Source organism: Entelurus aequoreus, linkage group LG01 (genome assembly GCF_033978785.1).
Source record: "Entelurus aequoreus isolate RoL-2023_Sb linkage group LG01, RoL_Eaeq_v1.1, whole genome shotgun sequence".
Classification (NCBI taxonomy): Eukaryota; Metazoa; Chordata; class Actinopteri; order Syngnathiformes; family Syngnathidae; genus Entelurus; species Entelurus aequoreus.
The window spans coordinates 8017620-8086246 of NC_084731.1; the positions used below are offsets into that span (position 1 = coordinate 8017620).

The 68627-nt window shown below is 39.1% G+C and overlaps 3 protein-coding genes across 5 annotated transcripts; all 3 read left to right on the plus strand.

Moving 5' to 3' along the window:
* The first annotated feature begins 1698 nt into the window (after window positions 1-1698).
* On the plus strand, window positions 1699-12897 carry pjvk (pejvakin). Of its 3 annotated transcripts, none has more exons than XM_062043461.1 (6): window positions 1699-1909; window positions 1968-2163; window positions 5604-5745; window positions 8485-8602; window positions 10737-10880; window positions 10948-12897. In XM_062043461.1, exons 1-6 carry the CDS (start codon window positions 1699-1701, stop codon window positions 11247-11249), a joined length of 1113 nt encoding a protein of 370 aa, XP_061899445.1. In that variant the 3' UTR covers window positions 11250-12897. The 3 variants fall into 3 exon arrangements, with proteins under 3 accessions (XP_061899445.1, XP_061899454.1, XP_061899449.1); XM_062043470.1 differs by having other exon boundaries at window positions 1787-1909; window positions 1985-2163; XM_062043465.1 differs by having other exon boundaries at window positions 1846-1909; window positions 1948-2163.
* Window positions 12898-15165: 2268 nt separating this feature from the next.
* pwp2h (PWP2 small subunit processome component) lies at window positions 15166-39808 on the plus strand. Its single transcript, XM_062054679.1, has 21 exons — window positions 15166-15361; window positions 19309-19421; window positions 21389-21483; window positions 21556-21655; window positions 21738-21881; window positions 21955-22090; window positions 24860-25089; window positions 25177-25320; window positions 28196-28266; window positions 28340-28476; window positions 28569-28717; window positions 28792-28939; window positions 32979-33129; window positions 33199-33379; window positions 33461-33608; window positions 33688-33796; window positions 35878-35943; window positions 36023-36241; window positions 36414-36564; window positions 36638-36712; window positions 39572-39808. Exons 1-21 carry the CDS (start codon window positions 15344-15346, stop codon window positions 39741-39743), a joined length of 2757 nt encoding a protein of 918 aa, XP_061910663.1. The 5' UTR covers window positions 15166-15343; the 3' UTR covers window positions 39744-39808.
* A 176-nt stretch (window positions 39809-39984) lies between these two features.
* eed (embryonic ectoderm development) lies at window positions 39985-58941 on the plus strand. Its single transcript, XM_062054741.1, has 12 exons — window positions 39985-40141; window positions 43511-43663; window positions 43779-43871; window positions 48725-48790; window positions 48917-49042; window positions 49117-49198; window positions 49265-49356; window positions 49439-49572; window positions 57954-58059; window positions 58121-58279; window positions 58353-58426; window positions 58502-58941. The coding sequence occupies exons 1-12, from the start codon at window positions 40022-40024 to the stop codon at window positions 58626-58628; spliced, it is 1332 nt and encodes a 443-aa protein (XP_061910725.1). The 5' UTR covers window positions 39985-40021; the 3' UTR covers window positions 58629-58941.
* The last annotated feature ends 9686 nt before the right edge of the window (window positions 58942-68627 follow it).

Sequence of the window (68627 nt, forward strand, 5' to 3'; positions counted from 1 at the left end):
ATACTATTAAACCACGTACATGTAACTACACGGTTACATCAACAGCCGTGCTCACCTGCGTTCCAGCGATCGGCGGCGCGACGAAAGACTTCACCCATCATCGACGAAGCTCTTAGCATGAGCTAACGTGATAGCATCTGTCTCAAATGCAGATAGATACAAAATAAATAAATCCCTGACTGGAAGGATAGACAGAAGATCAACAATACTACTATCAGGAGACACCGAACCAAACACTGGACATGTAAATACACGGTTAATGTGTATTCGACGCCTGTCGAAGCCTAGCAATGCTGTTGCTAACGACGCTAACTTAACAACGGGACCTCGTCAGAGCTATGATAAAAACATTAGCGCTCCACCTACGCCAGCCAGCCCTCCTCAGCTCATCAACACCCGTGCTCACCTGCGTTCCAGCGTTTGACGATGCGGTCGGCGGCCCGGAGACGTAGGAAGTCAAGGTGAGTTCGCCGCTAACGCGTCTGCTATCCAAGTCAAAGTCCTCCTTGTTGCGTTGCTACAGCCAGCCGCTAATACACCGATCCCACCTACAACGTTCTTCTTTGCAGTCTCCATTGTTCATTTAAATTGCAAAAGATTCACCAACACAGATGTCCAGAATACTGTGGAATTTTGTCGAAGAAAACAGAGCTCTGTGTATTGTGTCCAATATGGTCCAAACACTTCCGTGGATCTCTCGACGTCACGCGCATACGTCATCCTCCAAAGGCGTTTTGAACCGGAAGTTTAGCGGGAAACTTAAAATTGCACTTTATAAGTTAACCCGGCCGTATTGGCATGTGTTGCAATGTTAAGATGTCATCATTGATATATAAACTATCAGACTGCGTGGTCACTAGTAGTGGCTTTCAGTAGGCCTTTAACAATGCTGTTGCTAACGACGCCATTGAAGCTAACTTAGCAACGGGACCTCACAGAGCTATGCTAAAAACATTAGCGCTCCACCTACGCCAGCCAGCCCTCATCTGCTCATCAACACCCGTGCTCACCTGCATTCCAGCGATCGACGGAAGGACGAAGGACTTCACCCGATCATCCGTGGGTCGGCGGCTAGCGTCGGCGGCTAGCGTCGGCTAGCGCATCTGCTATCCAAGTCAAAGTCCTCCTGGTTGTGTTGCTGCAGCCAGCCGCTAATACACCGATCCCACCTACAGCTTTCTTCTTTGCAGTCTCCATTGTTCATTAAACAAATTGCAAAAGATTCACCAACACAGATGTCCAGAATACTGTGGAATTATGAGATGAAAACAGAGCTTTTTTGTATTGGATTCAATGGTGTCCGAATACTTCCGTTTAACTAGTGACGTCACGCGCATACGTCATCATACGTAGACGTTTTCAACCGGAAGTTTAGCGGGAAATTTAAAATTGCACTTTATACGTTAACCCGGCCGTATTGGCATGTGTTGCAATGTTAAGATTTCATCATTGATATATAAACTATCAGACTGCGTGGTCGGTAGTAGTGGCTTTCAGTAGGCCTTTAAAACTGCACACGTGTGTGTGTTCGTCTTCTAAAACTCACAGTTGTTGAATGGTAACCCGCATTATTTGTCATGTGACAGGAAGATGCAGCCTCTCAGGTGACACATATTGCCTTACAAACTCTCTGCATTATTAATCAGCTGAAATGTATAAAGGCACACGAAGCCTTTCTTTATCCGCCGTCCTTTAAAAATGTTTGCAGCGGCCACCAAGAACTTTGTGAAGCAGGTGGGCGACACGGGGAGGCTGATCCCCGTCCCGAGCTTGAGCGAGGCCGACCGATACCAGCCCCTCAGCCTGGTCACCAGGAAGCGAAAGAGGCGTTTCTGGAAGAAGAAGAAATACGCGTCCACGGCATTCTCCCTCAAAGACATCCTGGTCGGGGAGAAAGAGATTACAGCAGGTACAGCGAGCATGAAGAGGCCATAATTCCATCATTAGTTTGTCTTTATTTGCTGCAGGCGTGTCTTCTTATCAGCTGCTCAACTATGAGGACAAATCGGACGTGGCCCTCAATGGGCGACTCGGGAACCACCTGGTTAACGACGTGGGCTTCAACGTCAGCGGCTCAGACTCGGTGGCCGTCAAGGCTTCGTTCGGCATCGTGACCAAACACGAGCTGGAGGTGCCCACTTTGCTGCGAGAACTCAGCGCCAGGTAGTGACCATCAGGTTTAATGCTGTGTCAATATATGTACTCAGTGGCGTTCAAACCACAGACTGATAAATCAAGGGCTGCAGGGCCCACTATGATTTTTGTAACTTTTTAAAAAGGGTTTGAAAAATGTGCTGAGGTCCAACAAGAAGTTTAATTCATAATTGATTATCAATCAGAAATTAATATTTAAAAAACAATTACATATGTTTTATTAATATATATATATACAGTATATATATTTATATTTATAGATAAACAGATAGATAGATATACATAAATATAAATGTATATATATACAAAACCCAAAACCAGTGAAGTTGGCACATAAATGGTAAATAAAAACAGAATAAAATGATTTGCAAATCCTCTTCAACTTATATTTAAATGAATAGACTGCAAAGACAAGATATTTAATGTTCCCACTGAGAAACATATTTTTTGTGTGCAAATAATCATTAACTTAGAATTTAATGGCAGCAACACATTGCAAAAAAAGTTAGCACATGGACATTTTTACCACTGTGTTACACGGCCTTTCCTTTTAACAACACCCAGTAAACATTTGGGAAGTGAGGAGACACATTTTTGAAGCTTTTCAGGTGGAATTCTGTTCCATTCTTGCTTGATGTACAACTTAAGTTGTTCAACAGTCCGGGGGTCTCCGTTGTGCTATTTTAGGCTTCATAATGCGCCACACATTTTCAATGGGAGACAGGTCTGAACTACAGGCAGGCCAGTCTAGTACCCGCATTCTTTTACTATGAAGCCACGCTGATGTAACACGTGGCTTGGCATTGTTTTGCTGAAATAAGCAGGGGCGCCCATGATAACGTTGCTTGGATGGCAACATATGTTGCTCCAAAAGCTGTATGTACCTTTCAGCATTAATGGCGCCTTCACAGATGTGTAAGTTACCCATGCCTTAGGCACTAATACACCCCCATACCATCACACATGCTGGCTTTTCAACTTTGCGCCTAGAACAATCCGGATGGTTTTTTCCTCTTTGTTCCGGAGGACACGACGTCCACAGTTTCCAAAAACTATTTGAAATGTGGACTCGTCAGACCACAGAACACTTTTCCACTTTGCATCAGTCCATCTCAGATGAGCTTGGGCCCAGTGAAGCCGGCAGCGTTTCTGGGTGTTGTTGATAAATGTCTTTCGCTTTGCATAGTCGAGTTTTAACTTGCACTTACAGATGTATGTTCCTGAGCCCATGTGGTGATATCCTTTACACACGCTTTTTGATGCGGTACCGCCTGAGGGATCAAAGGTCCACAATATCATCGCTTAGGTGCAGTGATTTCTCCAGATTCTCTGAACCTTGTGATGATATTACGGAGCGTAGATGGTGAAATCCCTAAATTCCTTGCAATAGCTGGTTGAGAAATGTTGTTCTTAAACTGTCGGACAATTTGCTCACGCATTTGTTGACAAAGTGGTGACCCTCGCCCCATCCTTGTTTGTGAATGACTGAGCATTTCATGGAATCTACTTTTATACCCAATCATGGCACCCACCTGTTCCCAATTAGCCTGTTCACCTGTGGGATGTTCCAAGCAAGTGTTTGATGAGCATTCCTCAACTCTTTTGCCACTTGTGCCAGCTTTTTTGAAACATGTTTCAGGCATCAAATTCCAAATGGGCTATTATTTGCAAAAAATAACCAAGTTTTCCAGTTCGAACGTTAAGTATCTTCTCTTTGCAGTCTATTCAATTGAATATAAGTTGAAAAGGGTTTGCAAATCATTGTATTCTGTTTTTATTTACCATTTACACAACGTGCCAACGTCACTGGTTGTGGGGTTTGTATACATATATATGTATATATATATATATATATGTATATATATATATATATATATATATATATATATATATATATATATATATATATATATATATATATATATATATATATATAACATAAATTAGATATTGTAATATGTCAAAATATATTAAAATGAAAACATTCATCAAGAAAAAATAAGATATGTATTTATAATAATATTTCCATATTCCTATATCATATATAACACTTAATTTTTTTAATACAAATATTTTTTATAACTGTATATAATATGCACCCGTAGAACAAGATATCCTCATTATTATTTTTCGGACAGAAAACAAGTCTAGACATGTTATAATGCATACAAATTATGTAAAAAAAACAACATACTAAAAAGATGATTTTATTAATAATTCATGAATGAATTATTTTTTTCAGAAATTAAATCTATGAAAAATTTGGGAAAAATACAACATATTTACATTAATGTAATGTTTTCAATTGATATATTTTAACAATTATATAATGAAACACATATTTGTATTGTACTGTAAATATAGACATATATACATTTAAAAATACTGTACTTATATGTTATAGTTGTATAATATATGTATTTCATGACACCCTATAGAACTAAATATCCTGATTATTATTTTTTGGACAGAAAACAAGTATGGACATAAAATACTGTCTACACATTCTGTATATTATACATACTGTACCTAAAAAGTCTAATTTAGTTGCTAATCAACTCATTAATAATAATAACAACTTTTAAAATTAAAATAAATATGTATACTGTATATAATAACATAAATAAAAAAAATCAATGAATACATTTGTCTAAAAATAATAACATATGTGTATATGTTACATTGATTAAAACAAAATATATATATATATAAAAATAAATAAAAAATATATAAATGTATATATATATATATATATATATATATATATATATATATATATATATATATATATATATATTAAAAAAATAAATAAATAAAAAATATAAAAAATAAAAAATTTATATTTATTTGTTATATTATAATTGCGTCGTATACAGTATGTAAATAATGTCCATACTTCTGTGCCATGCTGTGGAACGAGATACCCTGATTGGATATTTTCCAGACAAAAAATAAGTCCGGATATATAGTACTGCATATGCATTCTGTAAAATATACACACCAAAAGTGTAATTTAATAAATAGTTAATTATTAGTGAATAATTAGGAAATTTTCAGTTAAGAATGTTTTTTTTTATAATAAAATATTAAAATATGTATACGTATTTTCCCTCAGTATTTTACATTTAAACATTTTAAACATATTTTTAAGTTTATTGATGTAAAAGACTAAGTATTTCATGCCCGTACTTTACAGATCGCTGCAGTTTGAACAAAATATCCTGATTATCATTTTTACAGACAGAAATGCACACGACAAATCCTTTATTGCCCCCAAAACGCAACACAAGACATATAAGTGACCTTTGACCTCCGACCTATTTGTGACAGAGGGAATGTGAGAAGAGGTCTTCCCTGAATAAATGATCATGTTATTCTACACCTGACACCCGTGCGCCACCCTCAGTGTCAATAACACCACCAAAACAACCAAACAAACTGGGTTTCAGGAAAGCGGACCTGGACCACTGCCTTGTCCGCCAGTCCAGAGCGAGTGGGCGGGGCGTCCTGTGCGTCGTCATGGAGAGCATCCGCACCACGCGCCAGTGCTCGCTGACGGTCCACGCTGGCATGAGGCGTACGACCATGAGGGTAAAGAGTTGTTATTGGCATCTAGCGACCAGAGGTGGGTAGAGTAGCCAGAAATTGTACTCAAGTAAGAGTACTGTTACTTTAGAGATTTATTACTCAAGTAAAAGTAAGGAGTAGTCACCCAAATATTTACTTGAATAAAAGTAAAAAGTATGTTGTGAAAAAACTACTCAAGTACTGAGTAACTGATGAGTAACGTGTTCGTTTAATGATGACGGCAACAAATAATGCACAAAAACATAAAAATAGCAATGAGCAAATTCAGAGCCAGGAATAAACTAAAACAATAATATATATTAAATAATAATACATTAAAATAAATAAAATTAAGCCGAATTGAGCCACAATAACTTATAGGCCTACTGAAATGAATTGTTTTTATTTAAACGGGGATAGCAGATCCATTCTATGTGTCATACTTGATCATTTGGCGATATTGCCATATTTTTGGTGAAAGGATTTAGTAGAGAACATCGACGATAAAGTTTGCAACTTTTGGTCGCTGATTAAAAAAAGCCTTGCCTGTACCGGAAGTAGCGTGACGTCGCAGGTTGAAAGGCTCCTCACATTTCCCCATTGTTTACACCAGCAGGGAGAGCGATTCCGACCGAGAAAGCGACGATTACCCCATTAATTTGAGCCAGGATGAAAGATTCGTGGATGAGGAACGTGAGAGTGAAGGACTAGAGTGCAGTGCAGGACGTATCTTTTTTCGCTCTGACCGTAACTTAGGTACAAGGGCTCATTGGATTCCACACTTTCTCCTTTTTCTATTGTGGATCACGGATTTGTATTTTAAACCACCTCGGATACTATATCCTCTTGAAAATGAGATTCGAGAACGCGAAATGGACATTCACAGTGACTTTTATCTCCACGACAATACATCGGCAAAGCTCTTTAGCTGCGGAGCTAACGTGATAGCATCGGGCTTAAATGCAGATAGAAACAAAAGAAATTAACCCCTGACTGGAAGGATAGACAGAAAATCAACAATACTATTAAACCATGGACATGTAACTACACGGTTAATGCTTTCTAGCCTGGCGAAGCTTAACAATGCTGTTGCTAACAACGCCATTGAAGCTAACTTAGCTACGGGACCTCGACAGAGCTATGCTAAAAACATTAGCTATCCACCTACGCCAGCTCTCAACTGCTCATCAGGACCCGTGCTCACCTGCGTTCCAGCGATCGACGGCACGACGGAGGACTTCACCCGATCACAGATGCGGTCAGCGGCCCGGAGATGGAGGAAGTCAAGGTGAGGACAGCGGTGCGGCGGCGGGCGTTGCAGCTTTCGACGACACCCCGGCTGCCATCAGAGTCGGCAAGAAACATATATTTCCCCAAAGTTACGTACGTGACCTGCACATAGCGACACGCACGTACGGGCAAGCGATCAAATGTTTGGAAGCCAAAACTGTACTCACGGTAGCGCGTCTGCTATCCATCTCAAAGTCCTCCTGGTTGTGTTGCTGTAGTCCGCCGCTAATACACCGATCCCACCTACAGCTTTCTTCTTTGCAGTCTTCATTGTTCATTAAACAAATTGCAAAAGATTCACCAACACAGATGTCCAGAATACTGTGGAATTTTGCGATGAAAACAGAACTGTTTGTATTGGGACACAATGGTGTGCCATTACTTCCGTTCACTCCGTGACGTCACGCGCATACGTCATCATACATAGACGTTTTCAACCGGAAGTTTAGCGGGGAATTTAAAATTGCACTTTATAAGTTAACCCGGCCGTATTGGCATGTGTTGCAATGTTAAGATTTCATCATTGATACATAAACTATCAGACTGCGTGGTCGCTAGTAGTGGCTTTCAGTAGGCCTTTAACAGCACCATAGGCACAGTAGGCAGATATTACAAAGGAAAATAACAAGTTAGCCTTTACGCAAACCGTAAACTGATAGGTGTGGGCTGCACCTGGGAACACACTGTGCACTTCTGATTGGTGTTTGTATGCATGAGTGAGTGTGTGTGCGTGTGTGTGTGTGTGTGTGTGTGTGTGTGTGTGTGTGTGTGTGTGTGTGTGTGTGTGTCTATGAGGCTGCAGTACGTTAATAAATGTCCCCACACGATGTACATTTGACAGTGATTCATAGCAGGGAAGCTAACATCAGCCTACGGTGACAGCCAAAATATCTACTAATGTTACTTACCGCCATGTGCTTCCTCAAATTTGACGTTGAGTTCATGTAAGCTGAAACTTTATGTGCAGTTAATCATGTGACCGCCTGGCTCTGTTTGATTGGTGAAACGGAGTCAAACGTCACCAGTGACTGCCTTTGATTGGTGAAACGCAGGCATGCGATAGATCCTACTTTGAAGGTCTGTCTGACAAACCAAAACGAACAAAGCGTGCATTAACAGATGGATAAAAATCAGTAGCGAGTAGCGAGCTGAATGTAGATAAATGGAGCGGAGTAAAAGTAGCGTTTCTTCTCTATAAATATACTCGAGTAAAAGTGAAAGTATGTTGCATTAAAACTACTCTTAGAAGTACAATTTATCCCAAAAGTTACTCAAGTAGATGTAAGGGAGTAAATGTAGCGCGTTACTACCCACCTCTGCTAGCGACCGCAGAACACTAGAATTATAAAGAAGCTGAAACAATTCACAATGGTGCAACAAAAATCAAGTCAATGAAATTGCATTGAATTGACCTATCGTGTCTGGTATAAGTTGTCCTCCACACGAGTCAAACGGAATTCAACTTTGTCGCAGTTTCAGATCGACGATGGCAGAAACCCAAAAGGCCGAGACAAGGCCATCGTCATCCCCGCTCACACCACCATCGCCTTCAGCACCTGCGAGCTGTTGGTCCGACTCGACGGGCGACTTGGTATGCAATCCCGTCGAATGAACACGCAATGCACCTCAGAAGCAAAAAAAAAAAGGCTGAGCGCCAATGAGGCGGCTGATGATAGGTTGGCATTTACAAGGCCAGACATGAAAAGGTGTGTGGTTAACACCAGAGGCCCTGATTTTTACCTGTCATTAAAAGTAGAATATGCTTTAAAGCTTTTCTGCTCGAATTACAAGTTGTGCACTGCAAAAACTGAAATCTAAGTAAGATGAAATATCTCAAATAAGGGTGATATTTGCTTATTTTCTGTCTGATAAGATCATTCTTCTCACTAAGCAGATTTGATGTTAGAGTGTTTTACTTGTTTTAAGTGTTTTGGTCCTAAATGATCTCAGTAAGATATGACAGCTTGTTGCTGAGATTTGATGACCTATATTGAGTAAAACATGCTTGAAACTAGAATATCAACTGTTGCACAGCTGTGTCATCAACACTCACAAGTATAAAACTACTTTTTTAAAGTAATCATTTCTTATTTTAAGCATGAAATAAAAAATCATGATTTCGACACAATTGTGTCTCATAATTAAAACAGGTGACAGCCAAATGGACTTTGCTGTTTTATTTTCAATGAAACAATAGAAAATACGTACTCATATAGTAGTAAAGTTGGCACAGTACAGTAAACTGACAGTTAATATTTAAACATTTAACATGTGACATTTCTAGCAATTTTGAACAGAAATAGTTCATGCACATTCAGTTAAATTCCTCAAAATTACAATTAAAAACATTTTGGCCGTGGAATATTTGATGTGAAGTAATTTGATCCCTAAATAGGTCAATAATTCATAGCAAAATTGATTTTAGTTTATTATTTTTATCATTATTATTTTTAGCAAAGGCAGGTGTTTTTTAATTCCACTAAAATTTTTGGGGATCCAAAAGTGCCCCACTCATAAAATGGTTATACTTTTTTTTATTTTTTTTATTTTTTACATTCAACACTTAAATCTCTATATCAGACTTAGACTTAGACAAACTTTAATGATCCACAAGGGAAATTGTTCCACTTCAGCTTCAGATAATATGTAGTGTAATTAGTTTAGTATATTAATAATAATAACAACAGTCAATATAATAATTAGTATAATTAGTATTAGTATATAATTTGTATGTATTTTTTAAAAATCATTTTCACATTTTTCGTGTTTTTTTTGTTTGTTGTATTTGTGTCCTTTTTGTCCTTAAATCAGTCAATAATTCATAGCAACATTGATTTTGAAAAATTATTTAAAAAATCATGTTGTTAGCGTCAACAATGCAACTTTTTTTCTCGTTGCATTTCACCTATTTGCTCTTTTATTCCACGTTTTAATGTTTAAAAAAAAAAAAAAGTTTTAGTATTTGTTTATATTCTTTGGCTATTTTTAAGACCCTTCTTAAAACCCATTTTTATTCACTGGCTTTTAACCCAGCATGAGACTTTAAACTGTTTTTAACTTTTAACTTTTTTAACTGCTTTTTATCTAACAAAATTGTTCTTAGGGTAATTTTGTATTTGCTTTTTAATGTGTATTTTACTTCTGTTTTAAATTTTATTTTTAGTCTGTCCTTTGCCTTTATTTCTTTGTGGTGTACAGCCCTTTGTCTTTCAACTGTGGTTGTTTTTAAAGGGCTTTATAAATAAAGTTGGTATGGTATGGTATGGTATTTTTAGAATGATGTGCCGCGGGCCGGTAAAACATGAGCTGCGGGCCGCAAATGGCCCCCGGGCCACACTTTGGACACCCCTGGTCTAGGTGGTTCTCCTGAAACTTTCAGTAAAACTTGATAATATTCCAATTCTGTCTTGAAGGTCCTTCTTACTCAGCGTATATGTCATCGAAAGAAATTGGGATTGACCAGTAACTTAGATTCCCTTGGAGGAAGGACTGGTCCGACGCAACAATTGGCACTTCAAGTTCATATGTGAGTCAAGGCAGGTGGCCAAATACTTTTGGCAATATAGTATACTTAGGTAGGAGGGCTGGTTTGTTACACTCAATTATTTTTATCAACAACCGACTCACATGAAAAGTGTGACGTACGTAAACAGAGGCACCACTGCAGTGAGGGCCAACATAAAAATGACACCCCTTCATTAACAAAAGTTATTTTGCTATGTCAGATATCTGTGTAGCACCGGGGTCTCGAGGTGGATTTGAACGAGAGCAGATGAGGGAGCAGCTGGACGGTTTCGTCGGCCACTTCTCCATGGGACGACTGCGCCGCTTCCTGTCAGGCATCATCTACGGGAACCCCTTCAGAGCAGGTGCGGTATGGAGACCTCCACTTACCAACTCTTTGTTTACCCTACATCTCCGATGCTCCATTTGCAGACGACAGCACATTCGAGGAGCTCACTCACTCCGACACCTACATGGACGACACGGCGACGGACTACTACGAGAAAGCCGCCAGCATGACGGACGTCTCCACGGCCTACCTGAGGGAAAGCGCCCACCCGCGCGTCAACCTCCTCAAACACAACATCCCCAAAGGGCCATGTGCTCTGTGTGGCATGGGCAACCAAAAGAGAGAGACTGTCTATGGCTGCGTAGAATGTTCTTCTGGTAGTCAAAAGTACGTGCGACTGCATGTGGTGCCCTGCTTTGACCTGTGGCATAAAACACTTAAGTGAAAAATATGTTCATGATGATACAATTTTAAGTTAAATATCTGTGCTGTTGTGCAAAATTAAAGTCAATTTCTTTCATTTTATAACCATCCGCTGCACATTTTCCTGGATTGTATTTAGTGGACACTAACATCTGCCCTGCAGGATGAATTTGAGGACCAGTCATAGACAATTTAGAGTGAATAACCAATTTTATTCTCACTCGCATACAAAACATTCTAACTTGGATTGTTTCCTGGTTTCCTGGTACCCTAGCACCTCCAAAACCCTCAAATCTAAACTCCAAACATCCCAGAACAAGCTAGTCAGGTTACTTCTAGACCTCCACCCCAGATCCCTCCTCACTCCTACCCACTTCTCCAAAGTGGGCTGGCTCAAGGTGGAGGACAGAGTAAAACAACTTGCACTGAGCCTAGTCTATAAAATCCACTACACCTCCCTGATACCGAAGTACATGTCAAACTACTTCCTTAACGTAAATGACCGCCATAACCATAACACCAGGGGGAGCTCCACTAACCACGTTAAACCCAGATTCCGAACTAACAAAGGTCTTAACTCAATCTCTTTCTATGCCACATCAATGTGGAATGCGCTCCCAACAGGTATAAAAGAAAGGGCATCTCTATCCTCCTTCAACACCGCAATAAAAGTTCACCTCCAGGCAGCTACCACCCTAAACTAACACCCTCCCCGGATTGCTAATAATCAAATGTAAACAATCAAATGCAGATACTTTTTCTTATGCCTTCTGATCTCTCTCTCTCTCTCTCTCTCTACTACTACTTGCTGTCCATATCCTACCCCCCCCACCCCCCTCCACACCCCTGATTGTAAATAATGTAAATAATTCAATGTGATTATCTTGTGTGATGACTGTATTATGATGATAGTATATATCTGATAGTATATATCTGTATCATGAATCAATTTAAGTGGACCCCGACTTAAACAAGTTGAAAAACTTATTCGGGTGTTACCATTTAGTGGTCAATTGTACGGAATATGTACTTCACTGTGCAACCTACTAATACAAGTCTCAATCAATCAATCAATCAATCCCTGGCTTCGAGACTCTCCCGAAGGACAGTGCGGCGAAGACACAACAAACTCCCTTCTTGTCTCTCATGGACACACACCTGTTGTTGTTGACTTTGGACTGACTGGCAAGAACACCAAGGCCGCGGAACAGAGACACGCGGCAGGCTTACACACACACATGCATCCACAAAAATATACGCCACACACACACATACCCCACCACCCCATCCAACGCCCTTGATGCGAATCCCTTAGGGGTGATGGACGGCTGGGCAGCACCTGAAGAGCTGCAGCCTCCCACCGTAGCCCCCACTCCCTCCCTTTTATTGCAAGTCTCGAGATGTATGTTGTAATATATATATGTGCATTGCTATGGAGGTTTTTTCCCACTCCAGACTTGGCCCCCTTAGGAGCCCAGTCTAGATTGTATTTTTTTACCCATCCTCACCCAGCATTGACCTTTTTCCCATATTTTACGGGGTCCCTTGTGGCAACCCAACAGCGTTCCTGTTCTGTAACCCTGTACACTGTTTGTCTAATCTTGAACGGGTTTGTGCTGAAAACAAAGTTTTGTTGTACTTGTGCAATGACAATAAAGACCTACCTACCTACCTACTTACCTACTTATTTCCATCACTGAAAACAAAACAAAAAAGATTTGTTTACACAAATTCTATTTTGAAACACAAAAGCTAAAATTGTTAAACAAAGCATTATTCTTTTTAAACGTCAAAGAGCAACAATTAAATACACAAAAAGGTTGTATTTTCATTCTATATTTCATATTACAAAAATTACAAGTATTAGTCAGCAGAAACGAAAAAAAAACACTTTTTTTTTCATATTCCGACACCGTAACCAGAAGTTTATATTTAAAGACAAGGCCGCGGACTGGTATGCAGGAAAATAAACAGTGTGGTATCCTTCGTTTATCATAAAAACACATTGATCCATGAGCGTCACCATTCTTTTCTTTTCTTTTTTTTTTTTTGTGATTTTTAAAACCTTTATTTATAATATTCAACATTTACATACAAACAAAGACATACTAATAATGATCAAAACAAATACAGAAACAATACAAAAACAGTACAAAACAGCGCCAGGGGGTTGTAAACTCAATAAAGCAACTAAAGAAGAATGCATAAAAAAAATATAAATAAATAAATTTAAAAATAAATAAATAAATAATTTAAAAAATATATATATATATACAAATATATATATATATATATATATATACATATATATATATATATATATATATATATATATATATATATATATATATATATATATATATATATATATATATATATATATATTTTAAATTGTATTTATATTTTAAATATATTTATCATATTTTTAAATATATATATATATATATATATATATATATATATTTTAAATTGTATTTATATTTTAAATATATTTATCATATTTTTAAATTAAAAAAATAATTCAAAAAAAACAAAAACAAAAACAAAAAAACCCAAAACAAAACAAAAATATATATATACTGTATATATATATATATATATACACACACACACACACACACATATATATATATATATATATATATATATATATATATATATATATATATATATATATATATATATATATATATATATATATATATATATTTTATATATATTTTTTGCATTCTTCTTTAGTTGCTTTATTGAGTTTACAACCCCCTGGTGCTGTTTTGTACTGTTTTTGTACTGTTTCTGTACTTGTTTTGATTATTATTATTATTATTTATTTGCTTGTATGTAAATGTTGAATATTATAAATAAAGGTTTTAAAAATAAAAATGCAAGAACGCAAAAAAAATACATAAATAAATAAATTTTAAAAAAAAAAAATATATATATATATATATTTATTTATTTTATTTATTTATTTATATTCTAAATATATTTATTATATTTTTGAATAAAAATAATAATGAAGAAAAACAAACAAACAAAACAAAACAAAAAATATATATACATCCATCCATCCATTTTCTACCGCTTGTTCCCTTCGGGGTTGCGGTGGTTGCTGGAGCCTATCTCAGCTATATATATATATATATTTTTTATATATATATTTTTTTGCATTCTTCTTTAATTGGTTCATTGAGTTTACAACCCCCTGGCGCTGTTTTGTACTGTTTCTGTACTTGTTTTGGTTATTATTATTATTTATTTGATTGTATGTAAATGTTGAATATTATAGATAAAGGTTTTAAAAATAAAAAAATAAAAATGCAAGAATGCAAAAAATATAAATAAATAAATAAATAAATTAAAAAATACAATAATGTATATATATACATATATATATTTTTAATGTATTTATTTATATTAAAAATATATACACACACAAAAAAAAAAAAAGATAATAATAATAATAATAATGGATTAGATTTTATATCGCGCGTTTCTATTATTAGATACTCAAAGTGGGAACCCATCATTCATTCACATCAGGTGGTGGTAAGCTACATTTGTAGCCACAGCTGCCCTGGGGTAGACTGACGGAAGTGAGGCTGCCAGTTTGCGCCTACGGCCCCTCCGACCACCACCTATCACTCATTCATCATTCATTCACCAGTGTGAGCGGCACAAAAAACAGGTCGGGTTCACCATTATTTTCTTACATGCTGTCTCGTCTTCAAAAACAGCAATTTCCGGTTCCTGTGTTGCAGAAAAACATCTGTTTTTGGTCAGTTTTTTGTTTCTGCTCACTGGTATTTTTATTTTTGTCACATAAAGTATACCATTTAAATAAAACTTTTTTTTTTTTTGGTTTTCAAATTAAATTTTAAATTGATGAAAATAAACTTCGAAGACCAAAACATACACTGACCATCCTCCTTGCCGGCAGAGGGCGCCTGTTTGGTGCTGACGACTCCACTCGGAGCGGAAGTGTCAAGTGTCAACACACCCCATACACGTGTGTGAGAAGCAGCACCGGTGGGATTTTAGCCTGTAAAGTATTAATAAATGTTTATTTATAAATAACTAAAGTCGTTATATTTACATACATGAATATCGATCGCAATGAAGTTTGCTTATAAGGTGAGTGCTCGTCAGAAAACCTATCGCTTTCCCCCACAGATCATGACTACTAGTAGAAGTTAGCCGATGAATGACAACGTTCATGAAATGCACGGCAGTCTAAAATTATATAAACTTTTTATTTGTTCATAAATCCTGTTGCTGCATTGCTTGATTTTACATCGGTCTGGATTTCAATAGAGAAATGTTTAGAGGGAAAAAGGGTGTTCCAGGGGTGAATACTGTACATATTGTATGTAATGTACTGTATGTATGCGTGCATAAATATTATGCACCTATATGTATGTAACCCCTTCTTTTTCCTTTGCATAATGTTATTTTCACTGTAAACAACTATGTAATGTGTAAAATATTAGGGGTGTAACGGTACACAAACATTTCGGTTCGGTAGTACTTTGGTTTAGAGGTCACGGTTCGGTTAATTTTCGGTACAGTAAGCAAACAACAAAATATACATTTTTGGGTTATTTAGAGAGATGTCCGATAATATTGGTCTGCCGATATTATCGGCCGATAAATGCGTAAAAATATAATATTGGAAATGATCGGTATCGGTTTTTTATTATCAGTATCGGATTTTATTTTTTATTTTTTATTAAATCCACATAAAAAACACAAGATACACTTACAATTAGTGCACCAACCCAAAAAACCTCCCTCCCCCATTTACACTTATTCACACAAAAGGGTTGTTTCTTTCTGTTATTAATATTCTGGTTCCTACATTATATATCAATATATATCAATGCAGTCTGCAAGGGATACAGTCCGTAAGCACACATGATTGTGCGTGCTGCTGGTCCACTAATAATACTAACCTTTAACAGTTAATTTAAATTTAATAATCATTAATTACTAGTTTCTATGTAACTGTTTTTATATTGTTTTACTTTTTTTTTTCTTCAAGAAAATGTTTTTAATTTATTTATCTTATTTTATTTGATTCATTTTTTTAAAAAGTACCTTATCTTCACCATACCTGGTTGTCCAAATTAGGCATAATAATGTGTTAATTCCACGACTGTATATATCGGTTGATATCGGTATCGGTTGATATCGGTATCGGTAATTAAAGAGTTGGAAAATATCGGCATATCGGCAAAAAGCCATTATCGGACATCCCTAGTTATTTATTTACCAAATTTGCAAAATCTTCCACCAAAAATATTTTTCTTAGTGGAATATTTGACGTGAAGTAATCGGAACCTTGGATAGGTCAATAATTCATAATAACATTGATTTTGATTCAATATTATGTTTTGAGCAATGACAGTTTGAAAGAAAAAAAAAACAGCTTTGTTTTATTAGTCAACATTGCAACTTTTTCTAAATTACATTTAAATTTGAAGCATTTTTATTTCACGTTTGTTATGTTTTTGTTTATTTTAATAGTATTTTTTAGAATTTGCCGTGGGCCTTTAAAGGCCTACTGAAAGCCACTACTACCGACCACGCAGTCTGATAGTTTATATATCAATGATGAAATCTTAACATTGCAACACATGCCAATACGGCCGGGTTAGATTAGTTAAGTGCAATTTTAAGTTTGCCGCGAAATATTCTACTGAAAACGTCTCGGTATGATGACGTTTGCGCGTGACGTCACGGATTGTGCGGACATATTGGGACACCATTGTGGCCAGCTATTAAGTCGTCTGTTTTCATCGTAAAATTCCACAGTATTCTGTACATCCGTGTTGGTGAATCTTTTGCAATTTGTTTAATGAACAATGAAGACAGCAAAAAAGAAAGCTGTAGGTGGGATCGGTGTATTAGCGGCTGGCTGCAGCAACACAACCAGGAGGACTTTGAGTTGGATAGCAGACGCGCTACTGTGAGTACGCAGTTTTGGCTTCCAAACATTTGATCGCTTGCCCGTACGTGCGTGCCGCTATGTGCATGTCACGTACGTAACTTTGGGGAAATATATGTGCTGTATGAACTTTGGGGAGGTGAACGGTACTTTGGGCTGTGGGATTGAGTGTGTTGTGCGGGTGTTTGAGTTGTATTGGCGGGTTATATGGACGGGAGGGGGGAGGTGTTTGTTATGCGAGATTAATTTGTGGCATATTAAATATAAGCCTGGTTGTGTTGTGGCTAATAGAGTATATATATGTCTTGTGTTTATTTACTGTTTTAGTCATTCCCAGCTGAATATCAGGTCCCACCCGCCTCTCACAGCATCTTCCCTATGAATCGCTTCCACTGCCCTCTAATCCTTCACTCTCACTTTCCTCATCCACAAATCTTTCATCCTCGCTCAAATTAATGGGGTAATCGTCGCTTTCTCGGTCCGAATCGCTCTCGCTGTTGCTGGCCATGATTGTAAACAACGTGCAGATGTGAGGCGCTCCACAACCTGTGACGTCACGCTACTTCCGGTACAGGCAAGGCTTTTTTATCAGCGACCAAAAGTTGCGAACTTTATCGTCGATGTTCTCTACTAAATCCTTTCAGCAAAAATATGGCAATATCGCGAAATGATCAAGTATGACACATTGAATGGACCTGCTATCCCCGTTTAAATAAGAACATTTCATTTCAGTAGGCCTTTAAGCTTTTTTATTTCACTTTTGTTATGTTTTTGCGTATTTTAATAGTATTTTTAGAATGTGCCGTGGGCCTTTAAAACATTAGCTGTGGGCCGCAAATGGCCTCCGGGGCACACTTTTGACACCCCTGCTATAGATAATAAAAACTTAAATGTGATAAATCTATGGATAAAAAGCACAGCCTGGCGACACATACGCGTTTATCATAACTCTCTCTCTCTCTCTGTCTCTGCCCCTCCCTCACCAATGCTGCTGCGCGCACAATTTGTTTTGTTTTCAACCCCTTCTTAACCCTGAACGTACATTGAAAATACACGCAACCTTAACTCAAAATGCCGGACATTTGAGGCATTTAAGAAACTCCGCCCTGACAAAAGAGGACATGTCCGGTGAAAAGAGGACATATGGTCAGTCTATCGTAGCCCGTTAGCTGCTAGCATGCTGTGTGTTGTGCCTCGGTGTGCATTGTTTACACAACGTGCGTTACGCTACTTAATATGTCCGTGTGGAAACTCGTTCGGTACACCTCCGAGTCGAAGCGGAACCCCCGTACCGAAACGGTTCAATACAAATACACGTACTGTTACACCCCTAGTAAAATATGCACACATTTTGCAAGAACTAACTAGATTTTTCAATGTACAGCAAGGATGTCAAACGTACGGCCCGCAAACAGGTTTTATCCGGCCCGCGGGATAAGTTTGCAAAGTATAAAAATGAGCCGAGATTTTTGAATGAAAGAAACTGCTGTTCTAAATGTGTCCACTAGTTGTCACTATAGCAATTATTTGTATCTTTGTAGATGATGCTACATATGTAAAACAATAAAATAAACCACATGATGTTAGTGCACCAGTCGAGGAAAATGAGCAAACTACATAAATAACATCCTGTAATTTGATTTTGATATTTTTTTTATCTTGATGGATTGAAAATTGACACCAATGAGTTGACTGATGAACATTTTTGATTCCCGAGCGTGGCCACCGCTGCTGCTCACTGCTCCCTTCACCTCCCAGGGGGTGGAACAAGGGGATGGATCAAATGCAGAGAGTAATTTCACCACATCAAGTTTGTGTGTGACTATCAGTGGTACTTTAACTTTAATTATCACATGATTTATTCAGAAAGTATAAATAACGACAAAAAGAGATAGAATACTATAAACCGCAACATGTAAGTGTAAAAAAACAAAAAAAAAAACAACATTTTGATTTGTACATTTTCAGAATGTGCTTGTTCTATTTTTAAACAAAGAAAACAATCTGAAGTTGTCTTTATTTTCAAGTTATGGTGCCGTGATTTTACGTGGGAGTAGGTTTTTCTCCATCGTGACACCCCTGATGTACAGTCTTTCAACAAAAATGAATTCTTTTTTCTTTTGTTTGTTTGAAGTTTTCAAATCTGCTTGGAGCGGTTTATCGTCAGGGGAATTTACATTTCTCCAAAGATGGCAACGCTGTAATCAGTCCGGTTGGAAACAGAGTCTCCATTTTCGACCTGAAAAAGTAAGTGGTATAAAACTAAAGACAACTACACTACCGTTCAAAAGTTTGGGGTCTCATTGAAATGTCCTTATTTTTGAAGGAAAAGCACTGTACTTTTCAATGAAGATAACTTTAAGCTAGTCTTAACTTTAAAGAAATACACTCTATACATTGCTAATGTGGTAAATGACTATTCTAGCTGCAAATGTCTGCTTTTTGGTGCAATATCTACATAGGTGTAGGGATGATACTCGAAACCGGTTTTCCCGGTTGTTTGATAAGAAAAGAACCGAGTCCTCGGACTCGAATCCCTTTTTGAGAACCGGTACCCGTTATCGAGACCACTATAGTAAAGGAAAAGAGTTGATTCTTTATTCGAATCCCGTCCCGACCAGAAATGCTCCGTGGGACATCACAATAAATGACGTCACGTAGCTCAGTCATTAGGCGCAGATAGCGAAAGCAGGAAAACAATGGACGGGAAAAAGCGCTCCAAGGTGTAATAAAGTTCAAAACAAAAGCTATAATCCATCGAATAACTTTACTGAGAGATTTTAGTAGGGTAAAACACATGACCAACACTTTTACGACCAACCGGAAACATAGCAACCAGGCTAGCAACGCATCTCCTTTACGGCAGCTGTCGCAACGTTCTTAAAACAACCGCAGCACATACATATATATACAACACATCTCCCTTTTTTAACTTTTGTTTTTCTTTCCTTGTAAACAAAACAAAATCACACTGTAGATGTGTTGTCTGTCTAATTATAAATAATGCAGACGAGGCGTGTTGGCTGAGTTCTTGACGTTTACTTTCACAGCGTGGCAACATGCAACACTTTTCGGGGCTACCGCGCATGCTCGTAACTCCCGTTGCATGCTGGGTAGTGTAGTTGTTATATTCTCTAGCTCATAACATTTTTCCCCCATAAAGAAATAATGTTAACTCAATAAAGTGTATTTGTTTTTTTAGCTTTAACTTTTCATTTATTAGCATTGTAACCACATTTGCAAATAACTTTTCTCTTCATAGAATGTTCTTTCAATAAAGAAATAAAGTGCAAAAATGTCAAAGCATCATAACAAACAGTTATGTCGAATAGCAGCAGAAGTGCACTTTTTGGAGAGCTGTATTATTTTCAGTTTTGTGCCCAAGGAACTGATTTTATTTAACACTATATTATTATTTATACACCTATAGTGATCACAGAGACAGGTTGTTTTTGTGTTACTGTATATATTTGTTTCTCTGAAAAATCCCACTTAATATACTTTGGGTAACAACAGTCAATATTTATTTATTTTATTTTATTTTTTTAGGGGGGTAACAGTCAATATTTATTTATTTATTAGATTTTATTTTTTTTATTATATAATAAAAGTGAGCTTTTGTTAAACCAAATATTGTGTGTTTTTTTCCATATACAACAACCTATCTGGACTCCATAAGAGAATCGATAAGGAATCGGTTCGATAAGAGGATTCGATAATAGGCTCGAACTCGATAATTCCTTATCAAACATCATCCCTACATAGGTGTATAGAGGCCCATTTCCAGCAACTATCACTCCAGTGTTCTAATGGTACAATGTGTTTGCTCATTGGCTCAGAAGGCTAATTGATGATTAGAAAACCCTTGTGCAATCATGCTCACACACCTGAAAACAGTTTAGCTTGTTACAGAAGCTACAAAACTGACCTTCCTTTGAGCAGATTGAGTTTCTGGAGCATCACATTTGTGGGGTCAATTAAACGCTCAAAATGGCCAGAAAAAGAGAACTTTCATCTGAAGCTCGACAGTCTATTCTTGTTCTTAGAAATGAAGGCTATTCCACAAAATTGTCTGGGTGACCCCAAACTTTTGAACGGTGTTGTATATTTTCTCACGTATTTGTATTTAGTATTTTTGGATTCATATATCAGTGGTATGCCATTTATGTTGAGCCATTTAAAAAGTGAAGTCAATACTCTCGTCTGTCATTCAGCAACACATCAGAGACTTTACCAGTTTCCACTACGAAGAACATTACAAGTGTGGGTGTCTCTCCCGATGGGAACCTGGCAATCCTGGTGGATGAAGGTAGCCAACAAATCACTCTTAACTTTTCTGAGACGTTGTGACAATTAATCCTGTATGTTGTATGACATTCAGATGGCGCAGCGTTGTTGGTCAGTCTTGTCACGCGTGCCGTCCTTCATCATTTTCATTTTCACAAACCTGTCAACAGCATCCGCTTCTCACCTGACGGCAGGTAACGATGTCTGATAGCACGTACATCTACAACCACTATGTGTAGATACAGTACATAACACGGTCTTATTCCTTGCTTACAGGAAGTTTGTCGTCACCAAGGAGAACGTTGCGTTGATGTACCACGCTCCTGGAAAACAGCGGGAATTTAACGCGTTTGTGTTGGACAAAAGTTACTACGGCCCCTATGATGAAACCACGTGCATCGACTGGACCGATGACTCCAAGTAAGTCAAGAGGCGCACAATATTTGGTGAACTACAAGCAGGAAAAGCCTGTCTTTTGTTTTCCTTTTCGCAGGTGTTTCGTGGTCGGCAGCAAAGACATGTCCACTTGGGTGTTTGGTGCCGAGCGCTGGACAAACCTCATCTACTACTCACTGGGTGGACACAAAGATGTCATCGTGGGATGTTTTTTCGAGAGAGACAGCCTGGATGTGAGTTGTTCAGTCTTTCCCACAGCGGGGGGTGTATATTGTAGCGTCCCGGAAGAGTTAGTGCTGCAAGGGGTTCTGGGTATTTGTTCGGATGCTCTCCCGAAATGTGTTTGTCATTCTTGTTTGGTGTGGGTTCACAGTGTGGCGCATATTTGTAACAGTGTTGAAGTTGTTTATACGGCCACCCTCAGTGTGACCTGTATGGCTGTTGACCGAGTATGCGTTGCATTCACTTGTGTGTGAAAAGCCGTAGATCAGGGGTCACCAACCTTTTTGAAAGCAAGAGCTACTTCTTGGGTACTGATTAATGCGAAGGGCTACCAGTTTGATACACACTTAAATAAATTGCCAGAAATAGCCAATTTGCTCAAATTACCTTTAACTCTATGTTATTATTAATAATTAATGATATTTATCTTTGTGGAAACACTGATCATCTTAATGATTTATCCCAATAAATACATATAGAAACAGATACATTTCAATATGCAACACTTTATTTTTATGTTTTCTCTAAGTGCACATTTTTAAAATTGAACATTTTCAAATGATCACTTCTAAGACAGTCTTGTGAAATCACAATATCCCATTTTAACTAGCTAGCCACTAACATTTTTTGACAAATCATGAATTACTTTGCACCATGTTTGTACAAATAATAACTCATGTAAAATACAAAAGTCAACTCTCAAATGTTTTTAATAAATCATGTCACACTTTGAACTGGACACCAAATCTGTTATCTGTTTCTTTGTCAGTTAGAGAAGACCAAGTCTTTAAAATATTTTCTTGGATTTTCAAATTCTATTTGAGTTTTGTCTCTCTTAGAATTAAAAATGTCCAGCAAAGCGAGACCAGCTTGCTAGTAAATAAATACAATTAAAAAAATAGAGGCAGCTCACTGGTAAGTGCTGCTATTTGAGCTATTTTTAGAACAAGCCAGCGGGCTACTCATCTGGTCCTTACGGGCTACTTGGTGCCCGCGGGCACCACGTTGGTGACCCCTGCCGTAGATATTATGTGATTGGGCCGGCACGCAAAGGCAGTGCCTTTAAGGTTTATTGGCGCTCTGTACTTCTTCCTACGTCTGCAGTGTTTCCCATAAACTGCCAAGATACCTGTGGCGGTGGGGGCGTGGCTATGGGCGTGGTCACCATGACATCATCGAGTAATTTGCATAATTTACTACAATGATATGATTTTCTCTAAAAAGGCTCAAAAAATGTATACTTACTGATTAATAATAACAGTTTTGTTTTAAACGTCCATCCATCCATCCATTTTACAATATAATTACAACACTTTATGTACATATTTATATACAGATTTGAACAATAAGTTATTCACTGAAATATATTTATTAATTGTGGTTCTTACAAAAAATATATCTTATAAAATATAAAAGCTAAAATGTCTCTTAAAGCTCTGCCCCTTTAATTAGTGCATACTAAATAATTTAACTTTAGCCTACTACTACAACCATATTATTTACCAGCAACATAAAGTGAAACAGAGGCAGAGGTGTCCTGCCACAGTCAGTAACAAATAAACAGAAAACAGTAGTGGTGGTAGATAGACACAGAGCTTCATCAAACATCTGATCCACTGAACAAAGAGCTCCAAAAATCTTGAACTTTAGACTGCCATTAGTTTCACTCCCTACACTTAACCATGTGTTTCCTACTGCCTGCAGACTTTGCACCCTTTGTTATATACACATGTTGTGTTTCTAATATAAATACATTTAATAAAGTCAAATACAAATAAGGCAACAAGAGAAGTATCCTACACTTCTCTTTTGTAAAGTAAATCTGAACAGCCGATATGGGCATCTACATCAACTATATCAGTGGTCCCCAACCACCGGGCCACGGCCCAGTACCAATCGGTCCACGGACCGGCACAAGAAATTTAAAACATTTTTTTTTAATTTTATTTTATTTTTTTAAATTAAATCAACATAAAAAACACAATATATACATTATATATCAATATACATCAATACAGTCTGCAGGGATACAGTCCGTAAGCACACATGATTGTATTTATTTATGAGAAAAAAAAAAAGAAAAAAAAAATTACTACCCCCCCCCCCCAACTCCCCCGGTCCGTGGGACAAATTTTCAAGCGTTGACCGGTCCTCAAGTACAAAAAGGTTGGGGACCACTGAACTATATGATTTGCCTGTGAAGCTGGACAGGACAAAAAAAAAAAAAAAAAAAAAAAATGTATTTTATTTTTTTATTTTTATTTGTGGCGGACGTAATTCTTTCGTGGCGGGCCGCCACAAATAAATGACTGTGTGGGAAACACTGTTCTGTGTACACAGCGGCGTTTTAAAAAGTAATACTTTTTACTTTTTGAAACCGATACCGATAATTTTGAAAGCGATACCAATGATTTCCGATATTACATTTTAAAGCATTTATCGGCCGATAATATCGGCAGTCCGATATCATCGTACATCCCTAGTCTTTACTCTTTAAAATAAATGTATGTATTATCTTATGTGATGACTGTATTATGATGATAGTATATATGATAGTATATATCTGTATCATGAATCAACTTAAGTGGACCCCGACTTAAACAAGTTGAAAAACTTATTCGGGTGTTACCATTTAGTGGTCAATTGTACGGAATATGTACTTCACTGTGCAACCTACTAATAAAAGTCTCAATCAATCAATCAATGCAAAACAATGTTGTTGACTTTCAGTTTTTCCACATGGGATAGAACAGTCCTCATGATTGTGCTTGTGTCGACAGCTGTACACAGTCAGCCAGGACGGCACGTTGTGTGTCTGGGAGAGTGACACCGAGCTGGACGGCCTCGTTTTGACGAAAAGAACGGACAAAACCAAGATGCCGTCGCAGGGTGACGACCAGGAGGAAGAGGAAGAGGAGGAAGCTCAAGAAGGGCAGATCATCAGAGGGAAACCTCAGAACTTCAAAAACAAGGAGAAAACTAAGAATGTCCGATACAAGCAGATGGGCAAGTAAGCAAACTTTCAGATTCAAATTTCACATTTCTCTCTTGCATTTATTTCAGAGTAAGTGATACACATTTCTATTTCGCACCTAAGGCATTTTTTCAACAAAGAAGGCGACTTTAATAACCTGACAGCGGCTGCTTACCACAAGCCCACTAACATCCTGGTGACGGGTTTCGCCTCTGGAATCTTCCACCTGCATGAACTCCCGGAGTTCAACCTCATCCACTCACTCAGGTAAGAGGCACAGGGGGACGAGCACCCAAACCCGTGCCCATGTCATTCTTTTCTCGTGGCATTCAATCAAACGCAAATGGACTTTTCAGTTTCTCTTAGAAGACGTTTCGTCTCCCATACAAGTAGGCTTCATCAGGTCATGCTCATAGACTCACTGGTCAGATCGAGTCTTGTTAGACTTAGATTGGTCAGATCTAGAGAGGTGAGTTGTCTTATAGGACAAACCAAACAGTCCAGTTGCGATTGCATGAATGCCCTGAAAATATTGCTCAGTTATCATTGAATTTATATAATGATGTATTTTAAATACTTGTCAGTTCAACTTGAATTTCACAAAATTTCATAAGAATAACAAGTTTTTTGTTTCTTTGTATTAAAGTACATACTTGGTACTTGTATCGAGTTAAAGGGGTCATTATAATTTTTTCTATACATTTAAAACACTTTGTTTTGGTCTACATAACATGTAACAGTGGTGCTTTGGTCAAGAAATTGCATATATTTTGTTTTAGAGATCCTATACAAGCCGCTTTCTGACTGTCTCTTCGGGATGCACAGTCTTATTTACCAGGCAAAGTCCTCTTCAAGGCAATGTTGTAGTTTTTAGCGCTTCCTTAACAAGTCTACAGACTGATATAAGTACGCTAATTTGTATTATAAATGGCAACAGCATAGAATGCATGTACAAGCCAGTCTGCCCCGCAACGAGAGGATAGAGAAAAATTAAGGAACTTACAACTATGATAAAATGGTGGCCTCGTGCAAAGATCTTTAGGTAAACCGCTACCATAAACAGAGATTTCTGCTTATGTAACTAAGACAAAATATGTTACTAAAGTCTCAAATTCCAAACAGTTCTGTTTGGGATGTGTTTTGAAGAAGGCAAGGTTGCTTTATTTGTATATTCGCCACGCCTCCATGATTTTGTTTCTAATATTTTGGGGCTTATGCAGAGCCCAAATACACAAAAGACAGTACCAACATGTAAGAAAAGTTGGTTTTGCATAATAGAACCCATTTATAATGTAAACTATACCCATCTCTACAGAGGATGTTCAGCAAAAACCTGCAAATGGAAATGTTTTTTGTAAAATTAAGTGTCTCTCCTTTTAGATGCCTCAAAGGTGGCGTTTTTCCTTAAATCCTCAGTGCCATGCTATGTTTTGTTATTGTCAATAATGCTGTGTGTGTGTGCGTGTGTGTGTGTGTGTGTGTGTGTGTGTGTGTGTGTGTGTGTGTGTGTGTGTGTGTGTGTGTGTGTGTGTGTGTGTGTGTGTGTGTGTGTGTGTGTGTGTGTGTGTGTGTGTGTGTGTGTGTGTGTGTTCTGGCAATGCTTACTTAATGGGGACATCGCTCTGTTTACACCAGGGGTCGGCAACCCGCGGCTCTAGAGCCGCATGCGGCTCTTTAGCGCCGCCCTAGTGGCTCTCTGGAGCTTTTTCAAAAATATATGAAAAATGGAAAAAGATGACATGGAAAAAAATAATAATTTTTGTTTTAATATGGGTTCTGTAGGAGGACAAACATGACACAAACCTCCCTAATTGTTATAAATCACACGGTTTATATTAAACATGCTTCACTGATTCGAGTATTTGGTGAGCGCCGTTTTGTCCTACTAATTTTGGCGGTCCTTGAACTCACCTTAGTTTGTTTACATGTATAACTTTCTCGGACTTTCTAGGACGTGTTTTCACTTGCCAAACTTTTAACATTGTGCGTGAATGCACAAAGGTGACTTTTGTTGATGTTATTGACTTGTGTGTAGTGCTAATCAAACATATTTGGTCACTGCATGACTGCAAGCTAATCGATGCTAACATGCTATTTAGGCTAGCTATATGTACATATTGCATCATTATGCCTCATTTGTAGCTATATTTGAGCTCATTTAGTTTCCTTTAAGTCATCTCAATTCAATGTATATCTCATGACGCACTATCTGTATGTAATATGGCTTCTAATTTGTTGCGGCTCCAGACAGATTTGTTTTTGTATTTTTGGTCCAATATGGCTCTTTCAACATTTTGGGTTGCCGACCCCTAGTTTACACAGTCACCTTTAGGGGACCTCTGACGGTATGGGGACAAAAAAATAGGTCCCCTAAAGGGAAACCTTTTTAAAGGATAGTCATATCCATTCTGAAGATGCCTAAGTGATTTTTTTTTTCTTTACGATGACATTTTCATACAGTATGATTATAAAACATTATTACCTTAAAGTATGATTCCCATTCAGAATGTTCCATCCTTCTATATATGGTAGTTGGAGTTGCAGACAACTTCATTACTGCTAAATAGCAGTTTTCAGTAATGTCACAGAAGATGCAGGATTTGCTTTAACATTTAAGTGGTGAAACTTCCTATAAGAGGACAGCTGTAGTGCTGTATTCTAAGGATCATGTCATATTTCATTTGATTTTTTTTTTTTTTTAATGGTCCTCAGTAGTCACGTACACATTTGTATGAATTATGCAAAATTATTTAAATTTGGTCCCCAAGAACCATATTAACTCTTCTTCCCCAGGGTCCCCAGTAAGACTGATCAGCACATTACTTCATCAATCCAGAGATTTAAAGACGTGTATGAGCTAACTGGGCAGTGGCCATTTTACCTAATTTTTTTTATGCCACCATAACCTGTAGAAAGGGTGGTCCCCACAAGTGATGATCAAAAACTTGGTCCCCATTCCAAATGATAACCAGTGTGTGTGCGTGTGCATGTGTGTGTGCGTGTGCATGTGTGTGTGCGTGTGTGCATATGTTTTCTTCTCTTCCTTCAATTTTTTTAATTTATTTATTTTCATACGGTACTTTGTGTTCTCCTCTTGCCTGTGTATGAAAAGTGCTATATAAAAAAAGTTTGATTTGATTAGTATTTCAGACCGGAGGATCGCTTCCGTAGCTCTAAACAGCTCCGGTGACTGGATCACATTTGGCTGCTCAGGTGAGAATTGTTTTTATTTAATTTTTTTATCTTGGGAATTTCACGTTGGGCTGAACTGATGCCGACGTTTCAGGGATGGGTCAACTGCTGGTGTGGGAGTGGCAGAGTGAGTCGTACGTTTTCAAGCAACAAGGACACTTCAACAACATGGCGTCACTGGCTTACTCGCCAGACGGACAGTACATCGCCACAGGGGGAGATGATGGAAAAGTGAGTGCGACCAGAAGAAGACAATGAGGAGCTATATGTTAAAATTGTGAAGTGACAGGCCTCTTTTATAAGTATGTCCTCTATTTGTGTAGGTCAAAGTTTGGAACACCAACAGCTGCCTTTGCTTCGTGACATTCACAGAGCACACCAGCAGCATCACCAACGTCACATTTACTTCCAGTGGCTTTGTCGTCGTCAGCGCATCCCTGGACGGGACGGTTCGAGCGTTTGACCTACACAGGTAACGAAGCGTCAGACATTACGGCCCTATAAACCCATCACGTGATCTTACTTGCTTTTACTTACCCGCTCAAGGTACCGCAACTTCCGCACGTTCACGTCGCCTCGGCCTGCGCAGTTCTCGTCCCTTGCAGTAGATGTCAGCGGAGAGCTGGTGAGCGCAGGAGCTCAGGATTCCTTTGAGATCTTCTTGTGGTCCATGCAGACTGGAAGACTTCTGGAGGTGCGCACTTGTTTTAGAGCATTGGTTGTAGGGTTGCGCAATATAGATCAGTGGTCCCCAACCACCGGGCGCGGACCGATTAGTACCGGTCCACGCAAGAAATTAAATTAAAAAAAAAAAATAATAATTTTTTTTTAAATTGTCAATTGAATTTTTTTTTTATTTTTTTATTTTTTTTTTTTAAAAATTAAATCAACATTAAAAACACAATATATACATTATATATCAATATAGATCAATACAGTCTGCAGGGATACAGTCCGTAAGCACACATGATTGTATTTCTTTATGAAAAAAAATCCCAATAATAATAACCCCCCCCCCCCCCCGGTCCGTGGGACAAATTTTCAAGCATTGACCGGTCCCCAGCTTCAAAAAGGTTGGGGACCACTGATATAGATGATATAAATGATATACATTTGGCCGACGATTGAGTTTTTAATACCGTTGTTAAATCGTGATAATGCATGTTGATGACATATTCTAGGCGGAGCCTGTAAATTTTACAGTGACAAGCGAATGAACGCGTCTTAAGCTCACTGTAGCATTCTGCAAAGCCACTTCTAAGTCAATAATCCTCGCCTCCATGGCGGCAAATAAACTACGTTTATTACAAGTGTCATCCCTGGAGGACGATAAACAGCTAAACATTCTACACTAAACACCGTAGGAGGGTACAATAAGCCATGCTAACCGCTAAGCTGTAGCTCTTGAATGTAAACAAACGGTGATGGATCGATACAAATATCGACAGTAACAATACCGTTATAGTAAAGCTTTATATAAATACAGATAATTTACCATTGTTGATAGTACAGTAATTTTACTACCGAAAAACATTTTGTTGTTTCTGTTATTGTTTTCAAACTTAGGAAATAAGTCCCAAGACACAGTAGGGCTCTGGCAAAAAACAAGGTGTTTAAATCAAAGCCGATCCATCCATTTTCTATCGCTTGTCCTTCTTGGAGGTGCTGTAGCCTATCCCAGCTGCACTCGGGCGGAAGGCGGGTTACACCCAGGACAAGTTACTAGGCTAGACTACTGCAACTCGCTTCTTGTCGGGATCCCCAGCAAGAACATCCAGAAGTTGCAGTACTTACAAAATAGTGCTGCTAGGATCCTGATGAAAGTGCGGGAATACGACCACATCACACCGGCTCTCAAATCCCTTCACAGACTTCCTTGAATACAAAGTCTCCCTACTAACTCACCAGTGCCTCCATGGAAATGCTCCCCTCTACCTCAAAGAACTGCTCACCCCCAAATCCTCCACACGACACCTCCGCTCCGGACAGGCTAACCTCCTCCAACCTCCGAGGACAAAGCTCCGAACTATGGGAGACCGGCCTTCCTGCTCCGCCGCTCCCAGTCTGTGGAACGCTCTCCCTGACCACCTGAGGGCACCACAGACTGTGGACGCTTTTAAAAAAGGCTTAAAAACCCTCATTTTTTAAAAAGCCTTTTTTTAGATATATGCTAGTTCTAGCCATTAGGCTGTTCTAGTTTAAATTTTTTTACTATTTATTTTACTTGTTGGGGGCAGCTATTGGTGGTTCTAGCGTTGTTGCTTTTTAAATGCACTGTAGCACTTTGAGGTTGTTTGTTCAATATAAAGTGCTTTTGCAAATAAAATCTATTATTATTATTAGAAGTCGCCACCTCATCGCAGGGCCAACAAACATTAGGAAATAATTTTAATATTTAGTTGCTAATTGTTGCACAGCCATTCTTTGTTTCTGTCTGATTATAATTGTGATGAAAAATGTAATCCTTCAACGATCTTGAACATTTTCATGTATTATTATTATTAACATTGGTTTGGCCAATACTGCCCCCCGTAACTAGTTGGTATTGGATCGGTAAGCAAATGTTTTCGATTACGCATGCACCTCCTGGTACCCTAGCACCTCCAAAACCCTCAAATGTAAACTCCAAACATCTCAGAACAAGCTAGTCAGGTTACTTCTAGACCTCCACCCCAGATCCCACCTCACTCCTACCCACTTCTCTAAAGTGGGCTGGCTCAAGGTGGAGGACAGAGTTAAACAACTTGCGCTGAGCCTAGTCTATAAAATCCGCTACACCTCCCTGATACCGAAGTACATGTCAAACTACTTCCTTAACGTAAATGACCGCCATAACCACAACACCAGGGGGAGCTCCACTAACCACGTTAAACCCAGATTCCGAACTAACAAAGGTCTTAACTCATTCTCTTTCTATGCCACATCAATGTGGAATGCGCTCCCAACAGGTATAAAAGAAAGGGCATCTCTATCCTCCTTCAAAACCGCAATAAAAGTTCACCTCCAGGCAGCTACAACCCTAAACTAACACCCTCCCGGATTGCTAATAATCAAATGTAAACAATCAAATGCAGATACTTTTTCTTTTTCTTATGCCTTCTGATCTCTCTCTCTCTCTCTCTCTCTCTCTCTCTCTCTCTCTCTCTCTCTCTCTCTCTCTCTCTCTCTCTCTCTCTCTCTCTCTCTCTCTCTCTCTCTCTCTCTCTCTCTCTCTCTATGTCCACTACTTGCTTTCCATATCCCCCCCCTCCACACCCCTGATTGTAAATAATGTAAATAATTCAATGTGATTATCTTGTGTGATGACTGTATTATGATGATAGTATATATGATAGTATATATCTGTATCATGAATCAATTTAAGTGGACCCCGACTTAAACAAGTTGAAAAACTTATTCGGGTGTTACCATTTAGTGGTCAATTGTACGGAATATGTACTTCACTGTGCAACCTACTAATAAAAGTCTCAATCAATCAATCAATCAATGGCCCACAAACAATGTTAAGTATCCAAACAACAGAAGAATAATTGATCATTACATTTTAACGGAAGTGTTGATAGAGCCATGTTACAACAGAAAATACCCATATATTAACATTAAATAGGTTAATAATAATTTTGAAACAATACAAAAAACAATACAGGAAATTATGCAATATGTTCCAATATGTCAACAGCCAATTGAGGAGACTTTGTAACCGTTTTGAATTGGTTTTTTTTATATTATTATTTACTATACATTTCAAATCATATATTGTGATATGTATTGTTAAGGCAACAGGCTGCAATATATATTGCAATTAAGATTTAAGGCCACATCGCAGAGCCCTAATTGGTAGTAATTTGAATGACGATAACTAGAGATGTCCGATAATGGCTTTTTTGCCGATATCCGATATTCCGATATTGTCCAACTCTTAATTACCGATACCGATATCAACCGATACCGATGTATACAGTCGTGGAATTAACACATTATTATGCCTAATTTTGTTGTGATGCCCCGCTGGATGCATTAAACAATGTAACAAGGTTTTCCAAAATAAATCAACTCAAGTTATGGAAAAAAATGCCAACGTGGCACTGCCATATTTATTATTGAAGTCACAAAGTGCATTATTTTTTTTATCATGCCTTAAAACAGCAGCTTGGAATTTGGGACATGCTCTCCCTGAGAGAGCATGAGGAGGTTGAGGTGGGGGCGGGGGGTTAGGAGGTAGCGGGGGGTGTATATTGTAGCGTCCCGGAAGAGTTAGTGCTGTAAGGGGCTCTGGGTATTTGTTCTGTTGTGTTTAATGTATGTTGTGTTACGGTGCGGATGTTCTCCCGAAATGTGTTTGTCATTCTTTTTTGGTGTGGGTTCACAGTGTGGCGCATATTTGTAACAGTGTTAAAGTTGTTTATACGTACACCCTCAGTGTGACCTGTATGGCTGTTGACCAAGTATGCTTTGCATTCACTTGTGTGTGTGAAAAGCTGTAGATATTATGTGATTGGGCCGGCACGCAAAGGCAGTGCCTTTAAGGTTTATTGGCGCTCTGTACTTCTCCCTACGTCCGTGTACCACTCCGTACAACAGCGTTTTAAAAAGTCATAAATTTTACTTTTTGAAACCGATACCGATAATTTCCGATGTTACATTTTAAAGCATTTATCGGCCGATAATATCGGCAGTCCAATATTATCGGACATCTCTAACGATAACGCCATCCTCCTCCTTCCTATGCTTAGGTTTTAGGTGGTCATGAGGGTCCCGTCAGCTGCTTGTGTTTCAGTCCAGTTAAGTCCATCTTAGCCAGCGCCTCATGGGATCGTACAATTCGGCTGTGGGACATGATGGACAGCTGGCAAGTGAAGGAGACGCTTCACCTCACCGCCGACGGTAAACAATCGTCATTCGCAATGAATATTTAAAAATATTCTTAGTGTTTTGCCTTTTTCTTCTCCTCAGCTCTGTCAGTGACTTACCGCCCTGATGGTCAAGAGTTGGCAGTTGCCTCTTTAAATGGCGAGATCTCTTTCTGGAACCCCAACACGGCAGCGCAGGTTGGCTCAGTGGCAGGACGTCACGACCTGGAGACAGGCCGCAAGGAAACCGATAAAGTCACCGCCAAGCAGATGTCCAAGAGCAGGTGAGTAGCACGATTGGGTCCGTTATTTTCAACTCGAGTCACCATATCAAATCCTAAAAATGACATGCGTGCCACGTCTAGGTGCTTCACGTCACTGTGCTACTCTGCCGACGGGGAGTCCATCCTGAGTGGCGGCCAGTCCAAGTTTGTCTGCATCTACAATGTCAGGGAGCAGATGCTCATAAAGAAGTTTGAGATCTCATGCAACTTGTCCTTCGATGCCATGGAGGTCAAGCTTCTCATTTGACTCATGTGAAGACTTGTGAGAATTCTGGATTTGACAGTTGTGGTCGCGTTTTACCTTTTAGGAGTTCTTGGACCGACGTAAGATGACCGAGTTCGGCAGCCTCGCCCTTGTGGACGAGGGAGCCGGGGACGGAGATGGGGTCAACATTAGTCTACCTGGGGTCAGAAAAGGTAAGACTTCACCGCTTATATAGAAGCCTTGTTGGCATCTCGGACAAGGACAAAATGTTTTTAATCACAAGTGTTATTATCAGCGGGTTTGCTTCTTGTTTAGTCGAGTGATTTGTGCTTTAATGTTGAATGTTTCAAAATAAGTCCAATCAGACCAGAAAATGTTGCTAAATTGTGCCTTTTTTTGGAAAAGACAATTTAGAGAGGTCTGAATTAAAGGTGTCAGATGATCCCGATTAATTAATTACAGTCATATTGTTATGTTTTGTAATCACGTCAATCTAATTTTAATCTATAACATTATCAACCAATCAATCAATCAATGTTTATTTATACAGCCCTAAATCACAAGTGTCTCAAAGGGCTGTACAAGCCACAACGACATCCGCGGTACAGAGCCCACATAAGGGCAAGGAAAAACTCACAACCCCAATGGGACGTCGATGTGAATGACTATGAGAAACCTTGGAGAGGACCACAAATGTGGGGGACCCTCCCCCCTCTAGGGGAGACCGGATGCAATGGACGTCGAGTGGGTCTGACATGATATTGTGAAAGTCCAGTCCATAGTAGATCTAACATAATAGTGAGAGAGTCCAGTCCATAGTGGATCTAACATAATAGTGAGAGTCCAGTCCATAGTGGATCTAACATAATAGTGAGAGTCCAGTCCATTGTGGATCTAACATAATAGTGAGATTCCAGTCCATAGTGGATCTAACATGATAGTGTGAGAGTCCAGTCCATAGTGGATCTAACATAATAGTGAGAGTCCAGTCCATAGTGGATCTAACATAATAGTGAGAGTCCATTCCATAGTGGGGCCAGCAGGAGACCATCTCGAACGGAGACGGGTCAGCAGCGCAGAGATGTCCCCAACCGATGCACAGGCGAGCGGTCCACCCCTGGTCCCGACTCTGGACAGCCAATCCAATCCAATCCACTTTATTTATATAGCACATTTCCACAACAAGAATGTTTCCAAAGTGCTGCACAGCCATGTTAAAAACAATATTAAAAACAATTTTAAAAGCAATATTAAAAACAATATTATGCTACTCCAATGACTGTATAAAAACAAAGAATAAATGAATAGAAAACCAGTACAAAAACAATAGAAAAAATACATATGATTTAAAACGATTTTAAAGGGTAAAACCAATTAAGACAGTAAAATACACATCAAAATTTATAAAAAACACAGGACAACAGAGGACAAAAGACCACACAACTCACGTAGTGTTAAAAGCCAAAGAATAAAAGTGGGTCTTAAGACGAGACTTAAAACACTCCACTGTGGGAGCAGTTTGAACATGGAGGGGCAGAGTGTTCCAGAGCTTAGGGCCGACCTGGTTTTAAGTCTCGTCCTGGGCACCACGAGCTGGAGCTGGCTCTCGGACCTCAGAGCGCGCGCAGGAGTGTAAATTTGGATGAGGTCCGAGATATACTGAGGTGCCAGTCCATGTAAAGCTTTAAAAACAAACAGCAAGGATTTAAAATCAATTCTAAAATGAACAGGGAGCCAGTGCAAACTCCGAAGAATTGGGGTTACATGCTCGCGTTTCCTGGCCCCCGTTAAAAGTCGTGCTGCCGCGTTCTGGACTAACTGCAACCTGGAGAGAGCTTTTTGGCTAATGCCAGCATAAAGTGCATTGCAGTAGTCCAGGCGACTTGAAATAAAAGCATGCACGACTTGTTCGAAAAGGTTAAAAGATAAAAATGGTTTTACCTTCACTAAAAGACGAAGATGATAAAAACACGATTTTAAAACGCCATTGACTATCGTATCGCCCAGCCCTAATTAGCAAGGAGGGACCAGCCTGCTACTATCTGGCATTATTTTGAGCCTGCACTCTGAGCTCTACCAAGTATTAGTATTGGCAGAATTGCCAACTCTTACCATATTTTGCGGGAGACTTAGGATAATTGACCTTCTCTCCTGACATCCCGGCTGAAGTTAATATGTCCTGGATTGTGATGTTTTTGTGTATATATGAAATACTTACATGTGTGATCAAACTGCAAAAAGAATAACAACATGTTATGTCGAGATCCTAATTCTGTCATTTTTTTTTTCAAAGGGGATATGAGTTCCAGACACTTTAAGCCTGAGATCAGAGTCAGCTCGCTGCGCTTCTCTCCAACAGGTAAGTGACAGAAGAATGGGTGTGTTGTGTCTGACCACACAACAAATTGGCCATTTGACAAAAGTATGTCTATTCTCAGGACGTAGTTGGGCAGCCACAACGACCGAGGGCCTGCTAATCTACTCCCTTGACGGATCGTTGGTGTTTGACCCATACGACCTTGACTTGGACGTGACACCGGCCAGCATACGCACACAACTACGACTTGAGGAGTGGGCTTCAGCTATTGTTCTTGCATTTCGCCTGAATGAAAAGGCCCTCAAGCTTGAGGTGCTGGAGACCGTGCCGCACGAGCAGAGTGAGTGAACCAATATCAAATACACTGTTCTACTGCAGTGATTCCCAACCACTGTGTCGTGGCAGGTTAGAGATAACCTCCAGAAAAATGTCTATCTATTACAAAGAGTGTATATTTGTTCATTTATATTTATATGTGAACGTGACGTTGTTTTGAATATTTGCCCCCCCAGTTCCAGTAATCTGTGCCACGCTCCCAGACATCTACGTTGAGAAGTTGCTCGGCTTTGTGGCCACATGTTTGGAGAAATCGGGTCACTTGCAATTCTACATGACTTGGGCTAAGCACCTGCTAATGCTGCATGGACAGAAACTCAAGAACAGGTCTGCTCCTCGGTCCAAGTCTTGTTGAACCCACAGTGCAGTAAAAGATCTCACGGTAGTGTTTGTCGTGCAGGTCAGGAGCCCTTCTTCCCACATTGCAAGCCCTGCAGAAGAGCATCCAGAGACATTCAGACAATCTTTCCAAACTGTAAGTATTGTCATCGTCGTCTCACCAAATGGATTCTGTTTTGGAAGCTAATTTTTATGTATTTTTACTAAAGATGTCCGATAATATCGGCCTGCCGATATCATCGGCCGACAAATGCTTTAAAATCTAATATCGGAAATTATCGGTATCGTTTTTTTTATTATCGGTATGTTTTTTATTTTTTTATTTTGTATTTTTTTATTAAATCAACATAAACACAATATACACTTACAATTAGTGCACCAACCCAAAAAACCTCCCTCCCCCATTTACACTCATTCACACTCATTCACACAAAAGGGTTGTTTCTTTCTGTTATTAATATTCTGGTTCCTACATTATATATCAATATATATCAATACAGTCTGCAAGGGATACAGTCCGTCAGCACACATGATTGTGCTTGCTGCCGGTCCACTAATAATACTAACCTTTAACAGTTAATTTTACTCATTTTCATTAATTACTAGTTTCTATGTAACTGTTTTTATATTGTTTTACTTTCTTTTTTATTCAAGAAAATGTTTTTAATTTATTTATCTCATTTTATTTTTTTTATTTTTTTTAAAAAAGGACCTTATCTTCACCAGACCTGGTTGTGCATGAAATTAGATTGTTTAAAGGCCTACTGAAAGCCACTACTACCGACCACGCAGTCTGATAGTTTATATATCAATGATGAAATCTTAACATTGCAACACATGCCAATACGGCCGGGTTAACTTATAAAGTGCAATTTTAAATTTCCCGGGAAACTTCCGGCTGAAAACGTCTCGGTATGATGACGTTTGCGCGTGACGTCACGACGGCAACGGAAGTATTCGTACCCAATGTGTCACCATACAAACTGCTCTGTTTTCATCAAACAGTTCCACAGTATTCTGGACATCTGTGTTGGTGAATCTTTTGCAATTTGTTTAATGAACAATGGAGACTGCAAATAATAAAGTTGTAGGTGCGATCGGTGTATTAGCAGCGGACTACAGCAACACAATCAGGAGGTTGTGTTGTGTTTGACCTGGATAGCAGACGCACTACCGTGAGTACAGTTTTGGCTTTCAAACATTTGATCGCTTGCCCGTACGTGCGTGTCGCTATGTGCATGTCACGTACGTAACTTTGGGGAAATATATGTTTCTTGCCGACTCTGATGGCGGCCGGGGTGACGTCGAAAGCTAGAACGCCCGCCGCCGCTCCGTAGTTAGCTTCAATTGTTAAGCTTCGCCAAGCTGGAAATTATTAACCGTGTATTTACATGTTCATGGTTTAATAGTATTGTTGATCTTCTGTCTATCCTTCCAGTCAGGGTTTTTTTTAATTTTGTTTCTATCTGCATTTGAGCCTGATGCTATCACGTTAGCTCCGTAGCTAAGTTAGTTAGCTTCAATTGTTAAGCTTCGCCAAGCTGGAAATTATTAACCGTGTATTTACATGTTCATGGTTTAATAGTATTGTTGATCTTCTGTTTATCCTTCCAGTCAGGGTTTTTATTTTATTTTGTTTTTATCCGCATTTGAGCCCGATGCTATCACGTTAGCTCCGTAGCTAAAGTGCGTCAACGATGTATTGTCGTGGAGATAAAAGTCACTGTGAATGTCCATTTCGCGTTCTCGACTCTCATTTTCAAGAGGATATAGTATCCGAGGTGGTTTAAAATACAAATCAGTGATCCACAATAGAAAAAGGAGAGTGTGTGGAATCCAATGAGACCTTGTACCTAAGTTACGGTCAGAGCGAAAAAAGATACACCCTGCACTGCCTCTCTAGTCCTTCACTCTAACGTTCCTCATCCACAAATCTTTCATCCTCGCTCAAATTAATGGGGTAATCGTCGCTTTCTCGGTCCGAATCTCTCTCGCTCCATTGTAAACAACGGGGAATTGTGAGGAATCCTTCCTCCTGTGACGTCACGCTACTTCCGGTATAGGCAAGGCTTTTTTTTATCAGCGACCAAAAGTTGCGACCTTTATCGTCGTCGTTCTATACTAAATCCTTTCAGCAAAAATATGGCAATATCGCGAAATGATCAAGTATGACACAGAATGGATCTGCTATCCCCGTTTAAATAAAAAAATGTCATTTCAGTAGGCCTTTAAAGGGTTCGTAAAAACCAGGTCCAGTCCAGATTATGTCCAGGTCGGGCTCAGCAACACACACATTCATTTATGTACACTCAAAATTTGGGAACTTCAACAACAGATTGCATATAATCTGTAAACAAAATTACATTTTCAAAATAAGCATTTGTATACAGTCCAGACTATGTCCAGGTCTGTATATATCGGTATCGGTAATTAAGAGTTGGACAATATCGGAATATCGGATATCGGCAAAAAAGCCATTATCGGTTCTCATCACTGCTTGGTTTCTGTTTCTTGACTGGTATTCCCCGTTTAAATAAAAACATTTCATTTCAGTAGGCCTTTAAAAAAAGCCCCGTTTAAATAAAAACATTTCATTTCAGTAGGCCTTTAAAAAAAGCCATTATCGGTTCTCATCACTGCTTAGTTTCTGTTTCTTGACTGGTATTCCCCGTTTAAATAAAAACATTTCATTTCAGTAGGCCTTTAAAGGGTTCTTAAAAACCAGGTCCAGTCCAGATTATGTCCAGGTTGGGGTCAGCAACACACACCTTCATTCATGTACACTCAAAATTTGGGAACTTCAACAACAAATTGCATATAATCTGTAAACAAAATTACATTTTCAAAATAAGCATTTGTATACAGTCCAGACTATGTCCAGGTCTGTATATATCGGTATCGGTAATTAAGAGTTGGACAATATCGGAATATCGGATATCGGCAAAAAAGCCATTATCGGACATGCCTAATTTTTACCTGTAATTTGTCTCGTCAGCTGTGACTTCAACATGTACAACATTCGCTATGCTGTGGCTCTGTCCAAGCAGAGGGGCATGAAGAGGGCAGCTGAGGGGGATGAACAGAACAGCGAGGATGATGATGATGATGATGAACAGTCTGAGGGGATGAGCCAGGCCTCCTTGACTGATGCTGAGATGATACTTTAGGCTTTGTATCAATGCCACATTTTTTAATGAACATGCCACGTTTTTTTTAATAAACATGTCACATATATATTTAAACTTGTTTTGTATTTATTGTTGTACTCTGCATTTTTTGCACATTATATTTGAATTTAGTTAAGTAAAAAAATGTGATTTGAAAATATATATGTATTCATGGAAACATCTTTATTTGGAGGTTGTATTATATGTAATAATCGTTAGAACTACAATACCCAGCAACCCTTGCGGTAGTTGAGCGGAAGGGGCTGAGTCGTAGCAACATGAGGGAAAATAAGAACATGTCTGAGTCCCCATCTCAAGCGGGAAAAGAAATACCAGTCAAGAAACAGAAACTAAGCAGTGATGAGAACAGTAACCCAGACGCGTCTGGGGACGAGAATGTAAGTGCGTAATTGAGCTTGTGTTTGGTCACCGTCGAAAGGCTTAAACGAATAAAACTCAACGAGTTAGCACGCGTGTGCTAAAGTAGCCGTGGACCGGAAGCAGCTAGCTTGGAGCTGAAGCTTTGTCCATATTAGGCAACTGTAAATATATAAACCTACTTATTCACACTGACTAACATTTAATTGAAATAAAGTAAAAGCAACACATTTGCAAGACTCTTAGCTCCATAACTTTCGCTTCTGGTTATTCCCATCATGGACACCGGTGTTAGCTATAGCAACACTTAACATAGTACTGCTAATTAATCAATACATTTTATTGTTGAGACTTTACTGACTTATAGTGCCAGTCAAACAACTTCTTATGTTATTCAATGAGAAAGTCTATCTAAACTTTTAACAGTTACTGTACACTCAATATAGTGCCTTTCAATTCTTGTCTGTCCTGCTCCTTCTAGATAACGTACAATTTCCATTACTCTTCTGTCAATGTCAGTGTTGGCGCTAGGAATTTTCCAAATGGGGTCCTAGGGACCCCATTAAGTCATAAAAATGGGGCCCCACAGTACATTTTTGGGGTCCCACTTTTTTGTAACCGTTTTGAAAACAAATGATAAATGCATCCTGTATTCTACATTCTATATACAAAATAAAACACATTTTTATGCATATGTAAATGTATTCAGTTCTAAACATTCATTCACTTTCTTCTTTCCTTCATGGATCTAAACTTTACCGCTGCCGGTAGTTTTTTCTACATCTGTATTTAATAAGTTGAAGGTGTATTTATTTCAGTTTAAAAGTGTAAAAAGTTTTTTTGCTTCGGTCATGAAATGATGATAATGGTGTGCCAAGAGCCTACATATATTATTTATATAAATCTCTAGAGGTTACATCAACTTCAGATCTATCTGTCATTTTTTTTTTTTAGTTATTTTTTTGTTAGTTTGTTTTCTGCCCTCTTTGTAAAAAAAAAAGTATGTTTTTTTTATGGCAAACACACAAAATATGCAAAGTCTTCCACAAAAAATATTTTTCAAAGTGGAATATTTGATGTGAAGTTATCGGAGCTCTGGATAGGTCAATAATTCATAAAAAAACATTGATTTTGATTCAATATTATGTTTTAAGCAATGACAGTTTTAAAGAAAAAAACAGCTTGGTTTTATTAGTCAACATTGCAACTTTTTCTCAGTTACATTTCACCTGTAAGCTTTTTTATTCCACTTTTGTTATGTTTTTGTTTATTTTAATAGTATTTTTAGAATTTTTATTTTTTTTATTATTGTTTGTTGTCTTAAGACTATTTCATGTAGGTTGTTTTAAAAGCACTGAGCTGGATTGCCGTCCAATTTCGTTGTTTCCATACAATGACAATAAAGGTACCGTATTTTCCGCACCCTAAGCCGCCCCGTGTTGTAAGCCGCACCTTCAATGAATGGCATATTTCAAAACTTTGTTTACCTATTAGCCGCCCCGTGTTATTAGCCGCACCTACGCTACGCTAAATGGAATGTCAAAAAAACAGTCGGATAGGTCAGTCAAACTTTAATAATATATTACAAACCAGCGTTCTAACAACTCTGTTCACTCCCAAAATGTAATGTGCAAATGTGCAATCACAAAAATAGTAACACTCAAAATAGTGCAGAGCAATAGCAACATCAATAACTCAACGTTGCTCGAACGTTAATGTCACACAACACACAAAATAAACATTTAAAGCTTACTTTCTGAAGTTATTACTCATCCACAAATCCCTCGAATTCTTCTTCTTCGGTGTGCTTCACTTGTTTTTTGACACCATCGATGATGTGGACGCGCATGCAGTCATAGATCAACAGGGACGGCGCTGCGTGAAAAAAGTCGCCCCGTCTCTTCGCTCATTTTTTCTTCATTCATCCATCCCTTCGAGTTAGCTTTTATGATGACGCCGGCTGGAAAGTTCTCTTTTGGCAAGGTCTTCCTTTTGAATATCACCATGGGTGGAAGTTTCTGGCCGTTAGCATGGCAAGCTAGAACCACAGTGAAGGACGACTTCTCATTCCCTGTGGTGCGAATATTCACCGTACGTGCTCCCGTTGTATCCACAGTGCGGTTCACATGAATATCAAAAGTCAGTGGAACCTTGTACGCGTGTCTCTTAGTAGGAGACATTTTGTGGTCTTTACAGAAACACACAAATGAAATGAAACGTAATATCCGCGCGCTTCTTCTTCTACGGGGGCGGGTGCTCACCTTGGCGGTTGCTTACAGTAGAAGAAGAAGCGCTTCCTCTTCTTGCTTACCGTAGAAGAAGAAGCGCTTCCTCTTTTACGGGGAAAAAAGATGGCGGCTGTTTACCGTAGTTGCGAGACCTAAACTTTATGAAAATAAATATTAATATTAATCCATATATAAGGCGCACCGGGTTATTAGCCGCACTGTCTGCTTTTGAGAAAAATTGTGGTTTTTAGGTGCGGCTTATGGTGCGGAAAATACAGTATTCTGATTCTGATGTGCCGTGGGCCTTAAAACATTAGCTGCGGGCAGCAAATGGGCTCCAAGCTACATTTTTGACACCCCTGTTATAGATAATAAAAACATTTTTAATCTGATAAGTCTATGGATAAAAATCAGAGCCTGGCGACGCATGCACATGTATCATAATGCACAGTCAGCATCTCTGCTTCAGTAAACAATGACAGTGATGATGTCACGGTCAGCGATGTGAGCGACACTTACTAACTTGTCAGCCACTTCTCCAAGAGACTCATTTTTAACACTCCTCGCACATTAACACTTCAAAAGGCACATATTTTCCCCGTTTGTTGACCTGCAAAGTATGTTTTTGGGGTGGAGGAGTCTGGTCGGGTGCTGGTTTAGCTTGAAGCTAACAGCTAGCCTGTCTCCATCTTTAAACGACGTCGATGCAGCGGGAATTAAAAGTGATGTTTCCATGGACTCACGACCACTAAAACAAGTCATTTACTGGAGACATGGCACAGGATGAAGTTAAAACGTTTGACTTTACACTCACCTTGGTGTTTACCATGGAGTCTTTCTTTTGACAGCCCCTCGCGGTAAAGTTGTCCCGAGGCAGTATTTGTCATTGATAAAACTTTCGGCAAATTTACGACCGATAAAAACGCAATAGACGGGGACGGAAATTTGACCCGGCAAATATAAACGAAACAAAACACCAGCGGAAAGCGATAATCGATCAAATTTATAAAAAAAGCAAACCGGGCAGTAAAAATAAATTAAAAAGACTCGTCCGAGATACACGCGGGCTTCCGGAATTGCACGTCCTTTCTGATTTCAATGCGTGAAAAGACACAAAACGTGAATTAACGCCAACACTGAATGTCTTGTGTATTTTATCAGGATGATGCTGTCAGTGTTGAAAGTGGCACCAACGCAGAGCGCCCCGACACGCCCACCAACACCTCCAACGCCCCAGGCAGGAAGAGCTGGGGCAAGGGAAAAGCAAAGTCCAAAAAGTGCAGATACTCTTTTAAATGTGTCAACAGCCTGCGGGTAAGCGCACACGTCATGGCTCCGCCCATTCCAAAAGCCGTGTTCGTGTGTCTCATCTCAAGAGTTGTCTTAAAAAACCACAAAAATAATAATAATAATCCTAATTTTATTGCAGGAAGACCATGGCCAGCCCCTGTTTGGTGTCCAGTTCAACTGGCACAGTAAGGAGGGAGACCCACTGGTGTTCGCCACAGTTGGAAGCAACAGGGTGACTGACCGTGTGATAAATGACATGTTTTATTATTCCTTTGTAGAAATTTATAAATGTGTACTAAGTACCGGTCATTTTTGGTATTTGTTCCTAATTGGGTCAGTACAGGAGGACCGTTAAGATTTTGGACAAATGATAGAGCTATCGGTTCTTTTTTTTATCCAGCTACATAATTATGACACCACTGTTCACGTAATGTAACTACCGGTATTCACGCAGCTACACATAATAACGGACAAAGGCAGGACCTAATAATCAAATGTAAACAATCAAAAATATGGAGTCAAAATGTGTTTTTTTAGCCACAATACCAGCTTCATTTAATATACAAAAATTGATCCTCAACAAGAAATATTCCCTCTGATTTAAAAATTGGGAAAAACACAATAATACTCAATCACGTACCACACTGCAAAAAGTCAGTGTTAAAAAACAAGACAAAAAAAAAAAATTAGGGGTATTTTGTTTGAACTAAGCAAAATTATCTGCCAATAGAACAAGAAAATTTGGCTTGTCAAGACTTTCCAAAACAAGTAAAATTAGCTAACTTCAATGAACCCAAAAATACCTTAAATTAAGAATATTCTCACTAATAACAAGTGCACTTTTCTTGGTAGAAAAAAAATGTTGACGTTTTTGCTCAATATGTTGAAAAATATTCTTAAGTTAAGTAAATGCTAGTGCCATTATCTTGACATAATGATATGCGTTCGGCATTACATTTCTTGAAACCAGCAAACTTATACTAAAAACTAATTTATCGTTCTTAATGGAAAGGCAACAAGGCAAGCGCTTGTTACTCTCGGGGTCTCCTAGCCGCTCAGGCAAATCATATTGTCTAAAAATGCATTTTTCCATGGATAACATGACATCATCGCGCCAAGTGCGTGCTCTTTCAGTCAATTAGTGCACATATATACAGCCCGGCCCCCGGCCAAAAAAATTGTAATTGTAATTTTGAATAATTTATCTGAATGTGCATGAACTATTTCTTTTCAAAATGGTTAGAAATGTCACATGTTGAATGTTTAAATATTAACTGTCAGTTTACTGTACCGGCCAACTGTACTACTATATGAGTACATATGTTCTATTGTTTCATTGAAAATAAAACAGCAAAATCCATTTGGCCGTCATCCGTTTTAATTATGAGACACAATTGTGTCAAAGTCATGATTTTTTTTTTTCATTCTTGAAATAAGAAATGATTACTTTAAAAAAGTAGTTTTATACTTGTGAGTGTTGATGACACAGCTTTGCAACAGTTGATATTCTAGTTTCAGGCATGTTTTACTCAATATAGGTCATCAAATCTCAGCAACAAGCTGTAATATCTTATTGAGATCATTTAGGACCAAAACCCCTTAAAACAAGTAAAACACTCTAACATAAAATCTGCTTAGTGAGAATAATTATCTTATCAGACAGAAAATAAGCAAATATCACCCTTATTTGAGATATTTCATCTTACTTAGATTTCAGTTTTTGCAGTGCACACAGAATTAACCCTACACCACCCAAAAGTTTGTAACACAATGTTCCCTACGCAAAAGTCCCTCCAAAGTCACGCAAGGCAAGGCCGTTCCAAGGAGTACATTGTCACTTTGAAGTGGAAGCCACTCTTAGGCCACGTTAACTGCGCATCCTCCTCCTAGCGTCAGTACCCGTGTTCCAGTACTCCAAAGGCCAAGTTTAACCCCCACCCTCCAAAAAGGTAAAAAGTGAAGCAATAATTCATACAGTGGCTCTGAAGAAAAAATAGCACCAGGTGATAGGTCTCTAATTGCCGTCTAACGTCACTCCCTCGCGCCCCGTTTGCATGGCACCATGAGCACATCTCGTCCACCCATGTCACCACAAGCCCACTCAACATGCTAATTGATATATATCATATGGTATTTCATATAAAAGTCACATAAGTCGTATTTCCAGCTATTTATAATTGTAACTGATAAAGACATCTCTATCCTTTAGTGATGGATATGTGTGGTCATTACAAGGTGAGGACATATTAACTGCCTTGCACTGCAAACCCACTTAACTTGCTTAACCTCTTAAGGCCCAAGCTGTTTGTTTACATGCTTTTTTTATTTCTCTTTGCTGTTTGGGCTTATTGGACCCTAATTAGGATAAAAACTAAGAATCATCTTTTGATATGATGTACTTAGTCCATAAGTACACAAACGTGTACTTCATGTGTAGTGACATGCTAATTTTTATTTTTACCCTTTTTTTTTTTTTTACAAATTCCATTGTATGTTATACTCTTTTGACACCACCAGATGGCAGTATAAGTGTCCACATAAGCGGCCATAAGACCCCAATTCAGTAGTGTACACAATTTTGGAAATAAGAGCTAAAAGGTGCTGTCCACGCATGTGGCCACTAGGCCTTTATTTAAAGCATGTTTGTGTAATTTTGCCTGTCATTGACAATCCTTATGTAAGACAAGAACACACATTGCTTTTTTCATGCATTCTGACTTGTAAACGCTAGCAACAGTCTGCTAACAATGAAGGTAATGGGATCTGCTCTATTTCGCCTCGAAAGTGCTATAAAACAAACTCTTGTTTTATAGACCTGCTGTGAAGTGAAGTGAAGTGAATTACATTTATATAGCGCTTTTTCTCAAGTGACTCAAAGCGCTTTACATTGTGAAACCCAATATCTAAGTTACATTTAAACCGGTGTGGGTGGCACTGGGAGCAGGTGGGTAAAGTGTCTTGCCCAAGGACACAACGGCAGTGACTAGGATGGCGAAAGCGGGGATCGAACCTGCAACCCTCAAGTTGCTGGCACGGCCGCTCTACCAACCGAGCTATACCGTCCCTGCTGTAAGTATGTATGTCATTTTAGTAACATGCATATTCATAATAACATGTAATATTAATGTATTTTGATTATTTTAAGCGTACGGCGGCATATTATTATCACAGACGCATCACAACGTTCGCTATTTCCTTCACCAACAACACTACTACTGCTCATGACAGACTTTGAGAGAAAATGACGACTACTTTGGGACAAATGTTGATCCAGAACCTTATATTTTTTAGCCTGAATGTGTATATATATATATATATATATGGAGGGTGACCGACAAGTTTTATAAACGGTATGCTCAACATGCATAATCATGCAGCAGTATTGCTAAGCTCTAAAAAAGAAAAACAAACTACGGACATAATAAAACAACCACTTACTGTACAATGTCTGCCCTCAGTGGGATGCCGACTGATGGGATATTCATATCTCTGCATTTAGATGAAGAATTAATCATAATCCTCTCGCAGGTAAAAAAAAAAGAAAAAAAGGTGGGCGCCAATCAAATCAAAGTTGATCAAATTCTCAGTTTATGGCAACAAGCTTCTTCTATACAAATGAGAGGCATGATTTATAATCCAGAATTGGCTTTTACCAATTGAAAGGTGATGCAGCAGCTCACTATGCCAGTACTATAGCTGCATAAGCTAGTTAGCTCTCTGTTATCACAGCGCCGCTAAAAGTAGTTTGTCTGCGTTAGCACCTATAAAAACAACATCACTAATACTTGGTTTCATGAGCGCAATAGAGTACTCCCATTAGCTGCATTGTTAGCCACCTCCGCATTATACTAATTACAATGCATAAAAAAGTAAAGTACCGTATTTTTCGAAGTATAAGTCGCTCCGGAGTATAAGTCGCACCGGTCGAAAATGCATAATAAAGAAGGAAAAAAACATATATAAGTCGCACTGGAGTATAAGTCGCAATTTTTGGGGAAATTTATTTGATAAAAGCCAACACCAAGAATTTGAAAGGCAATTTAAAATGTCTAAAGAATAGTGAACAACAGGCTGAATAAGTGTACGTTATATGAGGCATAAATAACCAACTGAGAAGGTGCCTGGTATGTTAACGTAACATATTATGGTAAGAGTCATTCAAATAACTATAACATATAGAACATGCTATACGTTTACCAAACAATCTGTCACTCCTAATCGCTTAATCCCATGAAATCTTATACGTCTAGTCTCTTACATGAATGAGCTAAATAATATTAGTTGATATTTTACGGCAATGTGTTAATAATTTCACACATAAGTCGCTCCTGAGTATAAGTCGCACCCCCGGCCAAACTATGAAAAAAACTGCGACTTATAGTGCGAAAAATACGGTATATGTGTTCTTGTCTTACATAGGGATTGTGAATGATAGACAACATTCCAAAAAAAGTGCAGTTGCCCTTTAAAAGGCTTAGTTGGCCACATGCGTGGACAGCACCTTTTAGCTCTTATTTCCAAAATTGTGTACACTACTGAATTGGGGTCTTATGGCCGCTTATGTGGACACTTATACTGCCATATGGTGGTATCAAAAGAGTAAAACATACAATGGAATTTGGAAAAAAGTTTAAAAATAAGAATTAGCATGTCACTAAACATGAAGTACACGTTCGTTACTTATGGACTAAGTACTTTATATCAAAAGATGATTCTTAGTTTTTATTCTAATTAGGGTCCAATAAGCCCAAATAGCAAAGAGAAATTTAAAAAAAGCATGTAAACAAACAGCTTGGGCCTTAAGAGGTTTAAGGCTGAAAAGGCATGTTAAGAAAGGACTTCCCTGCTTTGAGATGTTACATGTTGCTGGTGTTACTCCCTTTTGTTGTAGTAAACAATAACATTAAAATCAATGAAAATTAAATCATAAAATTACATTAAATACCGATAAATAGAAATATTGGTATCCATAAAGTCTTAACCAATCTTAATCCCTTTTACTGTTTAGGTAATGTTTGGGGTAATTGCTAAATACACACATGATGTTGTCTCTTCTTCATGTAATTTGTAATGTCTCCCATCCAGGTCACTCTGTATGAATGTCATTCTCAAGGAGAAATCAGACTCCTGCAGTCTTACGTGGACGCAGATGTATCCTTGCTTTCTTAATTCTCACCGCCAAGTTTTTTCTCTCTCAGAATTGTATCTTTTGGTAGCCGTTTAGAGAACCCCCTGAAATGAACCTGACAATTTTTGCTTAACTGAAGTGGTGCAAAGGCAGATGAGAACTTCTACACGTGTGCCTGGACCTACGACACCAACACCAGTCACCCCTTGTTGGCTGTAGCCGGATCACGGGGAATAATCCGCATTATTAACCACATCACAATGCAGTGCATCAAGGTTGGCTTTCCCACATCATCAGGGATGTCATTTTAATTACAATGTACAAAGTAAAACATTTGTCTTTTATTCAGCATTATGTAGGTCATGGTAATGCGATCAATGAGCTGAAGTTTCATCCAAGAGATCCAAATCTTCTTCTGTCGGTCAGCAAAGGTATGTAAAATGTTTGTCGCCTTTCACCAATATCATTTGAGTTTTCTGAATTGTGTGTTTCCACAGATCATGCGCTTCGTCTTTGGAACATCCACACGGACACATTAGTGGCCATATTTGGTGGAGTGGAGGGTCACCGAGATGAAGTCCTGAGTGCTGTACGTTTTATGATATCACACCTAATAAGCATGAGGAATGACAAAGTAAAAACTTTTGTTTTATTTTTCAACTCCACTGCAGGATTTTGACCTCCTGGGTGAGAAAATAATGTCATGTGGAATGGACCACTCCCTAAAACTCTGGCGACTAAACTCGGAGAGATTGCAGAAGGCCATCCGTGGATCTTATGAATACAACCCCTCAAAGACCAACAGGTAACAGCTGAAGATCCACCTGAAGAAAAGTGACTTGATATCAAAATGGCCTTGTATCATACCATTCATTCTCACAGTACAATATTCAGTGTAGGGCGGCAACTAACGATTAATTTGATAATCGATTAATCTGTCGATTATTACTTCGATTAATAATCGGATAAAAGAGACAAACTGCATTTCTATCCTATCTAGGGATGATACTCAAACCGGTTTTCCCGGTTGTTTGATAAGAAAAGAACAGAGTCCTCGGACTCGAATCCCTTTTTGAGAACCCGTTATCGAGACCACTATAGTAAAGGAAAAGAGTTGATTCTTTATTCGAATCCCGTCCCGACCAGAAATGCTCTGTGGGACATCACCTAGCTCAGTCATTAGGCGCAGATAGCGAAAGCAGGAAAACAATGGACGGGAAAAAGCGCTCCAAGGTGTAATAAAGTTCAAAACAAAAGCTATAATCCATCGAATAACTTTACTGAGAGATTTTAGCAGGGTAAAACACATGACGAACACTTTTACGACCAACCGGAAACATAGCAACCCACCTCCTTTACGGCAGCTGTCGCAACGTTCTTAAAACAACCGCAGCACATACATATATATACAACATATCTCCCTTTTTTAACTTTTGTTTTTCTTTCCTTGTAAACAAAACAAAATCACACTGTAGATGTGTTGACGGTCTAATTATAAATAATGCAGACGAGGCGTGTTGGCTGAGTTCTTGACGTTTACTTTCACAGCGTGGCAACATGCAACACTTTTCGGGGCTACCGCGCATGCTCGTAACTCCCGTTGCATGCTGGGTAGTGTAGTTGTTATATTCTCTAGCTCATAACATTTTTCCCCCATAAAGAAATAATGTTAACTCAATAAAGTGTATTTCTTTTTTTAGCTTTAACTTTTCATTTATTAGCATTGTAACCACATTTGCAAATAACTTTTCTCTTCATAGAATGTTCTTTCAATAAAGAAATAAAGTGCAAAAATGTCAAAGCATCATAACAAACAGTTATGTCAAATAGCAGCAGAAGTGCACTTTTTGGAGAGCTGTATTATTTTCAGTTTTGTGCCCAAGGGACTGATTTTATTTAACACTATATTATTATTTATACACCTATAGTGATCACAGAGACAGGTTGTTTTTGTGTTACTGTATATATTTGTTTCTCTGAAAAATCCCACTTAATATACTTTGGGTAACAACAGTCAATATTCATTTATTTAATTTTATTTTTTTAGGTGGGTAACAGTCAATATTTATTTATTTATTAGATTTTATTTTTTTATTATATAATAAAAGTGAGCTTTTGTTAAACCAAATATTGTGTGTTTTTTTCCATATACAACAACCTATCTGGACTCGATAAGAGAATCGATAAGGAATCGGTTCGATAAGAGGATTCGATAATAGGCTCGAACTCGATAATTCCTTATCAAACATCATCCCTAATCCTATCCAGTATTTTATTGAAAAAAACCAGCATACTGGCACCATACTTATTTTGATTATTGTTTCTCAGCTGTTTGTACATGTTGCAGTTTATAAATAAAGGTTTATTTACCGTATTTTCCGCACCATAAGCCGCCCCGTGTTATTAGCCGCACTTTCAATGAATGGCATATTTCAAAACTTTGTTTACCTATTAGCCGCCCCGTGTTATTAGCCGCACCTACGCTGCGCTAAAGGGAATGTCAAAAAAACCAGTAAGATAGGTCAGTCAAACTTTAATAATATATTACAAACCAGCGTTCTAACAACTCTGTTCACTCCCAAAATGTAATGTGCAAATGTGCAATCACAAAAACTTTAATAATATATTACAAACCAGCGTTCTAACAACTCTGTTCACTCCCAAAATGTAATGTGCAAATGTGCAATCACAAAAACTTTAATAATATATTACAAACCAGCGTTCTAACAACTCTGTTCACTCCCAAAATGTAATGTGCAAATGTGCAATCACAAAAACTTTAATAATATATTACAAACCAGCGTTCTAACAACTCTGTTCACTCCCAAAATGTAATGTGCAAATGTGCAATCACAAAAACTTTAATAATATATTACAAACCAGCGTTCTAACAACTCTGTTCACTCCCAAAATGTAATGTGCAAATGTGCAATCACAAAAATAGTAACACTCAAAATAGTGCAGAGCAATAGCAACATCAATAACTCAACGTTGCTCGAACGTTAATGTCACACAACACACAAAATAAACATTTAAAGCTCACGTTCTGAAGTTATTACTCATCCACAAATCCCTCGAATTCTTCTTCTTCTTCGGTGTCACCCGGTCTCTTCGCGTAAACGTCTATCAACTAAGGCTGAAACGACGCGTCGACGTAGTCGACGTCATCGGTTACGTAAATACGTCGACGCCGTTTTTGTGCGTCGACGCGTCGCATAATGACGTCACACTACCGTCATGGCGAAGCGCAAAGCAGACGATCAAAGAAGACGATGCGAGCGGTACGAGCGAGGGGGGAAAAGCATGCCAAAAGTGTGGGAGTATTTCAATAAATGGCCTAATAATGTTGTTGTATGCACACTGTGTCGAGCGGAAATGGCCTATCATAGCAGCACAGCGGCTATGAACGAACATTTGAAAAGAAAACCATCAACTAGTCAATCGTCCGTGCGAGCATACGTTGTCATCATTACACAAAAACATGAATGTGTCATTTGTATCTGCTAGGGGTGTAACGGTAGGTGTTTTGTATTGAACCGTTTCGGTACGGGGCTTTCGGTTCGGTACGGGGGTGTACCGAACGAGTTTTCTAAGCTAAAGCTAACTTTAGCTGCTAAAGTCTTAACAAGCTGCTTTGCTCCGTCTGCCTCTGTCTCAGCACGCAGCATTGTCCCACCCACACAACCATCTGATTGGTACACACGCAGCATTGTCCCACCCACACAACCATCTGATTGGTACACACGCAGCATTGTCCCACCCACACAACCATCTGATTGGTACACACGAAGCATTATCAGCCAATCAGCAGTGCGTATTCAGAGCGCATGTAGTCAGCGCTTCAGGGTGGAGCAGATAGGTGTTTAGCAGGTGAGCATCAGGCAGCGGACTCCCCAAATGATAATAAACACCACCCAGTCAACTACTAGTAACATCACTATGAGCCCGTTGACCTTCTAGAAACTTAAACTGCAGCTCAGCTCACTCGCAATCCTGGCTTGAGGTGAAGGCTAATTAGCTCTCAGTTCCAGCCACATCGACCCCTTCTGAGCGCCTATTTTCAGCTGCTGGGAATATTGTAAACAAGAAAAGAACCAAAGCATGTAGACATGCTAACCTTTCTTCATTACAACTGTTAGACACTCACTGGAATGAGTAGAATTGGTTATTGTGTACTGTGTTGGACTGGATGTTTATTTTTCACATTTTAAAAGCAATACTTAATGTTTACAGTGCTCCAGAATATTTAGATTGGCACTTTTTTGTATTGGATGTTTATCTTTATTTTTGCACATTTTAGCAAATAAGCAATACTTTCACTTTTGTTGAAATGTTTACACTGTTGTTACAGAATATTTCGTTTTGCACTTTTTTGTATTGGATGTTTATCTTTATTTTTGCACATTTTAAAGCAAAATAAGCAATACTTTTAATTTTGAAATGCTTATACTATTGCAGAATATTAAGATTTGCACTGGATGTTGACTTTTATATTTGCACATTAAAAAGCAAATAAGCTACTTTTAATTTTGTTAAATGTTAAAAGTTTTAAATGTTTACATTGTTACAGAATATTTAGTCATGTTGTTGTCAATGTTGACTGAGTGGCCATACTTCTTTTTTTTTGTAAATAAAAGCCATGCCTTTTGAAAAAACGGGCCTACATTTATTTTTTCATCTTCATTTTGAATAAAAAAATAATCGGTAAAAGGAAAAATAATCTATAGATTAATCGAAAAAATAATCTATAGATTAACCGATTAATCGAAAAAATAATCTATAGATTAATCGATAGAAAAATAATCGTTAGCTGCAGCCTTACTATCAACCACTCGCTCATCTTTTCTTCATCCATCCATCCCTTCGAGTTAGCTTTTATGATGACGCCGGCTGGAAAGTTCTCTTTTGGCAAGGTCTTCCTTTTGAATATCACCATGGGTGGAAGTTTCTGGCCGTTAGCATGGCAAGCTAACGGATACTCACCGTACGTGCTCCCGTTGTATCCACAGTGCGGTTCACATGAATATCAAAAGTCAGTGGAACCTTGTATGCATGTCTCTTAGTAGGAGACATTTTGTGGTCTTTACAGAAACACACAAATGAAATGAAACGTAATATCCGCGCGCTTCTTCTTCTACGGGGGCGGGTGCTCACCTTGGCGGTTGCTTACAGTAGAAGAAGAAGCGCTTCCTCTTCTATGGGGGCGGTTGCTAACCGTAGAAGAAGAAGCGCTTCCTCTTCTACGGGTTAAAAAGATGGCGGCTGTTTACCGTAGTTGCGAGACCTAAACTTTATGAAAATAAATATTAATATTAATCCATATATAAAGCGCACCGGGTTATTAGCCGCACTGTCAGCTTTTGAGAAAATTTGTGGTTTTTAGGTGTGGCTTATGGTGCGGAAAATACGGTAAAAAAAAAAAAATTTTTAATTTTTTTTAAAAGCCTCTGCGCATGCGCATAGCATAGATCCAACGAATCGATGACTAAATTAATCGGCAACTATTTTTATAATCGATTTTTATAATCGATTTTAATCGATTTAATCAATTAGTTGTTGCAGCCCTAATTCAGTGTTTCTCATACGTGGACCTATTTGTGGCAGGTTGCCATAAATATATTTGGTGCTTTGTGTTCGCCCTTACTCTACACCTGGTCTATGTAGTATTCAGTATTCAGGTATTTGAATCTCTTAGAAAGTCACAATTTTAAACCGATTTCCATTCATGGGGTGTTGATTTCATTCATAATCAATTCAACCTGTTTCACAGACAAAAGTATTTTAGTCAATCAATCAATCAATCAATGTTTATTTATATAGCCCTAAATCACAAGTGTCTCAAAGGGCTGCACAAGCCACAACGACATTCACAGTACAGAGCCCACATAAGGGCAAGGAAAAACTCACAACCCAGTGGGACGTCGATGTGAATAACCTTGGAGAGGACCGCATATGTGGGTGATCCCGCCCTCTAGGGGGAGACCGGATGAACTAGTATTTTTAAAACAAATATGTAAGATAGAGCTAGACAAACAGCTGAAAAATTGCTCTCTTTAAAAAGTGGTTAGGTTCAAGAACATTCAGCTTAGTGGTTCAATCATGTGATTGTAAAATTGTAAATACACAGAAGAAGCAAAAGCTGTGAAGGAAGACGTAAATCTTTTTATCTTTCATACCTGAACTAAATCAAATGTTCAACACTTGTAGGTTTCAGAATATTAAAATAATTAGAACAAGTTTATGTATTAACTGATTTTAAATTTATGTACTGTAGCACACTCGTACAGATCAATATCTCATACATACGTGTGTGTGTGTGTGTATGCCCATATGTACAGTATGTATGATTTTTCAAACCTTGACAGGTCTGGGGCCGTACTTATCAAGCTTCTTAGAATTACTCCTAAGAAGTCTGCTAAGAGTTGACTTAAGAGTAAATAAATTCTTCGCTGAAAGCTGCACTTAAAAGTTAGTTATCAAGCGTCTTACTCACACTTTCAGCGAAGTGTAGGACTGAATCTTAAGTGTCACACTCAGAGCTGAATTACGACATTACTATGTGCCGTAAACGGAATTTTAGGTGACGTCATTTCTGTGTCCATAGAAATGACCAATCACGGAAGGGAATCCCTTGTCTAAGAATAAAGAAATATCTTGGAAATATTTAAGTGGACAATGGGAGTGTATATTTTGACAATAAACTACAAAATAATACAAAACAAACTAGTCCCCGCCGGCACTCACGCTACCGCTCCCTCTCTTCTATCGCCCACACACTCACTGACGTCACTCACCTCACGGCCACACACATACGCTACTGTCATAACATTTTCTTTCCAATTCATTAATTAGGCAACTAATTTGAAACTGGTGTGGGTGGCTCTATATATACTAGCCCACTGCAGACACATGCAGAAATCAACAAGGAATCGAAAAGTATTAAATCTGTGACAAAAATAATATCCGCTCTGTCTAAACGATACCGTTTGATCAGCTGCTCGTCATCAAAAAAAAACCAAACATTGTTCCGTTCCCTGAACGTTCGCGCACGTCTCTCTCGCCTCAGTGCCATCCCCTGCTGGCAACTCCTAACCACTTAAGACACCTCTGAAGGTCTCTTAAATATCGTGGAGAGTAGGAGTGATTCTTAGACTTAAGAACGTTGATAAAAAGCTTTTATTCTTAATTTTGAGAGTAGGACTAAATTTCGCAAATTCTCAGGACTTAAGTGTAAAATGGCACTCTAAGAAGCTTGATAAGTACGGCCCCTGATATCAGGGTCAGTGTTGCCAACTCCTCAGCAAAAAAAGTAGCTATTGGCTGTCCTAAAAGCTGCTTGATGACGTCATTGCGTCATTTCCATAATTTATGGCAATGGATGCTGTAGGAGATAAAAAACTTTTTATTAAAACTGCAGATTCCCTTAATTATTTTGATTGTAACTGTCATTATTTTGTTCTGCATTGATAAATGTTAGAGTACCACTATTAACTAATGATGCACCAAAAATTTGGCTGGAAAAAGACGTACTTTTATTACCGGAACAGTGCTCCCGAAACCGATGTTGTGATGACGTAAGCTATACGCATGGGGTTGTCTGGAGTAGAGGCAGCGTGTCCGGGCTGTGAACTTACTTTAGTATATTCAAGATATGCCCGCGGACAGCGACCTTCACAATTTAAGATGACACTGGCGGCTTTTAATGCGAGAACAGCAACGCGAAGCAAGTGTGACGTCAGGCTCTCTGCATCTTGCTTTTTGTCACGGACATGGCGCGACAGTATCTAAACAGAGTCTCTAAACACGAGTACAGTCTCCAATAACACCAGAAATAAATGCTAGATTTGTTGCAAGTCCTTTTTAGTAAAGAAAGAGTGACTAAAAGGATTAGAGAAATCTCTTTAAAAAAAAAAAATCATCAAATTGTACAATAAGCAGCAACAATTTAAAAATAGAACCAACAATATTATGTAAGAAAAATATATGTTAATACTATACTTCATAATAACATTTGTTTTAAGTGTATATTCTAATTTTTTTTGCCTTTTTTAAAGAATATATGCATCATAGCAAATCACGCGATGACGTCATATCGACCACGCCCCCACCGTCACAGGTATTTTGGCAATTTAGGGGAAATCCTGACATTAACAAAATAACAATTTCTTACATTATGATCATGCTTTGTCAGAGATGTTTTGTAATGTTATTCTGTGATATTTGCACCTAAAGAAATGAATGTTGTCTGTCTATCTGTGTTGGCCCTGCGATGAGGTGGCGACTTGTCCAGGGTGTACCCCGCCTTCCGCCCGATTGTAGCTGAGATAGTTCTCCAGCGCCCCCTGCAGCCTTGAAGGGAATACGCGGTAGAAAATGGATGGATGGATGGAAATGCTAGTACATCAGTTGAGGAATATGAGGGCGGGTGGGTTTGGGTTCCGGTATTAGCGCACCGGACCCGCCCCCTTTCTGGAGCAAAACACTACTCTGTCCGTTACCTGACAAACCGTATGCACAGCGAGTAAGCGCACAGGTGACTTGGAAAACCTATTTGTACCATACCAACTTTATTTATAAAGCCCTTTAAAAACAACCACAGTTGAAGAACAAAGGGCTCTACACCACAAAGAAATACAGGCAATAGACAGACTAAAAAATAACATTTAAAACAGAGGTGAAATACACATTGAAAAAGCAAATACAAATTATCTTAACAATTTGTTAGAAAAAACTACCAATTGATTCTTGAAAATTTTGGATCGATTTGGAATCTCAGTAAATAAGAAACACAACAATTTTTTCCAGCACCCCATTTGGATACTCTTTTAGACATTACATAACAAAACATAATGGCAAGCTGGTGACGCCATCCTGTGACATTACAAAAGAGAAAGTGTGTAGTTGTAAACATGTTTGCTTTTCCTGCAAAGGTGACTTTGCCAATTATGCAAATTCAACAATTGCATCAGTTCTTATGTGTCTTGTACATGTTAAGAATGGACAATAATAAAGCTGCTGTCTGTAAAGGTCAAAGATATCAAAATGGAAGACATGCATAAGAACAAGTACAACATATTCATACAATATAATATATAAACATCTCATACAGGTTTGGTGGTCACTTGGAAAAAGTGAGTCTAAAGAAGTGTATACTAATTTGATAGACATTTTTTTTCTTTTTTTCAGGCCTTTTGTGTCACAGAAAATCCACTTTCCTGACTTCTCCACGCGGGACATCCATCGAAATTATGTGGACTGCGTGCGGTGGCTCGGCGACCTCATTCTCTCCAAGGTAGGAATGTTAACCATTACGATACAGGCATCACTCAGTCACGTCGCGCTCGCCCGTCTAGTCGTGCGAGAACGCCATTGTGTGCTGGAAACCTGGAAAAATGGAGGACGACATCGATCACATCAAACCCAACGAGTCCAACGTGACCATTCTCGGACGCTTTGAGTACAGTCAATGTGACATCTGGTACATGCGCTTCTCCATGGACTTTTGGCAGAAGGTGAAGGACAATCATGTTACATTTCAAAGGCTTTCAGTTGCGTTGTCCTCACCGTTGTGCTGTTGATTGACAGATGCTGGCCCTGGGGAACCAGGTGGGGAAGCTCTACGTGTGGGACCTTGAAGTGGAGGACCCACACAAAGCCAAGTGAGTTCACACAAAGCAATCACTTTAAAAAATTGCTTTTTGATATCGTTTTTTTTGTTGTTGTTGCTGCCCCAGGTCCACCACACTCACCCTGCCCAAATGCACCTCTGCTATACGACAAACTAGCTTTAGCCGTGACAGTAGTATTTTGATTGCGGTGTGTGACGACGCCTCCATCTGGCGCTGGGACCGTCAGCGCTGAACAACCCAGCAGTGAAATCAGGTTTTGTAAAAAGAGTTCCAGCTCTCCTACTTCATGTAATATTTTAAAGGCTTTGTTCACACCTTCGCTTGATGGAATACTTTTTGTACATTTAAACTCTGGACTTAACTTTGTGCGCAGTTCAGATATTCAAATGTTTATTTTATCTTGTATTAGTTCAGAAACACCATGAATCATTTAATAATCATATAGTTACGTTAGGAAAATAGCCTGCAATACAAGAAGGAATTATTCCCCTCAGTAGGCTTCTTGTGTTTGAGTGTATGTCGACTTTTAATAAACTTATTTTTGTAGACAACTTGATTTATTTGCTTTATAAAGACAAGCATAAGACATGCAGTGACTATAGTCAATCCAATCCACTTTATTTATATAGCACATTTAAACAACAAAAATGTTTCCTAAGTGCTGCACAAACATTAAAAACAAGATTCAAATACTATCCTTAGTTCCACCAATGACTGAATAAAAACAAAATAAATAAATATAAAACCAATATAAAAATTAGGGATGTCCGATAATGGCTTTTTTGCCGATATCCGATATTCCTCTATACTCCTGCGCGCCCTTTGAGGTCCAAGAGCCAGCTCCAGCTCGTGGTGCCCAAGACGAGACTTAAAAACAGGGGAGACGGGGCCCTCAATGTTCAAACTGCTCCCACAGTGGAGTGTTTTAAGTCTCGTCTTTAGACCCACTTTTATTCTCTGGCTTTTAACACTGGTGAGTTGTGTGGTCCTCGGTTTTTTAAATTTGTATTTCTATTTATTGTTTTAATTGGTTTTACCCTTTAAAATCGTTTTTTAAATCATATTTATTTTTATTAGGGATGTCCGATAATATCGGACTGCCGATATTATCGTCCGATAAATGCTTTAAAATGTAATATCGGAAATTATGGGTTTCAAAATTATCGGTTTCGAAAAGTAAAATGTATGACTTTTTAAAACGCCTCTGTGTACACGGACGTAGGGAGAAGTACAGAGCGCCAATAAACCTTTAAAGCACTGCCTTTGCATGCCAGGCCCAGTCACATAATATCTATGGTTTTTCACACACACAAGTGAGTGCAAGGCATACTTGGTCAACAGCCATACAGGTCACACTGAGGATGACCGTATAAACAACTTTAACACTGTTACAAATATGCGCCACACTTTTTCTGTCTTGCCACTGGTGAGGGCGGTCGCATCTCTCTCCGCTCCCTCCTTCCCTCCCTGCTTGCTCTCTTTGTTTTTGTCTTGTTTGAACTATTTTGAAGCCTCTTTTCTTGAGCTGTCCTCAAATCTAAACATCAAAATGAATTTGATCAACTGGACTCTCGACGCAATTGACACAGTCTTTTCGACAAGGAAAAGAGGCTCGGGGGAGCCTGGCTGCCCTGATGGAACCATTGCTGCGGGGTACGTGAGAGATTCCTGGAATACTTGGAGAATCATGTGCCTCTCAGTCCTTTCCATCGAGGACGTGGAAGACATCTACCTATTTGGAGCTGTGATCGCAGGGCATTTGCTGATTGGGCTGGGCATTGCTCTGGTGTATCGTCAAATTCGGAAGACGATGGCAGCCACTCAAGGGGCCAACAGGCTGTTCAACGCAATGGAAGGAATGGGTCGTGCTGTGGGATCACAGACTGGAGCGATTGCTGATTTGAATCGCAAGGTAGATTCGATCTTGATGATGTTACAGAAAGAATAAATTGGAATTGTCAGAGCCAGCATATAGAGCAGGAATGTCATTGTTTTGACTGCTCGAAGAAAAAACAACATCTTAATCTACGATTTGACTCCCTCGAATGGCCTTGAGGAACAGGCTGTTTGAAAACACTCCCCCGAGGACTCCTCAAAGATGGACGCTTTTGACCTTTCCCTTTTCTTCAAAAGCACCTGGGTCGGACTCTTGAACTCTTGAACTCTTGGGGCCGGCCTCGGCCCATAAAGACAATCCAACATCTCACCCAAGTTAATTGGGCATACATGCACGCACATACCCTTCCCCAATCAACGCCTTCACCACTGCTTTATTCCTCCGGGGTTGTGGGGGCTGAGCAGCGCTTAACAGCAGCTGCTGGCCTCCAAGGTCCTGTTGGATGACTTTGTTGCGAGTTTGTTGTGATTAAATGTACCTTGTTTATGTGTGCCATGCTATGTGAGGTTTTTTTCCTCGGACTCAGTCTGGACCATTCCTGAGGGTCCAGCCTCAGACTGATATTTTTTTTACTTCCACCCTCCCCCCAATGTCACCTTTTTCCCACCTTTTTGAGGAGCGCCTAAGTGAGGCTGATCCGTTGGCGGTCCCGTCTTGTCTCCCTGTAACGTATGTCTGCTCTTAGCGGGATTGTGCCGAAAATGTAATTTCAGTTCTTATGTGTCTTGTACATGTAAGAATGGACAATAAAGCTGATTGATTGATTGAACCCACAACAAACAAGAATGACAAACACATTTCGGGAGAACATCCGCACCGTAACACAACAGAACAAATACCCAGAACCCCTTGCAGCACTAACTCTTCCGGGATGCTACAAATACACCCACTGATATTGTTTTGCAAACAAGTCAAATCTTTTTGGATACACACTTTTTATCATGTTACTTATATTAGTTGTATTCAGATTTTGTATGTACATTTATACATCTTACTGTTTTTTTGCGTATTTTTTCTGTTTAGTTAAATGGTACCGTAAAGGAAAATTATACTGTAAAGATGTGTGCATAGTTGAGGGAAGGAAAATCCAAAATAGTGATCTCACTCCATAGTATGGCACCATAAGGGCCGACTTAACCTCTTAAGGCCCAAGCTGTTTGTTTACATGCTTTTTTTTATTTCTAGAATAGAATAGAATATATCTTTATTGTCATTGTACATTGTACATTGTACAACGAAATTGTAAGCAAAATTAATTTAGTGCAAATTCATAATAACACATAAAAACATACATAAAAATACCAATCACACAGCTCACATGCTCACATTCTCTTTGCTATTTGGGCTTATTGGACCCTAACTAGAATAAAAACTAAAAATCATCTTTTTATATGATGTACTTAGTCCATAAGTACACAAATGTGTACCGTAATTTCCGGACTATAAGCCGCACCTGACTATAAGCCGCACCAGCTAAATTTAGGGGAAAATACAGATTGCTCCATATATAAGCCGCACCCGACTATAAGCCGCAGGGTTTTGATGTGTAATTAGCGTAGTATATAGGGGTTCCTGCTACCACGGAGGGGGTTGTTGGGACAGAGATGACTGTTTGGGAACGCAAAGCGTCCCATTTATTAACAATAAATCTTTCAATCATTCATTCAATCAAACTTTCACATCTTTGACATGGCGAACAGCATTCGTGCAGAGTACAAATAATACAACGGTGCAAAGTAATACAAAGTGCTCGCCTGTACGTTATCAAAATAACCAGCCTACCGGTATATGAAAAGTCAGTCTTTAATCATTGTGTCATCGTCTTCCTCCTGCGTACTAAAACCACCGAAATCCTCTTCGTCGGTGTCGGAGAAGAACAGGCCGTAAATAAGCCGCACCCTTGTATAAGCCGCAGGGACCAGAACGAGGGGGAAAAGTAGCGGCTTATAGTCCGGAAATTACGGTACTTCATGTGTAGTGACATGCAAATTTAAATTTTTACACTTTTTTTTTTTCCAAATTCCATTGTATGTTATACTCTTCTGACACCACCAGATGGCAGTATAAGTGTCCACATGTCAGCTTAAGACACCGATTCAGTAGTGTACACAATTTTGGAAATAAGAGCTAAAAGGTGGCCACTAAGGCCTTTAGAGTTAATGCACATGCCTACCTGTGCTGGAGCCCAAGAGCCCCACACATATTTAAGGGCCCCCGTTTTTGACGGCGGAATGCAATGATTGTTGTTCGTAACTCAATCGTGTAGCAATTGTGTACTCTCTGCTGTGTTGTTTTTTCCTACCGCTCTGAAGGGGCTGCAAACCCAGGTTGTCGGTGTGAGGCAAGCTTGCTGACTACTAAGCTAAAAGCACAGGCAGTCTCCCAGTTTGCCTCTGTTACACTCGCACAGACGTGCATGTGCCCGTTACAAAGGAGATGTATTTATGAAAGAAATTATTTTTAAAAATGGATGGTATATTTGTATTGTTGATATTCTGTTGAGTAAAATCATTATTTATTTTTTTAACTGCGTTTTCAGGGTGGGAGCCTTTAGGTTAAGGCAGGGGTCGGCAACCCGCGGCTCCGGAGCCGCATGCGGCTCCTTGACCACTCTGATGCGCCTCAGCTACATACATGCCGACCCCCCCGATTTTCCCAGGAGATTTATGGATCTCAGTGTCTCTCATAGATTACTCCCAGGGAAAAAATAATCCTATTTACACTATAATTACTAAATAAAGGGCGCGCCCTAATTGCACTGCAGTAATTGTCCTCTATAGCATTTACATACAGCGTACCAGTCCAGCCACATGTTGCATGTTGTTATTACTTGCACACACAGGAGACAGCAAAGCATACTTACTCATCAGCCACACAGCTTACACTGACGGTAGCCGTATCAAACAACTTTAACATTGTTACGTTACAAATATGCGCCACACTGTGAACCCACACCAAAAAAGAATTAAAAACACATTTCTGGAGAACATCCCACCGTAACACAACATAAACACAACACAACCATTACCCAGAATCCCATGCAGCCCTAACTCTTCCGGTCTACATTATACACCCCCGCTACCACCAAATCCCCCCACACATCAACCCCCCCCCCTCTCCGTGCGTTGGTTGAGCGGAAGAGTTAGGGCTGCATGGGATTCTGGGTATTGGCACCGTCAGTGTAAGATGTGTGGCTGCTGAGTTAGTACGCCTTGCTGTCACTTACGTGAGCAAGCTGAAATTGCATTCTACGTGTGGTCGAGCAGGTACACCGTTAGGGCGGACTGTAGAGGGCGCCAAATGCAGTGTCATCACGCTCTGATATTCGGGAGTCTCCCGGGAAAAATGAGAGGGTTGGCAAGTGTGACGCTAGTGAGCCTAGTCTATAAAATCCGCTACACCTCCCTGATACCGAAGTACATGTCAAACTACTTCCTTAACGTAAATGACCGCCATAACCACAACACCAGGGGGTGCTCCACTAACCACGTTAAACCCAGATTCCGAACTAACAAAGGTCTTAACTCATTCTCTTTCTATGCCACATCAATGTGGAATGCGCTCCCAACAGGTATAAAAGAAAGGGCATCTCTATCCTCCTTCAAAACCGCTATAAAAGTTCACCTCCAGGCAGCTACAACCCTAAACTAACACCCTCCCCGGATTGCTAACAATCAAATGTAAACAATCAAATGCAGATACTTTTTCTTATGCCTTCTGATCTCTCTCTCTCTCTCTCTCTCTCTCTCTCTCTCTCTCTCTCTCTCTCTCTCTCTCTCTCTCTATGTCCACTACCCCCCCCCCCCCACCCCACCCCCCCTCCACACTCCTGATTGTAAATAATGTAAATAATTCAATGTGATTATCTTGTGTGATGACTGTATTATGATGATAGTATATATGATAGTATATATCTGTATCATGAATCAATTTAAGTGGACCCCGACTTAAACAAGTTGAAAAACTTATTCGGGTGTTACCATTTAGTGGTCAATTGTACGGAATATGTACTTCACTGTGCAACCTACTAATAAAAGTCTCAATCAATCAATCAATCAATCAAGCGCCATTCATTCAAAACTCGCGGGCTGCACTAACATCAAATTTCCACATTAAAGTGCGTGCCGGTGCGTGTGTCGGAGACCCCTGGTTAACATAGCACAAAGCATTTAAGCTTTGTATGCGGTGTTTTTCATTTTAAATTTAAATTTTTTTTTTGTGGCTCCCATTACTTTCTTTAATTTGTGAAACTTGCCAAAATGGCTCTTTGAGTGGTAAAGGTTGCCGACCCCTGGGTTAAGGCGTCCCTCTTGGGCCCTATATGTTTGCAATTAAAACTAGAAAATTTTGATGGGCCTGCTATCTGTGCCCTGGACCTCTGGCCGGGGTTTGGTGGAAGCCACCGTACTTATAAGATAGTGCCGAGTGATTTTTAGGTGTAACTGTACAAAATGAGCTAAATAGCTAGCCTAAAGCAGTGGTCCCCAACCTTTTTGTAGCTGCGGACCGGTCAACGCTTGATAATTTGTCCCGCGGCCCGGCGGGGGGTTTATGAAAAAAGTAAAATAATAAACGTGAATCCACTGTGTACTCATATGCACCTTTATTAGCACATTACACCAACAACGTAACGAGTATAATTTTTTTTTTTTTTTGTCATTGCGCCAACAACATACCATGAGTATAACATCAAAGTCTCTGGTAACTTCCTCTCTGCCCATTACATAAATAAAAAAATCACGTGGAATAATATATAAATGACAAGAACTAGCAATTCCACACTACTGTCATCATGAATGTTATTTTTCAACAGCTGAAATAAAGTTGTCAGTTTGAACCGTCAGATAAGCTCCTGCATGTTTGTGTGCCCGAGTCGACTCGCAAGCTCCTCCTCTCCCCTCTCCCTCCCCTCCCTCTGCCCAAACGCGGCTCTGATTTTCGTTGCTATGGTAACGTTTACATGCCTTCAAAATAAGATGCAGATACAACATTAAAAACGAATATAAAGTGCATGAGATTTTTCACTCACCGTAACGCTAAATCAACGGGAGCCCCGAGCTTGTTTCTCTGCAAGGAGACGGTCCCAACTGGGGGTAATGGGAGACAAACACACCCGAAGTGTGTTGCTTATGTCCAGTCTGCTACGTTGTTTTGTTTTGGTGGCTGTCACTGCAGAAAATCCCGCTTCACACAGATAGGATGTTGGAAATGGCAACAGTGTTTTCAGTGCTGTGGTGGCGATCTCGGGGTATTCTGCCATGACTTTAATCCAGAAAACAGGCAAGAGTTTTTGTCTGAAATACACTTTTAAGGCTGCCGTCATTTGCGATCTCCAGCATTTGATCTTCTTCTTGCACAGACATGCTGGATTCATCTGCTTTGTTGACAAATGGGTCGCGGATCCATTCCTCGGCAGTTCTTTTGAAGTTGGGAAGTAGCACTCAAACTCTTTTAAAAGCACAGACAGGTGATCGTGCAGCAGCTTGGTGAATGAAGGCGCAGGCTCAGTCTCACGCAAAAACCCCGCCAATGTTTGAAACATGTCCAGGTTTTTTGGGTTGGTGCACTAATTTTAAGTGTATCTTGTGTTTGTTATGTTGATTTAATTTAAAAATATATATATATATTTAAAAAAATTATAACAAATTATTCTGCGGCCCGGTACCAATCGAGCGTGGCCTAAAGTGTTATCTTTCTAACATTAGCATGCTGATGTGAAAGGTCGGCATACTTCCGAGATGGCGTTAAGTATCTAAATTCATAATTTGGGGGTTTAAGCATACACAATTAGCTAAAATGTCAGCATGCAACGAGAGACGTTGGCATACTTCAAAGATGGGGCCAAGTATCAAAAATCATGATTTTTTTTTAGATTTAAACGTATACAATTGGTTAAAAAGCTGACTTAAAACATTAGCATGTTAATATGAGACACTTGCAAACTTTCAAGATGGTGCCAAGTATGCTAACATTAGCATGATAACACTTAGCATGTGTGACATTCCAAGTTATATGACCGATTGATTGATTGAAGCTTTTATTAGTAGATTGCACAGTACAGTACATATTCCGTACAATTGACCACTAAATGGTAACACCCCAATAAGTTTTTCAACTTATTTAACTCGGGCCCACGTTAATCAATTCATGGTACAAATATATACTATCATCATAATACAGTCATCACACAAGTTAATCATCAGAGTATATACATTGAATAATTTACATTACTTACAATCCAGGGGGTGGGATGAGGAGGGTTTGGTTGATATCAGCACTTCAGTCATCAACAATTGCATCATCAGAGAAATGGGCATTGAAACAGTGTAGGTCTGACTTGGTAGGATATGTACAGCGAGCAGAGAACTTAGTGAGTTCAGATAGCATAAGAATAAGCATTATTTACATTTGGTTATTTACAATCCGGGGAGTTGGGATGTGGAGGGGGGGAGGGTGTTAGTCAAGGGTTGAAGTTGCCTGAGGTGTTGTTTTAGTGTGGTTTTGAAGGAGCGTAGAGATGATCTTTATTTTACACCTGTTGGGAGTGCATTACATATTGATGTGGCATAGAAGGGGAATGAGTGAATGACTCTATAAGGCAGTGTTTTTCAACCTTTTTTGAGCCAAGGCACATTTTCTGCGTTGAAAAAATCCAGAGGCACACCACCAGCTAAAATCATTAAAAAACGAAACTCAGTTGACAGTAAAAAGTCGTTGTCGCAATTGTTGGGTATGACTTTAAAGCATAACCAAGCATGCATCAATATAGCTCTTGTCTCAAAGTAGGTGTACTGTCACCACCTGTCACATCACCCTGTGAATTATTTTGAGTTTTTTGCTGTTTTCCTGTGTGTAGTGTTTTACTTGTCTTGCGCTCCTATTTTGGTGGCTTTTTCTCTTTTTTTGGTATTTTCCTGTAGCAGTTTCATGTCTTCCTTTGAGCGATATTTCCCGCATCTACTTTGTTTTAGCATTTAAGAATATTTCAGTTGTTTTTATCCTTCTTTGTGGGGACATTGTTGATTGTCATGTCATGTTCGGATGTACACTGTGGACGCCGTCTTTGCTCCACAGTAAGTCTTTGCTGTCGTCCAGCATTCTGTTTTTGTTTACATTGTAGCCAGTTCAGTTTTAGTCTCGTTCTGCATAGCCTTCCCTAAACTTCAATGCCTTTTCTTAGGGGCACTCACCTTTTGTTTATTTTTGGTTTAAAGGCCTACTGAAATGACATTTTTTTATTTAAACGGGGATAGCAGATCTATTCTATGTGTCATACTTGATCATTTCGCGATATTGCCATATTTTTGCTGAAAGGATTTAGTATAGAACAACGACGATAAAGATTGCAACTTTTGGTATCTGATAAAAAAAAGGCTTGCCCCTACCGGAAGTAGCGTGACGTAGTCAGTTGAACATATACGCAAAGTTCCCTATTGTTTACAATGATGGCCGCATGAAGTGAGAGAGATTCGGACCGAGAAGTCAGCCGGGAGTCTTTAGAACGGCTCTCTGAATGAATCCTTTCAAAGAGTCATGAATCCCACAGGAAGTCAGCCGGTAGTCTTTGGAACGGCTCTTTGAATGAATCCTTTCAAAGAGTCATGAATCTTTGGAACGGCTCTTTGAATGAATCCTTTCAAAGAGTCATGAATCCCACCAGGAAGTCAGCCAGGAGTCATTCAGAGAGCCGTTCTAAAGACTCCCAGCTGACTTCCTGGTGGGATTTATGACTCTTTGAAAGGATTTATTCAAAGAGCCGTTCTAAAGACTCCCGGCTGACTTCCTGATGGGATTCATGACTCTTTCAAAGGATTCATTCAAAGAGCCGTTCTAAAGACTCCCGGCTGACTTCCTGATGGGATTCATGACTCTTTGATATGATTCATTCAAAGAGCCGTTCTAAAGACTCCCGGCTGACCTCCTGTTGGGATTCCTGACTCTTTGAAAGGATTCATTCAAAGAGCCTTTTTAAGATTCATGGCTCTTTGAAAGGATTAATTAAAAGAGACATTCTAAAGACTCCTGGCTGACTTCCTGGTGGGATTCATGACTCTCTGAAAGGATTCATTCAAAGAGCCGTTCTAAAGACTCCCGGCTGACTTTCTGTAGTATTCATGACTCTTTGAAAGGATTCATTCAGAGAGACGTTCTAAAGACTCCCGGCTGACTTCCTGGTGGGATTCATGACTCTCTGAAAGGATTCATTCAAAGAGCCGTTCTAAAGACTCCCGGCTGACTTTCTGTAGTATTCATGACTCTTTGAAAGGATTCATTCAGAGAGCCGTTCTAAAGACTCCCGGCTGACTTCCTGGTGGTATTCATGACTCTTTGAAA

Excerpts from the sequence above, each read along its gene's own strand:
- pjvk (XM_062043461.1), top strand. The coding sequence starts at position 1,699 with ATGTTTGCAGCGGCCACCAAGAACTTTGTGAAGCAGGTGGGCGACACG. Across the intron at positions 1,910-1,967 it reads GGAGAAAGAGATTACAGCAG|GCGTGTCTTCTTATCAGCTG; the intron begins GTACAGCGAGCA and ends TATTTGCTGCAG. Across the intron at positions 5,746-8,484 it reads TGAGGCGTACGACCATGAGG|TTTCAGATCGACGATGGCAG; the intron begins GTAAAGAGTTGT and ends ACTTTGTCGCAG.
- pwp2h (XM_062054679.1), top strand. Across the intron at positions 28,477-28,568 it reads CAGGGGGAGATGATGGAAAA|GTCAAAGTTTGGAACACCAA; the intron begins GTGAGTGCGACC and ends CTATTTGTGTAG. Across the intron at positions 33,797-35,877 it reads TCTACCTGGGGTCAGAAAAG|GGGATATGAGTTCCAGACAC; the intron begins GTAAGACTTCAC and ends TTTTTTTCAAAG.
- eed (XM_062054741.1), top strand. The coding sequence starts at position 40,022 with ATGAGGGAAAATAAGAACATGTCTGAGTCCCCATCTCAAGCGGGAAAA. Across the intron at positions 43,664-43,778 it reads AATGTGTCAACAGCCTGCGG|GAAGACCATGGCCAGCCCCT; the intron begins GTAAGCGCACAC and ends ATTTTATTGCAG. Across the intron at positions 48,791-48,916 it reads AGTCTTACGTGGACGCAGAT|GCAGATGAGAACTTCTACAC; the intron begins GTATCCTTGCTT and ends AGTGGTGCAAAG.